This window comes from Amphibalanus amphitrite, unplaced genomic scaffold (assembly GCF_019059575.1).
Source record: "Amphibalanus amphitrite isolate SeventyFive unplaced genomic scaffold, NRLGWU_Aamphi_draft 000213F_arrow, whole genome shotgun sequence".
NCBI lineage: Eukaryota > Metazoa > Arthropoda > Thecostraca > Balanomorpha > Balanidae > Amphibalanus > Amphibalanus amphitrite.
The window spans coordinates 448,187-498,657 of record NW_024881708.1 but is presented as its reverse complement, the minus strand read 5'-3'; the positions used below and the strand labels follow the sequence as shown (position 1 = coordinate 498,657).

The window sequence follows — 50,471 nt, the reverse complement described above, 5'->3', positions numbered from 1 at the left end:
CGGCCAGCGGGCTCTCTTCAAATAGGGCTTTATATCTCAGCAGCATTGCAATAATGTCGGACGCCTTTGAACTCATCGTTAGTTTGATTGATAATTAACTGCTCTTATTGATACGATTAAGCAGTGAAGCGTTACAACGGCGCAATGTAAAGCTCAGTCAGAGGGCACATCCGACGGCCTTGTTGGAATAATGATGCTGATGACCTTGGCGGCTCGTGTAAAAAGTTTTCAACATCGCTGTGACCACTTGAACAGGCCCCAAACCAATCCTTCCTGGCCGAGATATGCTTGCATTTAATGAGCCTAAACATGGGTGAGGGATACAATATTTCTCATCCATGTTTATTGCCGATGGCACGTTGAACTTGCTATTTTTTCATTTTACCTTCGAGACGTCCAACTACCGACAGTGTGCTTAACCCACAACAATCCAAACGTCTACTCTCAACTTAGTAGTATTGTCAACCGATAGTTTATTTGAACTGAGCTGCATTTAAACTTCGCCCCAATCGTCACATCAACACCGCTTGGCTCCAGCTCTGCACTCATTGATAAATCATATCATGGGTGTGTACCCATGCATATGATTTGCGCACCATGTCATCACCACTCTGCTCACCATTCGGCACCAAATCACGCAGCGTTTATTACAATGACGACACGGTCACGGGTGCCGCCCCTCGCATCCCCTCCTCCGCCATCCGGCACGGCAGCTGGGCGGGGGACGGAGTACAGTATTGCTCAACCAAACATTCCTGGGACAGCAGCTCGCTGGTACTGGCGCGTGGCGCCGGCCGATCGTGAACAGCCGGCCGCACTGCCATGGAAAACACGGCAACCGGCCGTCGGTTAGGAAACGATGCACTGCCGACAGCCGATGACTAGATTTCCTAATAATCAGCTTCCATTGAGACGGGATTTTATCAGCAGCAGAGCAAAAGGCAGAGGAGTTCAAATGTAGATAGAAATGGTGAGATGATGTGTCATACCAGCCGTAGCTGAGTCCGTAGCTGCATTTTAAGCCTTACACGCGCACCGACGGGGGGGGGGCGGATATCCACACCCCCCCTGAGGTTTTTCGCGAATAGCGGGAAAACCGCGGCGCGTAGCGCCGCGAAATTTAGTACGACTATTCTCTCATCAATTTTACACATGGTGTGCAAGTTTGAACCTCCTAACTTTTAAGGTAAGGTCACCAGGTCACTTTGAATGACCCAACCTCAAGTTACTTTTTTGCAACTTTGTCACCGTGCCAGAGCTACAGGAGATGTCGGAGACCTTTGAAAGTCGCAGGATGTTATGAGGTCATTAGTAGCTACAATTTTTATATCTCGGAATTTTGATATCGATGACCTAAGGTCAGGTCAATTTCTCGACCTCCCCATTACACTATGCAACAGTCATTTTGTTCCTGAGTAACGACCGATTTTTTTGGACTCATTGGGTCCCATTATAACCGAAATGGGCATTTGTTTTGATCTGAAAATGCTTTTCCGGTTTTCAGAGACGATTTTCGATTTTTGGCCCCGAAATTCGGTTTTTGGCCCACTGTGTCCGGTGTAATTGAGTAATCGACTCGCGGTAACTTTCATCGCCCTTCCTATGCCACAAGCTTTCGAATGATATCCGGTTTTGCATATTTGCGTGTAAAAATAACGTCATAAATCTATGTTAAAGCAAGAAAATATTGAAATTTTGTAAAAATTTGACATTTTTTTCGATTTCATTTCAAAATAGAGAAAAAACTAAGGGCCCTATCCAAATTCTGAGCCCAGTTCCTTGAAGAGCATTCAATTTCCGTTCGGAAGGTACTATTTTAGTGCATTTTATCGGTTTACTGTGGCGTCCAGATTGAGTCACTTGAAAAACGGGCCCCCAACAGATCAAGATTCTGAGCGACAGGACTGCTCAAAAGTAAGTTCCTGCGTGTGACCCGAGGTCACAAGGGGTCAACAAAATGACCTCAGTTGACCCCTCGTTGATCCTATGGCGTTAACATACGTTATCAGGTTAATGCTATGTGATATGACTTAGGATATGTGTTTAGGTTAACTCAATCTGGACGCCACAGGAATCCGATAAAATGCACTAAAAAGGTACCTTCCGAACGGAAATTGAATGCTCTTCAAGGAACTGGGCTCAGAATTTGGATGGGTCCTTTAGTTTTTCTTCTATTTTGAAATGAAATCGAAAAAAATGTCAAATTTTTACAAAATTTCAACATTTTCTTACTTTAACATAGATTTATGACGTTATTTTTGCACGCAAATATGCAAAACCAGATATCATTCGAAAGCTTGTGGCATAGGAAAGGCGATGAAAGTTACCGCGAGTCGATTACTCAATTACATCGGACACGGTGGGCCAAAAACCGAATTTCGGGGCCAAAAATCGAAAATCGTCTCTGAAAACCGGAAAAGCATTTTCAGATCAAAACTAATGCCCATTTCGGTTATAATAGGACCCAATGAATAAGAAAAATTCGGTCGCTTTCCAGGAACAGAAATTTTTTCATTTTTTGTTGCATAGTGTTATAAGTCAATGGGGGAAAAATCAACTCCCTGTTTTTACCACTAAAACGGGTCGGAATGGCCCCATAAACCATACATGACCTCATATACGATCAACCTTCACTACCTTGAGGTCTGTTTTGCTGTTGGGCAGCTGTAAGGTCATGTGACGTCATCAAAGGTCACCAGCGGTTTTTTGACAATAACTCCGTACAGGAACAAGATACAGCCGCGCGGATGGTCTCATTGTGTTCAGCTCGTCAAGGCGCATCGAATGATATACATGATGACCTCAAGGTCACGTGACCTGAGGTCAACCTTTGACCTTGACCTTTCGAGGTCAACATATATATCATTCGATGCGGATTGACGAGAGGATCACGATGCTACCCTTAGTTTGTTCCTATATTGACTAGTTCGAAAGTTATTCGAGAAAAAACTCCCTATACCTAGCGCCGCCATTTTGACTTTTTTGACCCCTGTGACGTCATCTTTGACCTGACCTGAAAATGACCTTTGTAAAAATTGTAGACCTTGTCCGTGCGTATCCCTTGCCGTTTACCGCTTGTCGCTATCTTGCTTCGTTCTCGAGATCTCAGGGGGGGGGGCGGTCATCCGCCCCCCCCCCGTCGGTACGAAGTTGGCGCAGACCCCCGTCGGTGCGCGGGTTAAATTTGACATCACTGACCATGGGAGCCTTCTTGGCAACCCCAATTTCAAGAAAACTGAGAAACCAAGTATCGTAGCGAGACATTTCCCGCTCCACGCTCGGGGGGGGGGGCAGAATCAGCCCCATCCGGTCTATCAATAGCTTTTAAGAGCGTTAAGCCAGCGACGTCAAACTTCCACTACCTTATTATGAATCAATGCGACATACTCCCTGACAATTTGAGCGAAATCCGTCGTTTTTGTTGTTGTTGAGAATATGACGTGTAACCCGGCACCGCCTGGGCTATTTCCGTACCCACGACAGCCTGGGGGGGGGGGGGGGTCGGATCCGACCCCCCCCCCCCCTGTTATCTCGAGAACCAATGGTCGTATCGAGCCCCGCGAGGCGGCGTTCGAAAGGTCTCTACGAGACCTTCCCAAAACACTCTTAATATTTTAAGATTGAGGTCAACTTTCGGGTCAAGGTAAGGGTAAAGGTCAAATTCTGGGGTTTTGCATGATTAGGCTTACGGACAGGGGAATCGATAGCTGCTGCTCGAAACTCACCAAAAATGACCTCAAAGACCTAGTGAAGGTACCATGTGCGTATAGGGGTCATACTAAGTACGGGTCAAGGTCAGGTCAGGTCACGAAAGGTCACGGTTTTCACTTTCTGCTACATGGGCGTGGACACATGCTTTATGGCTTATTTTTCACGTCGAATCCGATGGTAATGGTTATATGTGACCCCAAGTCACTGTGCTGGTGATAAGTGTGCATTGAAAGCATAAAAAATCGTTTATACCATACATAACTAAACGAGGGCCAAGAAAAACTCAATTTTTCAACTTCTTATTTTTGACATAAAAATGCACTTTTCTAGACGAACTTTGTCCCAGGAATCTAGTGATGCCATTTGTTTTCACATGCAATGTTCAGAAGTGCCTCTAATTCACGAAAATGCTTATGACGTCACCATGCCCTATGCATGTTGGAGCTATTTTTTACAATTTGGGGGTCAAAAATCAAGATAGAAAGTTGAAATTTGGGACATCTAATGTTCTAATAGAGCTCCGTAACATATATTCCAGTTTTTTTTTTAAATTCTCAAAATTTTGGATTTTATTATCTATTTTCCAAAAAATATAGTTTTTTGAATTTTTAGGGGGTAAAAAACGCATTTTATGGAAAATCCGAGATCGCCATTTTAAAGAAATCGTTGAGCTGCGTCTATTTATGTTCTTAATTTGCAATTTGCTTTAAACCTTGATTTTTGGCGATTTTTTAAACATTTACCACTTTTTGACTAAAAACGCTATGTAGTTACATCACTAAAATCGATATACCTATCTCAAAACGTTTTGGACAAATTTTCTTAAAAATTACACAGAAGACGTCAAATTGATAGGGGAGAAGGTATGCCAAGTTTCAAGTTGATAGAGCAAGCGGTTCATGAGTTATTCAAGAAAAACGGAGGGAGGTCGGATCCGACCCCCCCCCCCCCCAGGCGGTCGCGGGTTAAGTGAGGTCATGCCACGCCATTTTTGCTTCAAAATTACAAAACTGCAAACGCCTCTAATATGTTCAGTTTTTGGAATCAAGACGTAAAAAGCATGGGCGTGGTTTTACTTTGTCTCTCAAGTGGCTATCTCAGTTTTTGAAAATTTTGGATTTTGACCCAAAATTTCTAAAACTGATTTGGGGAGGGGGAGAATAGTAGAAAATCCAAAGTTTGGGTTAACTTGACATGTCCTCAACCTGATGTCGACCTGAACTTCATTCTAATACAGTCCATCTTCATATCACTAATTGATTATGCCCTTTGAGTTCTATGAATAAATTGACCCATACAACAGGTGTCGCACATATCCTATTCTATTCTTCGTCCTTGGTGACCTGACTAGCCTTGACCTTGACCTTTGCATTCCATTGTATGCAATGCATCTTGTCTTGGTAGCCTAAGAACGTGTTTCGGACAATAAATATCAGTCCATTCTTCGTGAACTGCGCTCCACGGCCGATAATGCTTGCACCTTTACCCTTGACCTGACCTTGACCTGGCCTCTGACCTACTTCAATAATTTTTGTTTTGCTCCATAGATCCGCCTTGTTGGGATCTTTTGGGAGCCGTTTTCTTCGTCTTGCTGCGACCATCGGTTCGGATTTCGGAACTCGACAGGGGGGCAGAATATGCCCCCTTCCCCCAGGCAGGACGCGGGGATGCATTAGAAAGCGCTCGCAGATCACTTATTAGGATAGGTATAGGAGCCGTTATAACCCCGGGGTGGGTCAGTTGCCTTGTGACAGCTTGTCGGAAAAGTTTCAGCTATCAGGGTACATTCTGATTTCTGAAGTTAGACGGGCTAATCAGAGGCATAGCATAACTAAAAAGCTTTGAATCACTTATCCGATGCCAAATGCCGAAGAGTTGCAGCTCTATCCGTCGGATTTCGGAGCCAGCCAGGCTGATCAGGAGCAACATAACCTGGGCCCGGGCCACTCGAGGGCGCTCATCACTAGCATAAATAGCTTCGGCGGCCGGCAGCTCGGCTCACTAGTCACTACCGGCGGAGCACAGCGGTCGCCACGTGCCTGACGGAATCGGACGCTGCAGTCCAGAGGTCACCGAGGGTTGTCAGGTGAGGTCAGGTGGCCCGGGGCTACATCAACATCCGAGGAAGGTGAGCCGGATAGAGGCACTACAGCTGATCAATATAGTTGGTTTCAGGTGTGTTTTATGTGGATTGTCAGCTGTGAAGTAATCTTGAGTTTTTTTGTTTTTTTTTACTCCAGTAGATAGGCATCAGCCGGTAACATAAGACAGGCTTTGCATCATGTGTATTGCATTTTAGCTACTTAATTAAAACAAAATATCGACAGTTTCATAATATTTTCCACTACTTTCTACAGTGTTGCCTGAGTGAAAATCTCTCCGGGAGTTGCCATGGCACCGCCCGCGCCGACGGAGGAGACCCGGTCGTCCTCAAGGCCGCTGACTGAGGACGAGTTTATTCGACCTGACCTGCCCTCCAAGTGCACCTGGCAGCTGGGCGCCGACCCGGCCACCAACCCGCACCACAGAGAGTGCCCGTGAGTAATCACCTGAGTTTCCACTACAGCCGCTGTTCGGCTGAGATGCTGTGTAACTCATCTATATTACTATTTGGTATACGGTGTAAAGTCGCCTTCACAACAAGCAACGCATTCTAATTAGTGATGTCAATCACAGAAAATCGCGATACCGATACCGAACCAAATGCCGACCAAAACCATGAGAAAATGCCAAAAAGCAAACCAGCTTGGGAAGGTGAGAGAAATACCAACTTTTTACCAAATTCACTGGCTCTTTTGCATTAACCCTATTCCGGGCGGGGGGGGGGCCTTTAAGGCCCCCTTCAGGTTTTTCTTGTGCCATTGCCAAACGCCGCAAGACTGAAAGCTCATACTCGGTGACTTTTTCTAAACATTCATTGCGCACATTTTGACAAAAAAAGTTGCCGGGTCAGGTCAGGTCACCAGAGGCGGTTTGTTGACCCCACCTCAGAAAAGTTTGCAATCACGCCAGAGCTATAGAGTTTTTTGACTGTCAATTTCTTCTCTTCAGGTTTTAGTAAGGGTACCAGTATGTGCAATTTGTATATCTCAGAATTTTTATATCTGTGACCTGAGGTCAGGTCAGACTCGTGACCTTTACATTGCAAGCCTATGGGAAAATATTGAGACGCCTCCTGCTTCTGGTAAACGAGTCAAAACCACCCAATTCTTTCAGTATTATGGAAGATTATCTCATTGGTGATGATCCTGGTTGACTGCTTATTGACAGGGGCACCGGGAAAGGTCATCTGAGGTCATGTGACGTCATAAATCGTTTTCTGTCAATAAATCACGACATGATGGTGCTTAAGACTTGTAAATGGTACTTAACTGCTCGCCTGTTCAAGGCGCGTCGTTTGGTATGCAGCATGACCATACCCCACAACCTCATTGGTGAATGACCTGACCTTGACCTCAGGTCAAATTTCAAATTGACCTGTGAAGGTCACCGCATACTTATTTCGCATCGCCTCGACGAGAGCAACAAAAATGTATTTATTTTATGTCTCTATGTTTCTTAGTTTTAAAGTTATATAAGTAACTAATTCCAAAACATTTTATCGTTGATGACCTCTCGTGACCTCAACATTGATCTGACCTGAAAATGTTTTATGTAAAAGTTGTAGATCTTTTAACGACCTATCAAACGCCGTTTGCCGTTAGTCGCTCCGATGTGTAGTTTTTTAGATCTGCAGGGGGGGGAGCCGAAAAGGCCCCCTCCGCCCAGAATCGAACCTTTCACAGCCTGCCCGGAATAGGGTTAATTAGGATTCATACTACTGACAAAATACCGAAAACACTAGGACCGAAACACCAAATACCAAGTTGGTATCGGTTTGGTATCGGTATACCAAAAAATTGGTATCCGATTGACGTCTTTAATTCTAATCTTGTTCCTTTTATTCCATCTACAGCCGCTGTTCCCCTAAGATGCTATAAAATTTATTTAATATTGGGTACGAAGTAACGTCACCTACATACCTAATAAGCAAGCAATCGAATTTTTTTTGAGTGGCAAGTAACAACTCGTCAACTTTGAAGTGCACAAAACTCTGGCCGTGTCCGTAGTCATTACTTATTTAGCATGTAGATCCTCCTCAACGGCAATCGTACCACACCAGGCAAGCCTTTGTGGCGTCCATTCCACATACCGGTACCGACGCTTAGCAGCCAAAGGTGTTAACGTTCCGGCCGTTCATCGGATTGGCCAATGATTCGGAGAGCGCATTACGAAGCAAAGTGATCACGAAACGTTGCCGTTTTTGATCTATGGATATCAACTGATCGGTGGTAACGGGATGGCCCGATTGTGACATATCAGGACGGGGGAGTTTTATCGGCCCCCCTTCGGATCTATGGAAGGTTTTTAAAAATGTCTATGAAAATATCTGTAAAAGTTGACATTGGGATGATGCCGATAGCTCAGTGCTCAATGCTAAATGTTTTCCCTTTCACTGTAAATCGCAGGATTAAAATCATTGCGGCATATTCATCGCTTGTCGTTCAATGAATAGGCACTTCACTTCCCCTAACATAAATATTATATACCTACCAGTTTAATTGATAGGACCAATTCACCTTGTAGTCAACAGCCTGTCGCCAAAAGAATGCATCGGTATCAATGGGTCATTTCTAAAAACGGAAAACCTACTAAAGAGAGCCAGCAATGCCAAGTGATTGTCAAACGCTAAACAAGTGTTAACCCGCGCGGGGCTGGGGTCTCCAGCCGAACGCGCGGGGCTGGGGGGGGGGTAAATTTTACCCCCCCTGTTATCTCCCGAACTAATGGTCCGATTTGGAAAATTCAAACGCCAATCGAAAGATCTCATCACGAACAACTAAAAACATGTACTTAATTTTAAGTTTGAGGTCAAGGTCAAGGTCAGGTCAAGGGTACAAATTGCAAGTTCCTACAGTATCGGCCTTGCACCGTAGTTGCCGAAGAATGGAGTCATGGACTGAGACTGATCGCCCAAAACGTGTTCTTAGGCTACCAAGACAATATTCGTTGCATAAAATATCATTCAGAGGTCAAGGTCAAGGTCAGGTCAGGTCAGGTCAGGTCACCAAAAACAAAATATAGAAAAGGGCATGTGCGACACATGTTTTATGGGTCATTTTACTCATAGAATTCAATAGGCACACTCAATAAGTGATATGGACCACCTCTGGATGAATTTCAGGCCGAGGTCAGGTCAAGGTCAGGTCAAGTGAGGTCAAATTTTGAAGTTGGTTGTTAAGGCCTAAAAAGGTGTCTATCTGATGCAGTTTTTCACGGCGAATCGAATGGTGCTATTTTTGTTTCCGTACGAGGTCTAGAACTTCCAAAAAAGTCATTTTTCAAAAATTTTGTGTGTCGTGACGTCATACAATTTTGAATAACTCCCACATTTTTGAACCGATTCTTCTAAAACTTGGTATGTAGGTGCACATAGACCACTTCTCTGACATATATTCCGGTTTTTTCGATACACTCAAAATTTTGGATTTTATAGTTATTTTCCCAAAAAAGTCAGTTTTTTGAAAAAATTTGGGCCAAAATCCAAAATTTTCCAAAAACCGAGATAGCCATTTGATAGACAAAGTAGAATTACGTATATCCTTTTTTGTTACGTCTCGATTCCTTTTAAAATGAAGATGTTAGCGCCGTTTGAACTTTTGCCGTTTTTGAGGCGAAAATGGCGAACATGACGTCACTAAAACGTCAATTTCTCAAAAATTTTCCGACGAATTTCGCTCAAATTTTCAGGGAACGTGTCAAATTGATGTAAGATAAGGTACTGAAAGTTTGGCGGCGCTGCGCGCCGCCGTTTTTGAGATATTGCAAATATTCGCGAGGGGGGGTAAAATTTACCCCCCCCCCAGCCCCGCGCGGGTTAACCTATTCCCAACCGTCAAGCATACCTTGCATATGCAAGAACATCATGACTGGCAAAATCCTTCATATGAAAGTATACTATGTATCCCTAAAAGTGAACGGTTCACTGAAAATGGTGCGGAAACGCCGTCTCAAACTCTCGCGATCTGACGAAATGCCACAAACATTGACAAACATTTGGACCTTTGTATATCACCATGCACCACCATGTCACTGCTCATCGAGCGATGGCGCAATGGTGTCGACAGTCTGGCAGCGGTGTTTATGCAAGTGGTTAATTGAAACAGACTAGGATTTACACATGGAACGATGATGCAACTGGGTATCCTAACGCACATACATTTATACCAAATGTACATTTATCCGGAATACGGACCAGGCAGATTTTTTTTTTTCAGAGCTGGCCACGAATGAATCGGGTACCTACCGCTAGCCGGGTGAAATGGGTACCTACGGGTGGAATTAGGTACGAGGGAAATAATAGTTTCGAATATATTCGCTATCTCTTGAAGAGAGGATAAAGTATTTTAATAATAAATATGAATAAAACAAATAACAAATAACATACATAGCTAATGAAAAAATCCCCGTCCGGCCCAAACTAAGAACAATGCTCATCGTCATAAGGTAAGCTCTGATGCTGCTTTATCAGAAAGCGCAGTCCTGAGCTCGGTGTAAGATTATAGCATGTGTCCGCGACCGCTTCCACAGCCGGGAGCGACTCAACCTCTCACCCGACATTCTGCACGAGATCGGACGCACTCCGCTGGTCAGGCTCAACAAGATCCCCCAGTCACTGGGACTCAAGTGCGAAATGTGTGAGTACAGAGATCCGGATATCACGGACGTTATACCAATCAGAGGATGTTGCCAGGACATAGCTTCGTTTTAGCTTCCGTCTTCGTCTATTGAGACAAACGACCTTGGTTTCGAATCGACCGCGATTTCAATGTTCAACAAACATTTTCAAAGTAGATTGTGCAAAACCTTTTTCATAAACATAAAAAGCATGATTTATGCACATTGCACACCAGTGCACCGGTGTAAACCTAACATCACTTTGCCCATTTTGTGAGGTGACTTCAACATACAATGTCACAGCGAGCAATAAATGGGCAACAAATAATAATAGAGGATGCCTCTGATAATAGCAAAAATAATAAGTCAAGGTAAGGTCGACAGCAATAATAGCCAGCTTTTCATCTGAACAAATGCACCACTTGTGATTTTCAGACGTGAAGTGCGAGTATTTCAACGCCGGCGGCAGCGTCAAGGACCGCATCGCCTTGCGCATGGTGGAAGAGGCCGAGAAGGACGGCAGGCTCAAGCCGGGAGGCACGCTGATCGAGCCCACCTCCGGAAACACAGGCAAGAGCTAGAAAGAAGGTGCCGTTCAATGTCTAATCTTGCAATGTCCGTCAAATAAATGCGGGCCGATCAGAAGAATTTGCTAATTGCTCCCTTACAGGTCAAGCAATTGTTTATTCCAACTCTGTTGGAATCCTGTCACCATGACCAGTGGCACACCCTTCATACATATTCGCATACGAGAAACCCAAATAGGCGGAGGGAACGTGCTCGACGAGCTTGATGTAGAGGTCTTAAAGCATGAAAATATAAAAATGTGTTGCGATATTTTAGACTTGAAGTTGTGTAGGTACTGCGGTGAGCACCCGCTCCCTCAGCGTAAAGTATCTGTGCCCATGCGACTGTTCCAACAGGCATCGGCATAGCTCTGGTGGCGGCCGTCAAGGGCTACCGCACCATCATCGTGATGCCGGAGAAGATGTCCAACGAGAAGGTGGCCGTGCTGCGCGCCCTGGGAGCGGAAATTGTCCGCACGCCGACGTCCGCCCACTGGGACTCGCCAGAGAGCCACATCTCCGTGGCACAGCGACTCAAGGTTCGGTCACCTGGACGTTGTCCGAGGCAGAGTCGTTGACCTCATGCATGGCGGCTTTTTGATTGCATTATACGCTTACTTTCGCAAGTTGAGGAACAAAAACCTGGCGGGGTACGGCGAAGCAACAGCTTAAATGATAACAAACTACTTCATCAACGTCCTACTCGCTTTCCTGCTTGCATACACCCAATTCAACGCGGAGTTTCGCTGAAACAGTTACTCAAGTAAAAGGTAAACGTTTGACACTGATGACAACGATAAAGCCACTGTCAGTAAACTTACTGGTCCCATTCTGACATTTTACAGAAAGAGATTCCCGGCGCTGTAATTCTGGACCAGTACCGAAACAAGGATAACCCGCTGGCGCACTACGACACGACGGCGGCGGAGATCCTGGAGCAGTGCGGGGGACAGGTGGACATGGCCGTCGGAGGTGAGCGGACAATCCGATGGTGGGGAAGCTTGAGGTTGTGTAACTGTGTCACAGAACGGCTGGGGAATGGAGAGATTCACAACAATGTTTAAAACGTAGGAAGTCGCTTGCCGTTCGCCGGGCCACCCTGGTAGTGGTAAACGCAACACGGTAGCACAGGACGAGCACTAGTAGTCCGATAAGACACTTATAGGCAGTGGGCAGTCCGATTTTGAGTAAGAAATGTAAGGTAGCGTCGCCTTCCAGCGTTGCCTTCACAGGCACTGTGAAATCCGTGTCTCTGCCACAGGTACTGGCACCGGTGGGACTATCACCGGCCTGGGGCGCCGATTCAAGGAGGTCAACCCGAAGTGTGTGATCGTGGGCGTCGACCCGCACGGTTCCGTGCTCGGCCACGACAAGGAGGAGGATGTCGAGGGCGTGTTCTTCGAGGTCGAGGGGATCGGCTACGACTTCTACCCGACCGTACTTGGTGAGAAGCGACTGGAGAATGACTCTGGTCAGCCAGCTGTCATTCGTCTGCAAGACGTGAGTCATCGAGATCTGCAAGGATGATTATTGAACAATTTGGTGAATTCAGGCAATAACTATAAGGCATGAAAATTACGAAATTGCAACCAACTGCGACTGTTCCCGCAATAGGCACAGTCACCTTTCATGCCGATTGATACCTTCATCTTATGAATTGTTTTCATTGCCCGCAGACCGTAAAATCGTGGACAAATGGGTCAAGACCAGAGACAAGCCATCATTCCTGATGGCGCGCCGCCTCATCCGGGAGGAGGGGCTGCTGTGCGGCGGCAGCAGCGGGACCGCGGTCTGGGCGGCCTGCGAGGTAAGCGGTACCTGCTGTGGAAATTGGATTCACCGTTCTCTTACTGGATTCTTTGTTTACATGATCATAAACAGCCGTGCAAGTATCTTTGCGAAGCCAGTGGATCACATCTTTGGTAGCACAACGAAGATCTCTTTTAACGTCAGTCACTGAACCATGGGGATGTCGATGTGATGGAACAGAGGATCTCGACTCGAAGATCGAAAAAAGGCCTTACCAATCTTTTTTTCTTTTTTCAGGCGGCCCGTGATTTGCCGGAGGGCTCTCGCGTGGTGGTCGTCCTTCCGGACAGCGTCAGGAACTACATGACCAAGTTCCTCGACGACGAGTGGATGAAAGACCACCAATTCCTGGACGTCGGCGAAGCAAAACACGGCACCTGGTACGCATTTTTTCGTTACGATGTGACTACCGCGCTGCTCTACTGTCGTCCCACAAAGTGGCTTAGAATACCACTTACGCGGCAGCCCCGTCGGCGTCATGTGTGAACATTTCTTCTTCGACATGCAGGTGGGGCCAGCTACGCGTGTCAGCACTGAAGGTGACCACACCCATGACGGTGCTGCCGGAGGTCACTGTCCAGGACGCCGTCGATATCATGAAGACTGAGAGATTCGACCAGTTACCCGTCATCAACGACGCAGGGTGAGGAATCTGACGGTGACATCCAAACAGAGGCATCCTCTTGTATCTTGTTCGAATTGCAGGGTGCGGTATTTGTCTTGTCGGTGGGACCGAAGTACTGGGAGTAACGTGTCTCATTTAGGCGTTTAAAATAACAACAACGTCATAATACGAATAAATAATTTGGAAGATGCAGCGAGTGAGAAAATAGACTTCAAAGGTGATGAGAATCAAATGTTTCAGACTCTCATGCTTTAGGTTTAGAAGACTGGAGGTTTTAGTAACGTTCGCGCTATCGTGTGTTGCAGAAAAGTGCTGGGCATGGTGTCACTGGGCATGCTAGTGGCGAAGCTCGCGCACCACAGGGTCGAGCCGACCACCCCAGTCGGAGAGGTAACACCCAACCGCCGAGCCGTGCACTGTCAAACGTCAGGCCATAGTCGCTGTATTTACCGACGGGGACGTAGCAATGGGCACTAGCGTACCCCGGTCCCGTCTATATGAAGTGGACCATGGCCAACGAACGGCGTCCTACCACAATAGCTTATTGAAGCTAAATGCCTTAGATGTAGGAATTGTAGGCATGGCTGGGGATTATCTTTACCAAGAGCAACATTTGTCTAAAGTTTATTTACAGCAAAGCTCGTCAAATGCCTCGTAATTGCACAACAGTCGTGACTGCTCTCTAGTCTGTGTCTACAAAGCTACTTTTTAAGTGACATCGGCGCATTTTCTCACGATGACTACGCCTCCCTGTCGCGTTGCTTTTACAGGTGCTCTACGGGCAGTTTAACAAGGTCAATCTGGACCACTCTCTGGGCACGCTGTCACAATATCTGGAGAAGGACCACTTTGCACTCGTCGTCCAGGAGCAGAAAGTTTGTAAGTGGCATATGGTGGCTGCAGTAGAGAATAAATTTATTATTCAGTTTCATGTTACATCACTAGTTTTTGTTGAATGCTTCGGACTTGTTATACTTAAACATTTGAGATAAAACTATTCTGGTTCATCGTCTGCAAGCAATAAGAAATTCCTTTTAAAATATAGCTGAATCACATTTACAAGTTACAACTCAAGTATCCCTGACCGTACAGAGCTTCGCAAATCACTAACCTGATCGCTGTTTCAGTCAAGGATAAGGAGCACACGGACACCAAGGAAGTCATTGTTGGTCTGGTCACCCAGCTGGACCTCCTTTCCTACATCATGGAGTACGAGCAGAAGCACAAGACGGACACAGAAGGACCCGGCGCCAGCGCACAGTGAACGACGAAAGAGCACCTCTTTTGCCTTGGGGGGGGGGGGGGGGGGGGGCGTAATTGAAGAGGGTAACGCCAATAGAATCGTGTGCGCAGCATCCGACTTCTGGGGCCAGGGGTCTCAAAGTCGTGACAGCGGGGGACGGAGGCATGACTGAGTGGCGTGTGAACTACCGTTATCAGCCTGGTAGCCGTTATCAGCCTCGTTAGCCGTTAATCGTAAGAATTTGCAAGTGCGACGCGTATATAAGGCTTGTATTGCTGGGGTTACAGCCAGCCCTTCCAGAACTCAGCAATCATTCACGGCGCTGTTATGAAGCTTATTTCTTTGTGCAATATATGCTATACTTTGTGCATCTTGCCCAATTGCAAACATGCTAGTTATCATAAACAAAAGTGAAATGACGCGTATCACATATATTTGGTTAGAAAACAGAAAACAACTGTAAGACACACGCAGTTCAAATGAACGACAGCAAGCTTGCAAAAATATCACTTCGTTACGTGTTCACCAGCGCTCAATCCGAGCCATGGCCAGCACCAGCGGTCAGTTATGACAATGAGTCAAACGTGAGGCACCATCGTCGACAGGCGTAACGAGGACAACGCTACGTCTGTTACACGACTTCCACCACACGCTCCGTTTCTCCCAGCCCCGAGTCTTGAGTTCCTCCGAAGGTCAGACCCCCGGCGACTGCTGGGCCGCCGCCGGACTCCGCAGAGCCTGCAGCGCGTCGGCACAGGCTCTGACGAGTCCCACCAGTTGGAGGGAGCTCTCCACGGAGGAGGCCGACTCCAGCTGGCCGGCCGCCCAGGACAGTTTGGCCCGCACCGCCGCCGCCGCCGCCGACAGCGCCCCCTCGTCCTCTGCGTCGGCAGGGGGCGCGGAGCTGGCGCCGGCCGCGGCGGCCGCCGATGAGACGGTAGCTGGTGCGGACGGGGGCGCGGAGGGCGGTGCGGAAGGGGGTGCGGACACTGGCGGGGGTGCGGGTGCCGCGCGGTACTCCCCAGCGGCGGTCGGGGACGCGGCCGTGCGCCGTCGGACTGCTCCAGGAGAGGCGAACTGCGACTCGGCCACCTGGCGACGAGCCGCCTCCGCGCTGGACGCTGCCGGGAGCGGGTCAGGAGGTTACAAAGTGACGCGTAACGTAACAGAACAGCACGTCACCTGGACATACCAACCTCCAAACTAATGTCACTGTAACAGACTAGAATTGCTGGATGTTCTATATCACATTTATTGTTGCTGGAGGCGTTGGTCGGGCTAGGGGAGCACTTCTGGACCTACCGAATACAAGCAGCTCGGAACCACAACACCTCTGGCTGCCCTACTCACCCGGGTTATCCTTCTCTGTGTCGGTATCCACCTCCACACAGGCCACACAATAGAGCTCGTCCTGCTTGTCGCGAAGGTAGATCGTCTGTGAATTCAGCGCTGAAGTTGATGTAGAGCACAATCGGGCTGGACATTCTATAACCAGCATTTAGTAGGGCCCTTTTTCACGATATGCCGCTGTCCGATGCTACCAGCCACCAGGCATTGGCACTCGGTTTCCAGGGAAATGTAAGCAGATTACCAATTTTTGCTTATGTTTCCATAGAAACCGAGCGCCAATACCAGGTAGCGTCACGTAACGTCATGTGCTGAAAAAGGGCCTAGGCATTTGATAACTTCAACTTCAAATAATAAACTACCCTCGACTTCATGCAACATAGCTCAGCAAACATGGCAACCAGGGCTACCTGGGCCCTGTTTCACCGGTGATAGCAGCACGCTGCTATCACGTTTCGCGAGCTGACGTCATGTCATGACGCCATACTGTTGACGTGATGGGCAGTTCCGGCGCACAATTGCCGCGACCTTGGCCGCAGCATTAAGTGACGTATGAGCCTAAAAGTAAGAGTTTACGCAGTCATGATAGTATATTTATTTTTAATATATATTTTTTTAATATAATGTATTTAAAAGAAGTTGGGTTTAAAGGGACCCTCCCACCTTAACATTAGTTTTGAGTTGAGATAGCCAAATTGGTGGCCATGGCCTGAAAATACCGGTTTGGGCATTCACAACATCGAAAAATGCTTTAATTCGGAGATATGGAATTTCAAACTTGCAGTTTTCGGATTCTAAGGGGCTAATGCATTGGTATGCCCCCTTAGAATTTGTGACGTCAGCGGAGATCTAACGATTTTTAAATCTTTTACTAAAACGTTTGGCAGCACGCGGTGGTATATGCTGCTTTGCGCGCAACAAATGCCGCACTTTCAAATAAAGTCGCTAGGAACAGCGGAGATCCCAAAAAGTAAACAAAAGTTAAAGTCTAATATCTTGAAAACCGGTGAATATTTTTCGATGAAATTTGGTAGATATTCATTTTTGCTCTTTCTGAACCGAGCGACATCACTTTCATGCCAATTCATTAACTTTTTTGAAGGTGGGAGGGTCCCTTTAAGGAAAATTTGGACGTTAACTTCGAACATTTAGTTGATGACGTATAACAATATTGCGGCAATCGTGCGCCAGAATTGCCCCTTACGTCAGCAGTATGACGTCATCACATTACGTCAGCTCGCGCAATTTGATAGCAGCGTGCTGCTATCACCGGTGAAACAGGGCCCTGGCCAGCCTGAGGAGCTTTCGAGAGATATTTACCACTGTACAGCACACTGGTCTCTGTGACATTGACATTGGTCTCTGTGGCCTCATAACATCTATGACATTGGAAAACAATCGCAGTCTTGTTTGGATTCATACTGACAAGTAGTAGAATAAAGCTAATTCCTCAATTAAATTAAAATATTTACAGACCAAAACGCGTTTCGAATAAATCGTCTTCAGTTGGCCTGTATGTTGGTAAACGTGTCTTGGTCTGTGAATACTTAAATATAACTGAGGGATTAACTTTATACTACTAATCACAGAGTCGTTCTACTCACGGTGCATTTTGGGCATGTCTCGTTGAGCATCTTGTATCCTTTCAGCAAGTATGATCCCATGAGGTTAGATATCTTGTCAGCCCTCTCGCGTTTGGCCTGAATAACCTTCATTTCTGCCTCAGTGGGAGGTGTCCACTCCATATCATCATCCATGGTTATGGTGTACTCCTGACTCAGCCCCTGGCAACAGCACAATTTCTCATTAAAATCTTATCTAAAGCACAGGGGTGGGATTTGAAATGATTTCTGGAACATACAATGCATGACCTTATCAATGTATCCATCACAAAACAACAGATAGCTACAAAAAGTTAGCAAGTTCTAGACTAGGTTCATATCATAGGTTTGAGCAAGATCTGTGGTTGGCTGGCCCCTGACATCCTCAGTTTTGTCACCTACATTTTTGGTTGGCTTTGGTAAAGGGCACAACATCTTCACTCCCCTGTTCAACCCACTTGCAAGGTCTTCACAACCTTGGCTCGGATGGGAAGGAAAAACTGTTGCACGCAAAGACTATTGACTGACAAAAAATATGTTTTGCATTGAATTGGGGAAGGTTCAACAAGGACCAAGGATAGTGTTCACACTATGGATAATATAAAAACTAATGAATGTGGCAGCAGATGCATATGCATTACCATACTAATGTAAGGAGTTAGGTACCAATGGTAGGTAGGTAACATATAGTAACTTTTCTAAAAAAGGAAGGCATCTTTCTACAATATTTATCAAATAAATCAACAAAAGAAGCAGAATAGAGGACATGTGGTAGAAATATACATGCATCACTTTCTGAAAATCATTAGTAGTGCTCTTATAGTTTTCTAGTTACCTATATATAAAGCAGTCCTCCATGTCAACTAGTTAGTAGATAGGAAGTGCACCTCATAGCTTGATGGCAGTGAGTTTGTGGCTGGGGTCGGGGAGCTTATGTTGTTGGACCTGGGTTTCTAGATTCACTGTTCAGCCAGCTGGCAACTCGAAAGAGGGCTAGGCAAAGTACTTTGAAATCGAACATAAAGAGCATGGTCCTGAGAACAATGTAATTTAACAGGACCAAACATTACCTAACTATGTCCAACTTTACCATAGGCTCCCTTTTTAACCATTTTTTTCACTGGAACATGAAATTTCATACTGTATTTCAATATGTGTGGCTACTGGCTATACCTAAACCTTCAAGAAAATGCCTTAATCTGTTTGAAACTGTAAGACACATTACCTTAACTTTCATTAAGATTTCATCACCAGTGAACCAGGTGTGGGCAAGGTTGGGTGGTCAATCTGCTACATCATTTGCAGGCCTAAATAAACAAATTGCATAAATATGAAATTTAAATGTAAAAATGCAAAGAATATAAAGCAAAAACTCATGCTGGGATTGCCTTCAAGATATTATTAACCATGGATAAGCATGTGATGTTTTGTCAGGGTGTGAATTAAAATAATTAGCTATAAAAACTGTGTAACAGTTTCCTAAACTAAGTGACTAGGTTTTTTAGTGTTCATGAGACAGTTATTTAATTTATATTTTTTGCTTTTATAATGCAAAATTATATATTTGTCTTGCTTTATCATACTATTAAATACTAACCAAGGCCAGTGTAAATACATTCTCGAGACTGAGCCCGTTACTGGATTTTTGAATGACGTCGAAGGATGAGTGCGGAAATCAATTATCATTAGGTAACAGTAAGGAATGAGGCGTGGAAAATTTATCACTGGCCAAGTTTGGTATGTATTTTACTGTATGCTAATGGTAAATTATTTTTCTTTAAGCAAAGTCATTTTCAAGTCAAGGCAATTTTTTACGAGGCCATCCCAAAATGTTGACAGTGCAAACTGAGGGGTGTTCACGGGCACCGCACACTGCTGTCAGCTGTGTGTGCGGTGCGTCCAGCAGGCGTGAGGGTAAGGGATGGGTAGGCGGCTCTGACGTCACAGCTGCGTGCGGTGGACGGACCGCTGTGGCCAGTCCCGACCAACCGGCCACAACGGTCGCTGTGTGCGGTGACGGAAGGCTAACGTAGGGACGCAGTGGGCGGAGCTTGGAGGCTGTGTGCGGTCCGACCGCACACATGACAGGGCCCGTGAACAGCCCTCTGGTGTAACATTTCAATTTTTGATCGTGGTTACTTTATTTACAAAACACATCTGCGGCTAATATACCTATTTGAATAGTCCAGACATACAGATAAGTATGTAACTCACCTGAATACTCTTCAGAGACCCCGCTCACGACGAGCAACCAGCACATAGATGTAAAACGACCCGAAACCAAACACGCGCCAAACACAACACAAGTGACAGGCCACAGCACATTGGTGCTGCATGTGGATATTGTGTTCGATAGCGTCCTTAGCGCTATACGCTTGCTAACGTTTAGCTTGCGTTTAGTGAAGGATATCACGGTGTTCGCTTTTTTAAGCAGCTGATTGCCTAGCAACACCCACTGAAAACTGTTTTACTAAGCAACATTAGAACAGAAGCAATAGAGTGTGCTTTAAAGGATCGTCTTTTCTGTGCCGTATTTGTATTCAAAATATAAAGGGAATACGTTTCTAATTTTTATTTTATAGTTTTTATTAGCGCAGAACATTCAATCTGTACCTACTGTTTTAATAATAGACATGAAATAAGTGTATGAATCACAACGGGTATTGCTATTGATATATGCCAAAAATAAGCCGAAGCAGTAAAATGTCGGCTTTGTGCTTAGCTCACTGCTCGCCTACCGACAGCTTCTGCTCCCGAACAATAGATGTCGCCCTAATCATCCGCCTGTGTGATGCTATGCCGCAATGCTCCGTCAGCTGCTTCTGCTCCCGAACAATAGATGTCACCCTAATTGTCCGCCTGTGCGATGCTGCGCCGCAATGCTCCGTCAGTTTATCGAGCGTTTCGTTTGGACACGATGAACGGCACGTTATTATAGGTAATCTCATGGGCGACAAAAACGGAATAGAATGGATATCAAAGGGAAAATTTAACGTACCGATTAAGAAGCCATTCACCACTTTCTCAGTTGTGTTTTATTTACCTCGGTGTGGGTTTCAATTATCCCTTTCACCTTCGCCCGATGTGGGGGAGTGGCATTTTTGGTCACACCTGCTATACTATACCTATAGTTTTATTTTGCGTGTGTAAAGAAAACCGAGACGCGCAGCGCCGCAAAACTTGGAATTGCTTATGGAATTTGTGATAGTCTTACTTTTGGTAAACTCCAGTGTCCTTTAGGGATGACCTGATGAACGATGACCTATATAATTCTGAAATATCTAATAGCGAGCTGTTTATTGCTTTTTACCGCGTCTTTTTAGATCTCTCACTTCCCCAGATATGCTGGTATGGCCATGCCCCCCCCCCACACACACACCATGTAACATTGTCAGATACTGTAGGCCATATGTCAGAGGTTGTATGTGTGACGACCGACGACCGAGGCGACCCCTACTCTGAGTCGTCGACTGCGCCGAGAGAGAGAGAGAGAGAGAGAGAGAGAGAGAGAGAGAGAGAGAGAGAGAGAGAGAGAGAGAGAGAGAGAGAGAGAGAGAGAGAGAGAGAGAGAGAGAGAGAGTGGTTCACAGTCAGAGAGAGTGGTTCACAGTCAGAGAGAGTCGTTCACATTGAGTTCAAGAAATACAAAGGTGGCCGAACAGAACTCTTTATCAAGAAGAAAACACGGCGAACAGTTAATTTGTTACACACCATGGCGAAGTTAGCTGAGAGACCCAGCTGGGCGCGGGTTAAGCCTGGCTAGTGGTTAGCATGTGAAGACATACGAAGAGGCTATGCATGTTAAATTATTAGGATTTGATATTGTAAAAGGTAGAAATTCTCGATCTCCGCTAAAAGGACAAGATACGATGTGCCACCTGCTGCATCCAAAGGACGCGCAATTCCTCGCTCACTCCAAAAACACTGATTCGGGCTGTACGTTTGGTGATTGCCATCATTCGACGTAAGTGGCTCCTAAAGACGATGCTCTCGTCTGGTAGGGTGATCGCTTCCTCTACTGGTTGACCTGTCCACCTAGACGGGCTCAGCCCCGGCGGCGCACCAGGATGGCCGTCCAGACAAATTTGTCTGGGCGGCCTCTATAAGTTCTATCGTCCTTCCGACTCTGCAATGGTCTCATTAGACCGAAACGGCTTAAACCAACGAAACCAGCAGGCACAGACAAGCAAGCGAAAGGAAAGGCGATAGTTTCTGGCTCCTGCTTGAGACCAATTTGAGCAACTAAAAATAACTATCATTCTTATGACATTGTAAGGGAAAAGGCATCTGGCTGGTGTAGCCAGTAGAAACACTGTAACATACAGATATCTCTTGTATTTCGCCTTTCTTTCTTTCTTTTGTTGGTTAGGTGCTTCGGTCTTTAGACCATTTCGCACCGGTGTGTTAACGAAGTCGAATTAAATAAACTGAATGAAGAAACTAGTGAACCTACAGACGATGAAGAAGATCTGTTTTAAGGAGAAAAGAGAAGAGAAGTTGTAGTAATGCAGGATGATCATCACCAAGAATGATGGGTAGATTCATTTGTATATCATGTGCCCGGCAGTAGTCATTTATTGGTTTACGATGTGTATGATATTTACGACAATGTACTATAATGTGTTCGATTGTAAGAGGAGATCTACAAGAAGGACAAGTAGGCCATGGCTGTCGATTGAATATGTGAGAATGAGTTAAGTAAGTATGTCCGAGTCGTAGTCTTGCCAAAACCTTTTCTTCTCTCCTGGATTTTCGACTTGATGATGACCAATGTTGTATATACGGTTTAATACGATGAAGGTGTGTGCCAATACCATCGGTGTCCCAACTGTTTTGCCAGAAGTGGTAACAATGTTGTTTTATGGAGGCTCGAATATTGCTGGAGGTATAAGGGATCGCGGTGATGTCTTGAATCGCTAGGGCTTGCTTGGCGTATTGGTCTGCTTTTTCGTTGCCATATATGCCGCTGTGCCCAGGTATCCACAAAAACTGTATTTTAACTCCGTTGTCGATAAGTTGTTGGTGCAAAGTAAGTATGTTTAAACAAATATGTTGCGTGGTATCAGGTTGCAAAAGGCCTAAAACTGCTGATTTGGAATCGGAACATATGCATGCCATTTGAATGTGGTGATGGCGAATAAGTTTGAGAGCGAGGAAAATTGCGTGTAGCTCAGCAGAGTAGACAGAAATATCATTTTGTACCCTTACAAGTGTTTGTGGATATTCTGGAGCGAATATACCGATGCCGACCGTGTTGTTTTGTTTTGAGGCATCTGTGTAAACAAAATGGAAAAGAGCATTGGACGCCTGAAAACTAAGAAAAGCTTGCTTCACTTCGCCGTGAGAGAGAGAATCCTTACGAGCCGTAAACAAAAAGGACACCGAAAGTGGATGAGCCGTCCAAGGCGATACTGCACAATGCGGTAGTGGTGGGACACTGGGTAACTCATATCCTAAATCAGTTTGATATTTTCTTGTTCGTGAGGCCAATGTAAGCCCAGTCCGTCTCTCGCATCGACCGAGGTAACTGAAATGCAGCCGAGGAAGAACGGATATAGCTGTGTGAGCTGCGTGTGACGGATATTGTTTAATTTTTGAGTAGTATCGTAGAGATAAATCCATTCGCCTAATGTGCAGAGGAATAATGTTAGCCTCTACTTGAAGAGATGATATCGGTGATGTTTTCATGGCTCCTAGAGCTAACCTCAAAAAATTGTTTTGGACGGCTTCTAACTTAATCAAACTGGATTTACAGCCCCCTGCGTACATGACTGATCCATATTCAATAACAGGTAAAACAATGCTTTTATATAATCTTAGTAGTACCGAGCGATCTGCCCCTGCTGGGGTACTGGTGAGGCATCGGAACAGATTTAACCTTTTCTTGCATTTTGTTTGAATGTGTTTGACATGATGTGCCATGGACAATCTAGGGTCCAAGACGACTCCTAGAAACTTGAAGGTTTTCATGAGTGGAATAGGCGTCCCTTTCAACTTTGGGAGAGACGATGGCCGTATTGTATTGTGTTTGGAGAAAACCATGAATGCAGATTTTTCTGGAGAAAATTCCAAACCATACAACTCCGACCATCTTTCTATTTTATTAAGTGCTAATTGTAAACGATGAATGCCGATGTCATATTCAGGTGTGGTACACCAAATGGCGCTGTCGTCTGCGAAGAGAGAAAATGATATATCAGGAGGAATGTCTTCAAATAAGTCGTCAATCATAATGTTGAAAAGAATTGGGGATAAGCAACTACCTTGTGGAAGTCCATTGTGTGTTTCATATGTGTTTGAAAAAACAGAACGGAGCCTGACGCGAAAACGCCTGGTCCCCGAGAGAAAATTGTACAAATAAAAAGCTAAGTGTCCTTTTATGCCAAGCTGGCCTAATTTATAAACCAAAGCCGGCCTGTACACCATATCGAAAGCGTTTTTGATGTCTAGGAAAATTGCTGAAGTATGTTCTTTCTTTTTATATCCTTTTCGTATATCACTTTCCAAACGGATCAATTGGTCGATTGGAGAATGATGTTTTCGAAATCCGCATTGGAATTTCGAAAGCAATTCTTGCTGTTCGAGGTGAAACGATAATCGTTTGGAGACCATCCTTTCCAAAAGCTTGCCTATGCAGCTTGTCATGGCTATTGGACGATAACTATTCGCATTATGCCTAGCTTTGCCAGGTTTTAATAAAGTTACAACAATGCTTTCTTTCCAGTTCTCTGGGAAGACGTGATTGCGGAAAAGATCATTGAACGTCTGAAGAATGAAAAGTTTCGAGTTCTCCGAAAGATGGCGGAAGAAGGAATAATGAAGTTTGTCAGGCCCCACGGAAGTATTTCCGGCGGAACCGATGGCCTCATTTAATTCCTGTGCTGTGAAGGGAACATTGTAGTATTCGTTGTTATCTGAGATAAAAGTATCTGGGTCAGGCAAAAATCGTTGACGAGCCCTACCTATAAACTGTGGGTGGTAGCGTTCATTTGAGCTCGTGAAAGCAACTTGTTGAGCTAAACAGTTCACGACATCATTTGGTTCACTAATGGTGTTGGCTATTCCCGGAAGCCTAAGCACCGGGAAAGTTGCAGCTGTGCGTTTTCCGGATAAACGACGAACTAAATCCCAAATCTTGCATAAAGGCGTCGAAGAAGTAAATGAAGACAAAAATCGGGTCCAGGAGTCGCGCTTGGCTGCCCGGATAGTTCGCTGAGCGTTTGCGCGCTCCCTATTTCTGTTAATTAAGGCTTGTTCTGTGCGAAGTCTAAGGTAAGTACGGAAAGCTCTTTTCCTTTTTGCTATAGCCAATCGAACAGCGGGTGTCCACCACGGTACAGCATTTCCTTTTTTGCATGGCTTGGTTTCAGGAATGCACTCTTTTGCGGCTGATATTAATGTTTCAGTGATGTATGAAATACCGTCTTCAGGATTTGCAAAGCGCTCGTGGTGTTCAAATTCACACAACTCTGTGAATTTAACCCAATCAGCTTTGCCAAGATTCCAGCGGGGGATGAAAGAGCAGATACCCGGGACTGGAAAACCAAAACGAAGAAAAATCGGGTAATGATCGCTATCGTGTATATCACTATCAACAGTCCAGTGGAACCAAGGGGCAATGCAAGAAGAAGAAATAGATAAGTCGATGGCTGACTCTGTATTATGTGATAAATTAAAGTGCGTCGGTTGATTGCAGTTGAGTGTTACTAATCTATTCATATCAAGAAAATCTTCAAGAACTCTTCCTCTGGGTTTCAAGGATTGTGTGTCCAACCAAGCCGGACTGTGGGCATTGAAATCGCCGAGAAGAAGAAATGGGTTTTGAAATTGGTCCGTGAGATTGTTAAGCTGTCTAAGAAGGTTTGTATTATCAAAATCGGGAGGAATATAAATGCTGCAAACATCGATGTTCCTGCCGTTGACATACATGGTACACGCAACGGCCTGTAAATCTGTCTGTATATCAAGCTCACAATGTGTATAATCGTTGTTTACGTATAATGCGACACCACCATGGCGGCGCTGTCCGTACAGCTCATCATGTCTGTATAATGTGTAGTTTGATAAATTGAAATTGTACTGATCGGTCGGTAAAAACCAAGTTTCCTGTAGCGCAATAAGTATAGGAGTAAGTACGGAGAAAAAGTTTTTTAATTCGGCCCACTTGGAAAGTAGGCCTCGGCAGTTCCATTGGAGCATGGTGTAACTATTCATGATTGGTGACGAGATGTGTTACCACGGCTGGGCGAGGCCCAGCTCAGCGCGCGGTTACGCCCCATCGCCACCCGAGTCGGTGGACGTGACTGGCGATCCTTGGATTGTCCATCACCTGTGAGGGGAGCTGAGGGTTTGGGGCGGGAGCCACTCGAATTCTGGACCCTCATCCAGCCAGTGAAGCGGCTTGCACCGACAGGCTTCGGCTTCGGAGCGATCTCTGGAGAGACAGCCGGCAGGGATTCGAGAGAAGACGGCATCTGTTCATCTGCATCAGTGTTCTCAGATGTCTGGGTCGTGCTGGTGGAGGCGGTCGGTTTGGGAGCCGTAGACTCAGGAGTCACAGGCGAGAGGCACTTCAGAGGAGGGAGCTCTGGGATGGCATCGGTCTGTGTACCGCTGGAGACGGTCTGGGTCTGCGTGGCCTGAGCGTACGATTTGGCTGGCTGTTTGGAGATTTTTTCTTCGACTGCGCGGCGTGCTTGAGGGTATGAGACACCCGTGGTTGCTTTCACAGTGCAGATTTCTTTTTCCTTTTTCCACACTGGGCACTGGTTGGAGTTTGTAGTGTGGTCGGTGGCATCACAACTGAGGCATTTAACCGGAGCGGAGCAAGGAGAGCCATCATGCGGAGCAGCACCACACCGGTGGCACCGTGCGGTCTGCTTGCAGAATTTTGAGCCATGTCCGAAACGTTGGCAGTTGAAGCAGCGGAGAGGGTTGGGAACAAAGACGCGAACCTCGTAGCGAATGTGGCCGGCGAGCAGAGTGTCTGGAAGCTTTGTCGTGTTGAAGGTGATCACCAGCAGACTGGTGTCACGCCTCTGACCGTCTCGGAAGGTAGTGAGGCGGCGGACATGACCGACCCCCTCAGAACGAAGTCCGCTGAGGATTTCCTCTTCGGACATGTAACGCATCTCCGGAGCAAAGATCGTACCCTTCGTGGTGTTGCGTGCGTGGTGGAGAGAGACAGTTACATCTTTTTCGCAGAAGCGGGTGCATTTGAGCAAAGCCTTGGTCTGAGCGCGAGTTTCCGTCTTTACGATAAGTGTACCGTTCGCTGGAGTTTCGATATCCAGGAGACCGGTGCCACAGATCATCCCTAGATACTTAGTGGGCCAGAACACATTCACCTTTCGGAAAGAAACATTTTCATCAACAGGCTTGATCACCAAAAAAGATCCAGACGACTCGAGATACGGCTCAGGCTTGTCCATAGACGGGCCAGCGGTGGTCAGGTTCGGGCGCGGGTCGGTACCGGGAGCGGAGGCCAGGGTCGAGCGAGGGTCAGTGCCGGGGGCGGTGGTCAAGGACGAGCGAAGGTCAGAGCCAGGGTGAGCGGTCAGAGGCGGGGCAGGGTCAGCAGCCGGGAGTTGGGAGTCCATCACGTGATCAGGAGAGTCGGCCAAGGAGGAGTCAGAGTCGGAGTCCGGAGGATCAGGGCGGCGTCTTTTCCCCGACATGGGGAAAAGCGAAGGGAACGAAAACGAGAAGAAACCTAATTAATGGAACCAAGAGAAACGAAACTATCACCACCAAACGCTCAAAACCAGAAAGAGCGTATCAAAAGAGCGGAATCAAATGCCAATCTCAGCGTGCGCGTGGAAAATCGTCCATTTGTATTTCGCCACAAAATCGAGACATATATAGTTTTACATACGAACTTAGTTGTCTAGTATTGCACACATGTTGGCGAGAACATCGAATGTAATAAACGAATACATATGGTTTTTAATATACACATAGCCAATACAGTTGTCCAAACAATACAGCAGTTTAAGCGAACGGAACGTTAAAAGGGGGGCGCACAACTTAATCGAAGGCTTTAGCAATTTAGAGACTGGTAAAAGCGACACCTATTAACAAAACTGTAACTCGCGGTTCACAGCATCTAGCGGCGACCGGCAGAAGTACATGGGCCTAGCGGTGACCGGCAGCAGTACATGGCTACATCACTCCCCCGCCCTAGTTAAACACCATAAAAAGATGTTTGGCGGCGAAGACGCGACGAACGACGGAGAGGGGGCGGCGAAGCAGGCGGCGGGCCCGGCGGCACGCGGCGAGACGGGCTAGAGCCGCCGGGGGCTCCCGAGCGGCTGGGTGCAGTAGGCGGGCGGTCCACCGAGCTGTCTGGCGCCGTAGGAGGCGTGTCGATCACCAGGACGTCCGGCGCAGGAGGCGGCGTTGCGGCAGGCGCGTGGTCCGTGAAGGCCGGTTTACACCGAGCCAGGGTGACGGTGTCGCGTCGCCCGAGACGGTCGATGGTGACGGTGTGCTGGTCGCGGGATAGGACACGATAAGGACCGTCATAGACGTATTGGAAAGGAGAGCGATGCGAATCGCGTCGGATGAAGACGTGGGAGCAGGTTTGCATGTCTTGAGAGATGAAGATTTGGCGGGAGCCAGGACGAGGAGGAGTTGGACGGAGCTCCGACATGGTGGCACGGAGACGAGAGGCTAGGGAAGCCGGATCAGAAGAAGTGTCCGACGACATGGGGGAGAGGAAGTCACCAGGAAGTCGGAGACTGCAACCATAGACTAGGTCTGCAGCGGTGCATCCGAGATCCTCCTTGAGGGCCGTGCGCACTCCGAGTAGCACCAGAGGAAGTCGGTCCGACCAGGAGACGGCGTCGTCATCGGTCCGCAGAGCTGACTTCAGTTGGCGGTGGAAGCGCTCTACCATCCCGTTTGCTTCTGGGTGGTAGGCGCAGGTCCGGATCCGAGAGGTGCCGAGAAGCTTGGAGATTTCTGTCCAGAGGCGGGACTCGAACTGGGATCCTCTGTCGGTGGTGATGAGTTCGGGTACTCCGAAGCGGGCGATCCAGCCGCTGACGAGATGCCGAGCCACCGTGACGGCGTCCATGGTGGGCAGAGGAATTGCCTCGGGCCATCGGGTGAAGCGGTCGACGACAGTCAGGAGATAGGAGTTGCCATGGGACGGAGGAAGTGGTCCGACAAGGTCGATGTGGATGTGCAGGAAGCGAGAGTCAGGTGGCTGGAAGCTGCCCATGGGTGGCTTCGTGTGGCGCTGGATCTTGGCACGCTGGCAGTGCTGGCAGCTCCGGACGAAGGCACGGATGTCCGCGTTGATGTGGGGCCAGATGAACCTCGATGAGATGAGATGACGCGTAGCGTTGATGCCAGGATGAGACAAGTCGTGGAAGCTCTTGATGATGGAAGGGCGGAGTCTGGCTGGGACTACAGGTCTAGGTGTGGCCGTTGAGGTGTCGCACCAGAGACGTAGATGCGGATGATCAGGGACTGGGAAGTCACGGATGATCAGAGATGAGGATTGTTGCAGCTTCGGCAGGTCAGGATCGTTGGCTTGGTGTAAGGCGATGTCGGCCAAGCTCAGAAGGCCGGGTGAAGGTGTAGCTGCGGCAGAAGCTGGCGCAGACACTGAGCTGATCCGTGAGATGGCGTCAGCTACCGGGTTGAGGTGTCCAGGAACATGTCCGATCTTGCTGGTGTGCTGCAGAATCAGGTCCATGTGACGTTGTTCACGGAGAGAATGGTTGGCGTTGCTGTTGGCCTTGAGAGCAAAGACGAGCGGCTTGTGGTCCGTGAGGATCTCGAAGTCGCGTCCTTCCAGATAGGGCAGGAAATGTCGCACGGCGAGGTACATGGCGAGCAATTCTCGTCCAAAGGTGCTGTAGCGGCGTTGGGTGGGCGTGCACTTGCGCGAGAAGAAGGCGAGAGGCTGAAGAGAACCACCAACTCGCTGGTGGAGCACGGCGCCGGCTGCCGTGCTGCTGGCGTCAGTGCTGAGGCTCAGAGCTGCATCTTTGACGGGATGAGCGAGCTGGGTGACGTCAGCGAGGGCGGCTTTGGCTGCAGAGAAGGCGGCGTCTGCCTCTGAGGTCCACGTGACTGAAGCAGCTCGGTCGTCTGAGGCAGTCAGGCCGTGGAGAGGTGCCAGAAGAGCAGCAGCGTGTGGGATGAAGCGGTGGTAGAAGTTGATCATCCCGAGGAACTTCTTGAGGCTCTTCTTTGACTCTGGACGGTCGAAGTTCTTGATCGCACTGACTCGATCGTCGAGAGGAGTGATGCCTCCGCTGGAGATCTGGTGGCCGAGGTAGGAGATGCTTTCCATGCCGAAGGCGCACTTCGATGGGTTGAGGAGCACACCGTTGCGGGAAAGACGGCTGAAGACCTCTCGGAGGTGTGTGAGATGTTCCGAGATGCTGCTGCTGGCGATGAGGATGTCATCTACATAGACGAAGGCGAAGTCCAGGCCACGGAGGATGTGGTCCATGAACCGTTGGAAGGTCTGAGCGCAGTTCCGGAGACCGTACGGCATACGAAGGAACTCGAAGGCGCCGAAGGGCGTTGTGATCGCTGTCTTGGCGATGTCTTCTGGGGCCATAGCTGCCGAGAGCAATGGTCGGGAAGATCGGTGGCGGCGACGGCGACACGGCGATCGCCAGGTGCTGCGGTGCAGCTGCAGAGGTAGCCGGACGGTAGTCGATGAAGCCGATGAGGTAGCTGGACCGTAGTGCAGCAGTAGTAGTCGGCGTTATCCAGATCCACACAGCACAAAATTAGGATCCTCGTGGAGACACACCATCCGCCACTTCCTTCCTACACAAAGAGAGCTGGAGGAGATAGCTCAGGGTGCAGGCCAGTGTCGGTGTGCCAGGGAACACGAGGGGATAGCGATCCCTTAGTGCGTAGAACGCGGGGTCACCAATCTGGCTGGTGTAGCCAGTAGAAACACTGTAACATACAGATATCTCTTGTATTTCGCCTTTGACTTTGACTTTGTTTTGATTTGGGGCATTTCGGCCGAACAGACCATTTCATGCCCTTATTAAAGATGTTGTTCTACACTAGATATTGATGATGCCTAACTACAGTTCCACGAACAGGTTGATATTGCGAAGAAACGAGAAAAGAAGATCTTGCAAGGTGTGATCTGAATCTCCGAGAATCGTGGGTAATGTGAATGGAAGACCGTCATTGTTGCAGCTATTAATGAGTTGTTGCCTTTCTCTATTATATTTTAGGCAGTCGATAATGATGTGGTGGACTGTGATTGGCGTTCGACAGATGTCACATATTGGTCGATCGTCCTTTGTATATATAAAATTGTGCGTATAATGTGTGTGTCCTAGACGCATGCGGGCTAGGACTTTTTCTTCGTGTCTGTTGTGTCTGTTTGATGTGTGCCATTCTGTAATGTCTATTTTTATGCGTCGAAGCTGTGTTGCCCGTGTCGTATCTGTCCATTGTTTTTTCCAGAGGGCTAGTGTTTTTTGTCTTAACAAAGACTTTACGGATTGATATTCAGATGGAATGTTAGTAATGTGCGGTTTGGTAAGAGCAGCTTTCGCGTATTTGTCCGCCTGAATGTTTCCATATATTCCGCTGTGTCCGGGTATCCATATATATTTGATGATAATACCCTGGATTGTTAGTGAGTTATGCAGGTTGTAGATGTGGATACCTAATGGTGAAGATGGAGATTCCTGTTGTAGTGACTGTATTGCTGACCGAGAATCTGTACAAATGACTACTTTATTCCAATGTTTGTCTTTTACAAGCTTCAGGGCTTCATACAATGCATGGAGCTCAGCTACATAAATGCTGGTTTCGTTTTGGAGACGAAATTGTAGAACTATTTGATTGTCGCAGCGGGAAAAAACGGCGATGGACGTGCGTCTACCGTCTTTTGAGCCGTCTGTGTATATGAATTGATGGTCATGATATTGTTCTCTTATTTGAATGAACCTTTGATGTATTTCTTCTTCTGTTGTCTGTGTTTTCGAACGATGTAACAGAAACAATACATCCAAGGGGCATCCACGCCATGGTGCCACGCTCAACTTCGGTAACGGATGAATTTTGGGCTGAATGAAGTCAAGGTCTGTGGAGAATTTTTTAACCCTGGAAGCTATAGTTAATCCAGACCTTTTTTCCGCCGGACCTATATAGTTGTGATGGATTGATGGTAATATATGAAGAGATTTATATGTGTTGTGGTTCGGATGGAACGAAACTTTAGTTACATATCGTAGAGTCTGTTCTATGCGACGAAGGTGTAAAGGCGGAACGAAAGCTTCAACCTGCAAAGATGGAATTGGCGAAGTCTTCATGGCACCGGTAGCTATGCGAATAAAAGAGTTTTGAAGTGTGTCTAACTTTTTTAATGTATTGTCACTGGCCCCAGCATAAATTATGGCGCCATATTCGATGATTGGTAATACAATTGTTTTGTAAAGGCGAAGTAGAGTTTTCCGATCCGCTCCAAAATCCGTGCCTGCGATGCATCGGAATAGGTTCATGCGCTTCATACATTTTACTTTTATATATTGTATATGCTTCACCATGCTTAGTCGGGGATCGAGTACTACCCCGAGAAATTTAAACGAGTCTACGCGAGGGATGATGTTGCCTGATAATCGAAGATCTGATGCTTGACGCATTCGTACGTTTTTTGTGAATGTCATCACAGCCGACTTCGTTGGAGAAAAAATAAAACCGTTGTTTCTGGACCAGCTGTCTATATTATCGAGAGCCTTTTGTAGTCGCGGTATGGAATGCTGTGAATCTAAATCAGAACACCAAATTGCACAGTCATCAGCGAATAACGAACAGGAAATGCCTTGGGGAACCGTGTCAAATAAATCATTTATGATGATGTTGAAGAGAAGAGGTGATAAACAGCTACCTTGCGGTAAGCCATTTTCAAGAAAGTAGGTATTGGAATATAATGATCGAGATCGTACTTGGAAGCTGCGCATGCCAGAAAGAAAACCAACCAAATAGTAAGCGAGATGTCCACGAAAGCCCATCCGATGTAACTTGAAAATCAGTGCCGGTCTATGAACCATGTCGTATGCCCGTGATATGTCTAAGAAAACTGATGTTGTATGTTGTTTGTGTTTGAAAGCTTTTCTTACGTCGGTTTCTAGTCTAATGATGTGATCGTAGGTAGAATGATTTTTTCTGAAACCACTTTGGAATGATGATAATAACTTCTTTTCCTCTAGATACCACGTGATTCTTTTGCTAATCATTCTCTCGAAAATTTTACCAAAACAGCTAGTCAATGCTATCGGTCTGTAATGTTCAGGGTTTCTTCTGTCTTTCCCTGGTTTTGGTAATGGAATTATGTTCGCTGCTCGCCATGCCTCTGGAAAAATGTGTTGAGTCCACAAATCGTTCAAGACTTGCAGCATAAATGCTAAAGCACTCTCCGGTAAATGTCTGAAAAAATCATAATGCAATCTATCAGGACCTACGGAAGTGTTTCCTGTGGAGAAGATCGCATTACGTAATTCAACAATGGTAAACTGATCATTGTACTCTTCCGTGTTGTTTGATGCAAATGCTTGTGCTGGTAAAAGAAACGTTGTCCGACTTCTCTCAATAAATCCAGCCCTGTAATTGCGAGAGGAGCTACAGTGAGCAAAGGTTTCTGCTATCGTGTTAATAATCGCTTGTGGCTCTGATATAATTGTGTCATTAATGTGAAGTATCGGGAGACTTGAGAAACTTCGCTTCCCCGAAAGCGAGCGAACTAAAGACCATATCCTGCTTAAAGGAGTTTGAGAGTTGAATTGAGACAAGAAAGATCGCCATGATGTCTTTTTTGCCTCACGAATAATTTTTCTGCATTTTGCTCTCTCCCTATTTCGTTGTAATAAACTATCCTCATCACGGAGTCGTAAATATCTTCTGAAGGCTCTTTTCCGTTTTGCTATCGCCCTGGCCACTTCCGGAGACCACCATGGAACCCGTTTTCGACCTAGCGACGGTGCTGCGGATGGAATAGATTCATTTGCTGCAGACAAAATGGTATTTGTTAAAAAGGCGATGCCTTGTTCTGGAGAGTGGAATCGTTCATGATCTATATTGCAAAATTCCTCGAACTTCGCCCAGTCTGCTTTCTTCAGGTTCCATCTAGGAATAGAAGCGGAAGTAGCATCATCATCAGATCGGAAAGTTGTACGAAGCTTGATTAGATAGTGATCACTGTGGTAAACATCTGAGTCTACTATCCAATCAAAAAAAGTAGCGATTTGTGGTGAACATATCGAAAGATCGATTGCAGATTCACTATTGTGTGCTAAAGAAAAATGTGTGTTTTCTCCTGTGTTAAGGAGAACCAGGTGATTCATGTCGAGAAAGCGTTCAACTATTTCACCGCGTTCATCAGAGACTCTAATGTTACGGCCCCACATCGGACTGTGGGCATTAAAGTCTCCGAGTAAGAGAAATGGATGTCGGAACTGTGCTATTAGACGGTTGAGATTTCTTTCCAGTGTGTGGTTGTCTGTGTTCGGAGGAATGTAGATGGAACAAATGTCTAAATTCCGTCCGTGCAAACGAATAGTGCAAGCCACCGCTTGCAATGGAGTGTTGAGCGTTATCAAATCATGTACGTAGTCATTGTTGATGTATAAAGCGGAGCCGCCGTGGCGCCGCTCTCCTTCAGTCTCGTCGTATCGATATAACGAATAGTTGAACAGCGAAAAGTTGTATGGATCGGTTGGAAGTAACCATGTTTCTTGTAGCGCTATTACTATGGGTGCTAGTAGAAGAAAGATCATTTTGCTTTCGGCCCAGTTCGAAACTAGGCCTCGGCAGTTCCACTGGAGTAGGTTGTTTATTGTTGTTCTAAGAGAGAGTACCTGTTTGTTACACCACGACGGGGCGAAGCCCAACTTGACGCACGGTTGTGGCCCATTGACACTCTGATAGGAGGACGTGACGTGCGTGCGCTTGACGACTGACTATCCTTTGATGGAGGCTGGGGTCGGGGATCTTTCGACCGCTGGACCCTCGTCCAGCTTGCGGTGGAGCGGCCAGCTCCGGCAGAGGGCTTTGGCTGCCGAGCGATCTCCTGTGAGACCTCAGGCTGTGACTCGGGAGGAGAGGAAGGCATCGGGTCACCAAAGATGGTCTCCGTTGCGTCGTTGGTGTTCGTAGATGTGGTCGTAGATGCTGTCAGGGGTTTCAGACACTGAAGAGGGGGGAGTGCTGAGATCGGGTCAGTCTGAGTACTGCATGAGGTGGTCTCTGTACTGGCGGCCTTGGCATAAGACCGACCGGGAGCCGGAGTGGCTGTTTCGGCTTCCACACGGCGACGAGCGTCGGGGTAGGAGCAGCCGGACTGAGCTTTGATCTCGCAGATACGCTTTTCCTTCTTCCACGTGGGGCACTGAGAGGAAGAGACTGAATGCTCCGAGCTACCACAGCTGAGACAAGTAACTGGTTTGGTGCAAGCAGAGTCCGCATGAGGGGCTTCACCACACTTCTGACAGCGGGCAGCCTGACGGCAGGTGGCACTGCCGTGACCGAATCGCTGACATTTGAAACAGCGGAGCGGATTGGGAATGAAAACTCGGACGTCTTTCTTGAGCCAGCCGATGGCGATCTTCTCGGGCAGGGTGGTGGAGTCGAAAGTCAGAACGAGCAAACTAGTGTCCTGTCGCTGACCATCGCGGAAGGTAGTCAGCCGTCTGACGTGTGTTACTCCCTCTCCTCTCAGCTCTGACTGGATCTCATCCTCGGTCATGTGGCGGATCTCGGGGGCAAAAATCGTGCCTTTGCAAGAGTTGCGACTCTGGTGGAGAGAGACTGTCACCTGTTTGCCACAGAACATGGTTGTCTTCAGGAGTGCTTTTGTGTCCCTTCGATTGTGAGTTTTGATCACGAGAGTGCCGTTAGCTGGAGCTTCGATGTCGGGGCCATGCTGTCCACAGATAGCAGCGATCTGCTTCTGAGGCCAAAAAACGTTGATCTTCCGGAAAGAGAAGTCACTATCGCTAGCCTTCACTACCAGATAAGAGCCGTCGAGAGCCAAGTACGGTTCGAGTGGAGAGCGATCGACAGAAGCACAGGCAGGTGCGTTGGCCAAGTTCGTGCGCGGGTCAGAGCTCCGGGAGTGGTCGGTGGACGGGCGAGGGTCATGGCTCCGGGCGAGGTCGGTAGACGAGCGAGGGTCAGAGTGCCGGGCGGGGTCAGAGGTCAGGTCAGCGGTCAGGGCGTGGTCAGTGGACGAGCGAGGGTCGGTACCGGGTAGATCAGTCGAAGGGTGGGTAGAGGAGGGGGGGTTGACGGTCGGGCGGGAGTCGGTGTCCATGGCAGGGGGAGGGGTCGGATTTAGAGGAGAGTCAGAGTCGGATTCGGAAAAAGAATCGGATAGCGGGCGCTGACGGCGCCGCTTCCCCATCGTGGGGCAACTGGATGCGGTTGTGGGCAGTGAGGGAGAGTGAGCTGGAACAACTGGTAAAAGGTTGGTAGTGAGGGGTTGGGGATGCGCGTAGGAGAGCTCTCAAAACAAACCCGTGAAATGCCAACTGCCGAAGCAAGTTAACGATCACCTTAGCCTGTGATGAGTATTTCGCCACAAAATCGAGACATATATAGTTTTACATACGAACTTAGTTGTCTAGTATTGCACACATGTTGGCGAGAACATCGAATGTAATAAACGAATACATATGGTTTTTAATATACACATAGCCAATACAGTTGTCCAAACAATACAGCAGTTTAAGCGAACGGAACGTTAAAAGGGGGGCGCACAACTTAATCGAAGGCTTTAGCAATTTAGAGACTGGTAAAAGCGACACCTATTAACAAAACTGTAACTCGCGGTTCACAGCATCTAGCGGCGACCGGCAGAAGTACATGGGCCTAGCGGTGACCGGCAGCAGTACATGGCTACAGGCATCCTATAAAATTACTTTTACGATTGCAGACCACGTACGAAATTGTTCTTTACCGAGATCTCAACATACATTTTCAATACTTACAGATTAGTTTGTTTCATTTATTTTTGTCACCATCATGCCCACAACCAACGAAAACGAATTGCGTTTCCTTGCTAACTGCTGATTACCCAGAATGTAACACTAGCTAGCGCGCACCCAGCCGGGCCCCTACTTATTCCTGAAATCGACACGAATAAATACACATCCAGCAGAAAACTGAGATACTTAACACAACCAAACCTGAATGAAACGACCCGTAGTCCTTATCCTTACTTTCAAACGTGAATTTGACAGTTTGGATGCTAAATTATCCTGAATAAAACATTCAGATTCTAGCACAATATTTTGATTTAGATCAAGATTCAAGATGAAAGTCTCACTCGACCTAAATATATCAGATGATACCCTTTACAAAAGAATGGTGTCAAAACCATCAAAACTACTGCTGTTCTAAAGCTGTCGTTTGGCATGGTATCGGATATTTACTCAGACGTACGCAAAACCTCAGTGGCTATGTGTTAAGTATAAACATGTCTATAGGCTGCTAAAATGTTTGATGTGTTTGTTGCTAGACATTTTTACGGAGCGAGCGAAGCGAGCGTAGTCTTTCCTTAGATTAACGGAAATTTCTGAGTATGAGCGGCCGGCCGGCCGGCCGGCCGTGCGGACGCTTTTGCGAGGCTTATATCTCAGCAACCACTTGACCGATTTACATGCGGTAATTTTTGTAGGGTAGCTTCATTCCTTTTACCAAGTATTGGACTATTCCCGATGCATGTGGGTGACCCCTTATGCACGTGCCACGTGCAAAACGAAGAGGTGTCAGTTTTGTAATTGTTGCAATATCTCGGTAACTATTTGGCCGATTGCGCTCAAAGTTGGCATGTAGGTAGGCACCCACTAGGCACTGCATATCCATGTGCCAGAGTTGGGGTGCTGCTGCACGTGCGCACATGCAGGGGTCGTTTCCAGATCTCGAGAACGGCTCGACCGATTGCGCTTAAATTTGGTACACAGTTAGGAATCGGTTAGTAGGGTGCCGTGCACAAGTCAGTTGGGACCCATTTTGCACGTGCGCACGTGCAGGGTGCCGCTTCCAGATCTCGAGAACGGCTGGCCCGGTTGTGCCCAAATTTGGCACATCACTAGAGACCGGTTAGTAAGGTGCCGTGCACAAGTCAGTTGGAGGTACCCCCTCGAAATTTCGCACGTGCAAGGCCCACCCTCTCGCTCGCTCCGTTAGTCGCCCCAAAAGGCGTTATACTGGTTACGGAGCGAGCGAAGCGAGCGTAGTCTTTCCTTAGATTAACGGAAATTTCTGAGTATGAGCGGCCGGCCGGCCGTGGTCACGCTTTTGCGAGGCTTATATCTCAGCAACCACTTGACCGATTTACACGCGGTAATTTTTGTAGGGTAGCTTCATTCCTTCTACCAAGTATTGGACTATTCCTGATGCATGTGGGTGACCCCTTATGCACGTGCCACGTGCAAAAAGAAGAGGTGTCCGTTTAGTAATTGTTGCAATATCTCGGTAACTACTTGGCCGATTGCGCTGAAAGTTGGCATGTAGGTAGGCACCCACTTGGCACTGCATATCCATGTGCCAGAGTTGGGGTGCTGCTGCGCGTGCGCACGTGCAGGGGTCGTTTCCAGATCTCGAGAACGGCTCGACTGATTGCGCTCAAATTTGGTACACAGTTAGGGACCGGTTAGTAGGGTGCCGTGCACAAGTCAGTTGGGACCCATTTTGCACGTGCGCACGTGCAGGGTGCCGCTTCCAGATCTCGAGAACGGCTGGGCCGATTGTGCCCAAATTTGGCACGTCGCTAGAGACCGGTTAGTAGGGTGCCGTTCACAAGTCAGTTGGAGGTACCCCCTCGCAATTTCGCACGTGCAAGGCCCACCCTCTCGCTCGCTCCGTTAGTCGCCCCAAAAGGAGTTATACTGGTGTATCATTGATACGCAATGTATCATTACATATGAAAAAAGATATATGTAGGTACTTGTGTCTGCCTGCACTTACAAAATAGAGTATCTGCGAATACCACTCATGCCACACCTAACATACCTAAAATATGCACAAAAACATAAAACAAATACACCTTCCTCCCTTTTCACCCAAGATCACCTCTGTGATGACATTTCGTTCGTAATGTCAATCAAACAACTCAAACGTACAAATAAGAAAAGTTGATTAACTAATACTAACGCACGCATCAAATGATTCATATTAGCTGTTTTCACGACGGCCAACTGGTACACATTTGGTGCACATTTGTTGCAGATTAGGTGCAGATTTGGTCAAATTAGGTTCAGTGTGTCTCTTAGTAGCTATCAGCTAGGGCTGCACTAATTGCTTATACCCCTGCTTTGTCATATTATCAGAGAGTATCATCGATTAAAACACTGAAATAAATTCATAAAATAAATATATTTTCTGTAAAAGAGATTAGGTGCAGATTTGGTCAAATTAGGTGCACTCGCCCGATAGCCCGTCGTGAAAACGGCTAATGCTTCCCTGAACAAGTCTCATCATCTTCGCGACGCCTCATTTTAGGAGCCTGTGATCGCCTATGACATTACTTAATGAGCCTTCCTCTGTTTCCTACAGGGGAGGCCATATTAGCCATAACAGACGATTAAAAGTGCATTATTACAGTGTACCCGGGACCGAACTGATCGACAAAAATCATATTAAAACGTAAAGTCCAATTAAATTATGAATGTAAGATCAAGTACCATAACTCAATGAAACAAGAAACAACTATTTGTATATAAGTTATATAGCACTATAAGATATAAGCACGTTTCGACTGCATCCACTTCTTTGCGAGTCCTCCGAGCCGCTCCTACGGCTGACCCATTTTCACCCTGACCATTCCTGTACCCCACTACTGCCGAGAGGCCAGAGGCGTAACTCCGCTCCGTCCAGCCCAGCGGTCTACTCAACCAGAGGCACTTCGCTCGGAGTCGCGGACGACTTGACGAACATCTGAGAGAAGTTTGAGACGATCGAGGCCTTCCGTTTGTACCACTTATCCGTCTTCTGCCTGTGGTAGGTCGGATCAGTCTCCATGATCGCCAGCATCTTCGAAGACTGGTATTGCTCGTCCTCTTCGTCAGATTTGTGGTGTTGTCTCTCATTCTTCGTGATGTAGGAGAGCAGTTCTTCCTGCGTTACTATCCCGACTATGATATCTTTGGTCGCCGTTTGGCCGTTGCCCAAAACTGAAATTTTCGGTTGCATTTAATGCCAAATCACCCCAAACAGCTGTATCATAGCAATAAAATCAAATAGATTAAAATAAAGGTTAGCAAGTAAAGGTAAACGAGCAAATAAAATGAAGGTTTAAATGGACATGACACTCGAAACCTTATGCATATTTATCACTTGGTAAACATAAATGACGATCATGCGAAATGGCTCCGAATTAGGAACATGACAGTTGCAACTTATATGTAAGCATCATAAATGTAATGACTCCAACTTTTAGCATAAGTTTGCTGACACGAAAACTAGGTCCAAGTATGATCTGTTGTAATTAGCTTGCCATACAGTATACATGAAGGATGTCTAATGCAGCTGTAAATAATTAAAATGCTTCCTTGTAGTTTTGCTTCTTAAGTGCAACTAATGGCCATTTTATATCTAATGCTTACACATATTCTGGGTCTGAAGGACAACTGCGGATCGTTGTTTCTTCAGAAGCCGCGCCAGCCTGCCAAGGCTGTCATTCATATAAACCTTGCTAAACTCGCCATGCAGCACCTAGAAAGGTTGTGTGAACGTGTCAGATGTCGCCTAAGCAGCAAATACAAATGACGGACATCAGATGGCACATTGCAGACGTAAGTTATACATGCACGCATATTGTCCATGAATAAAGTTTAGCTGAAAGAAGAATACCAAATACATCCTAAGCATTGAAACGTTTTTTTTTCCTTTTGAAGAGGCACCTTGATACATTTGAAGGAAGATGTCACGGTACCTTAGGTTCCTGTTTCCTTATGCGTAGCTTTATTGTCACCTATGCACTCACCCCTGCCACTGGTGTGAAGGCCTGGACTTGGCCGTCCATCAGCTTCGACAGCATGACTTCTAGACTAACCACGCCGCAAATGTCTCTGAAACAAATGCCTCGAAAATTCACGTCCGATCTCATTTTCGTCACAACCGACGGATGTGCATCTCGGGTAACTGAAGAATGAGCTTAACTAGGTGATAAGAAGAACCTAATAAATTCATACTGAGTTTGTATGTAGTTCGTTCCCATTTCAATATACAGGGTGTCTCAAAAAAAGTGTCACGGTTTTGAACATCTCCCGTTTCGTAACCATAAGGCCTACATCATTCAAATTTTCCAGATTTAGTGGCAATAATTTGACATTTTATGTGGTAAAATTACGAGTACCTAGGCAGAATGGTTTTTACACTAGAACAAAAAAAATAAAAAAGCTCAATTTTCGTGCTCTAGGAGATGATACGTCACAGCCTGCCGTCGGTCCTGAAGAGTCTGGGCCCCGTTCGCCTGATGAATCCAGAAACAAGATCATCAATGCATTTTTGAAACCTTTTTACGTTAGAACACCGTGTACAACTGCCATCTGGAGCACAGCAGCAAGCTGAAACACAGCCACAAACATGGGCAGCGATCAACACTGATTGATTTTCAGACGACTCGAGTTTCCATGCCTCGACGGCATCTTTGATGGAAAAAGCTTCTACTCGGTTTTGTTCCGAAACACATAAAGAGAAGAAAGGATAGCTGATGGACAGTTTTAATGTTCCTACTCAAACATGCACAATTTCTGGGTGTGCGCAATGTGGCAGTGTGTCACAAGTCCTTTGCACGGTGTCAGCGACTGCAGCTTTTGACGGAAGAGTCATGCATGGCAACGGCGCTGTCCTGAGACTAATGGGTGATTGCAATTCCATTGTCTGTTTTTCATGGCGTTTTTTGGTCTCTTATAGTTGTAGATAATAACTGACGAGCACGTTGGTGGGTGCAACAAGCAAAAGCCGAAGTCCCACCGAAATCGTCAGCAGACAGTGACGTATACCATCTCCTATAGCACTCAAAATTGAGATTTTTTATTTTTTTGTTCCGGTGCAAAAACCATTTTTCCTAAGAGCTTGAAATTCTGCCACACAAAATGTCATACTATTGCCACTAAATTTGGAAAATTTGAACGATGTAGGTCATGTAGTTAGGAAATGGGAGATGTTCAAAACCGTGACACTTTTTTGAGACACCCTGTAGAAGCCCTCATTCACAGCGACTTCGCTGGATGCCCTCAGCTGTACGACCCTTACCCAGCATCATTGATGACGGGCAGCTGATCGAATCCCTCCCTCTTCATGATATCGACGGCGTCCTGGACAGTGACCTCCGGCAGCAGCGTCATGGGAGCCGTCACCTTCAGCACGGATACAAGGAGCTGGCACCACCTACGGTGGTCGAGCAGCGTCACATGAGAAAGAGGCACTTGCTGCCTGTAACGATTTCATTTTGCTTAGTGATGTAGAGGAGCATAAACCAATGAGAAACAAAGAAAAACTCACCTAGATATTTATCTCTTTCTATGACGTCTGTCCTTTTGATTTAACGATCATACATTTGTGTTGGAAATTATAAAAGTATTGGAAGCGCAGTCCCTCCGGACAGACCATGAATAACACTTGCGTTGGATGATTATGGGCACTGTCTGGTTTGTAAAATGCAAGGTGATTTACCAGGTGTCATGTTTGGGCACCAGGGAGTCGCAGAAGCCACGGGTGGCCATCCAGTCGTCATCCAGGAACCTGGTCATGTAGTTTCGGACGCTGTCCGGGAGAATGACGACCACAAGAGAACCCTCGGGAAGGTCACGGGCCGCCTGAAGCGAACAATATGGACAAACAGAACAGCAAAACATGGAATCTGTAGCATTTACCTACAACAGGACGCGTTGCGGGACACGGATGTTATCTGTAATAATCGAGAATATACCTCAGGAGTACACAAGGGGATCAGCGTCAGCGATCGTTATATAGGGCACATTCAGAAGACCCAGCGGACAGTGAGTTTAGAGTTACCTGGCACGCGGCGTGGACGGCGGCCCCACTGCTGCCGCCGATCAGCAGTCCCTCCTCCCGGATCAGGCGACGCGCCATCAGGAAGGCCGGCTTGTCACTCATCTTCACCCACTTGTCAATGACGCCGTAGTCTGCGCGTAAGGTGGCGGGACGGTGGAGAGAATGTTTCGTGATTTTGTTTTGACTGAATCTGTTACTAAGCATCGACATCTTGATTTGCATTGGGGACAAACTAAACATAATTAAGTCCGATATGACCCATGAAACATCCAGAATATTCTTGCAAGTGTACAGTAAGCACTCCTTAGACCTGAGAGCTCGGCCGATCCCTTTCGAGTATGGGCTGAGAGGATAAAATACAGCGTTAGTACGCGACATTTACCGAGCACTGTGGGCTGAAACTCTGAGCCGATCCCCTCCACGGCCCCGGACGGGCCGCAGTTCTCGGCTCCGTCCCCGTAGCCCATCACCGAACTGTGTGGGTCCACGCCCACGATCACACAGTTAGGGTTACTCTCCTTCAGTCGGCGTCCCAGGCCGGTGATGGTTCCGCCAGTGCCGGTACCTGCCGCAGCGACATTGGCATTAGAGAATACATCTTCACTGCTGAAGATATAAGGCAAGACCCATTTTCACATGCCACTGATTTCCATCAACAAAGACTAACCATGACAAACGCTGCACTTTCGGTACACCATGAAGTAAGTTGTCCCAGTTTAGGACAATAACAACACAAGCTTTCTCCACTCTCAGATTGTCCCATCACCTCCGACGGCCATGTCCACTTGTCCCCCGCACTGTTCCAGGATCTCCGCCGCCGTCGTGTCATAGTGCGCCAGCGGGTTCCCAGCGTTCCGGTACTGGTCGAGAATGACAGCGCCAGGTATCTCCTTCTGTAAAAGCACAGCACTTGGTAAAAGAGAGGTACTCGCCTCCAACTAAACCTACATGACTAACTGTTCTCAAAGCCTGCTCGATATTTTAGATACAGTCTGCGTAGCTCTCACGGTTAGGGTTTCGAGAAGCGATCTCGTTCGCTCTCGTTCGCTGACCTGAAGCTGCTGCGCCACGGAGATGTGGCTCTCTGGCGAGTCCCAGTGGGCGGACGTCGGCGTGCGGACAATCTCCGCTCCCAGGGCGCGCAGCACGGCCACCTTCTCGTTGGACATCTTCTCCGGCATCACGATGATGGTGCGGTAGCCCTTGACGGCCGCCACCAGAGCCAGGCCGATGCCTGAAAGGCAGTTATCGTGATTGCTCTTCAGATGAATTGAACAGTTATGTTGCGAATATTTTTACTGATCCGCAAGTTTGACATTCTTAAATGCTTCTGGATTTTTTTTTTTTTTTGAGGCTCTCTGACATTTTTTAGTTGTCTTGCAGCTTGCACTGAGGGGGTAGTTGAATAATTTAACATTACCGGTGTTTCCGGAGGTGGGCTCGATCAGCGTCGCTCCCGGCTTCAGTCTGCCGTCTCTCTCAGCCTCCTCCACCATCCGCATGGCCACGCGGTCCTTGATGCTGCCACCCGGGTTGAAGTACTCACACTTCACGTCTGAAAATGCACCACAAAATTTAGCAGAAGGAATCTACCGTGACATTTTACTAAGAAGCAATATTTGAAGCAGAACGATAAGCCATGCAAAATTATTCCCCAGTATGCTTCATTCTGTTTTGATTTTCGAGTGTCTTTATAGTGTTGCATAATTATGACCATCACCTTTACCTATGTATCAATCGGTATCACTACGATAAAGCAAGTAAGCTCGAGGCACAGTTTATTGGTTTTACAAGACACGTCCTGGAATTAAATGTCAAGAAAGTAAAAAAAAAAAAAAAATCATACGACATTCGGATTAAGCAATGCTTACACATTTCACATTTCAATCCGAGCGATTGCGGAATCTTGTTGAGCTTCACAAGTGGCGTGCTTCCAATCATTTTGAGGATGTTGTTCATAGATTTGCGGTCATCGCGGCCGCTGGGGTACCTATGGATGTATTTATAATAGTTATCAGCGTTGGTACATTATTTGAGAATAAACATAAGTTCAGAAACATGAAAATGCTGGTAGTAATTGGAGATAAAATTCATTTAGCCAGGCCACCCCGAGGTAGTTCAGGAAAATGATGCCTTCATGCTTCACGTATTAGGAAATTGTGTATAAGTAAACCTATTTAAGACAAACAACGCGCTACATTTCATATGACATCTGCAGCCTCTGTGCACGTTTGCACGTTCCCTCACTCACGGGCAGCGGCGCCGGTGCGGGCTGGTGATGGCATCGGCCCCCGGCCTCCAGGTGCAGCGAGACGGCTGATCGGGCCTGGCCAGCTCCCCGTCCCCGGCCCCCCTCCTCACCAGCTCCCCGCCTCCTCCGCCCAGAGACAGCGAGGAGATGGCTCGCTTCGCCTCGGTCAGATTAGGCGGCATGGCGCGGTGGGGTGTCGAGACGCCTATAGTGCAACTGCCGGAGGGAAAACTTGATACCTTTCTGTTTAAATTGTTAACCCGCGCCCCAGTGGCGGTCTCAGCCAACTTCGCCCTAGTGGGGGGGGGGGGGGGGGCATATGTTACCACCCACCTCTAACTCAAAAACTAAGAGGGCTACTGCTAGAAAGACGCGGTAAAAACAGTCGATAGCTCTCAATGCGTACGTTTGAAAGTATTTTGTCATTTTTCACCTTAGAGCAATATTGGGGTCACCAGAGGTCATCAAAGGTGAAAATTTGCCAATTGTCATTATATTTTTCAGAAAACATGCCGCTATCTCAGACACTATGGTAGCTAGAAAAACGCATTGAAAAGCAATCGATAGCTTTTGAGCTCTTCTTTTGATAAGGACATTATCAAAATTGACCTCAGGTCAACGGTTTAGCCTCCAGAGGGCAAAAACTCCAAAAATAGCTGTTTTTACGAAAAGTGTTTTTCGACAATTTCTTTCGACTCCAAAAAGCCACGACATTTCTATTGCCAGAGTCGTGTTCCCCTTTGCCGAGACGCGTCGATTGAACTATAATTTGACCTTGAAAGGTCAACTTGAAAATTTGACCTCAGGTCAAGGTCATGACCTGACCGGATAAGGTCATGTTGCATATCAGTCGATGCGTCTCAACAAGACAAACACAATGAGACCATCCCCAGCGTTCTATCTCTTTCCAATCGCGAGTTATTGGCAAAAAACTGTTTGTAGCCTCAAATGACCTCGGATGACCTTTCTAGAGGCTATCAGCAAAAATGACACCTTGGTCATCACGAGTGGTCTAAATTATTGTGATTCTGAAATATTTGGACTGTTCCTATGCGTACACACGGATCTAGAAGCATTTTCATTTTTCTCCATTGACTTGTAATGGAAAGGTCACGCCACTGACCTGACCTTAGGTCAGGGATATAAAAAATCCGAGATATACAAATTGTAGGCGCCCATAACAGCGTGCAATCCACCAAGTTTAAAACCTTTCTGACAAACACTGCAGGCTGGACAGGATTGCAAACTTTTTTTAGGCTTGATCAGTTAACTTGACCTGGTGACCTGACCTGACATGACCTGGGGTCAAAAATTTCACACATTGTCCAAAATTGATGTACCAAAAGCTACGCCAAGCGGCGCGGCGCTACGCGCCGCGGTTTTTTATTCACACGCAAAAAACGCGACAGGGTGGTAACATATGCCCCCCCCCACTGGGGCGAAGGTTAATTGGAGCGTTTATACGCTTATTCTGAGTAAGTCATGACCACATATCTTTGCTCCATCCTAATTGAATAGGCAGGTATTTATAAAGATACAAAAATGATCAATAACATGGCAGAAATGCAAAACTTTTATTGCAAAATAGGCCAAAAATGACAATAAGCTTTCGCTTTAAAGCATGATCTGATTCATGACGCCTAGATGAATAGTTGTCTTCAGCTTAAAATGGCTCAAAATATTAATGTTTTACTTAAAAAATCAGGTGGTTTGCACAGTTTTCCGGTAAGAGTTAAACACCCGTTTGTTTCGCCAGGACTGTGATCACCGTATCAGTTTTACCAGTCTCAGAAGTTCAGCACTCACACATACCGGAGGTAGCGGAGCCGGTCCGTCGGGTGCCGTTTGAGGTAGAGGTGTGACTCGTTCGGCGCCGGGGACGTCACCGGCCCGTCGGCACCGGCAGCAGCAGGGGCGCCGCCAGGACAGAGTTCGGGGAGGTGACCGATATTCTCAGCGGTGAAACGGACACCTTCCAGCGACCTAAAGCTGTTTTCGTGACATTCTTAGGGATGCCAATAGATCAGTTTAAAGAACTAAGCCTTTTATGTTTTTGGGTCAATTACGCGATTACTTGTTGCGTCTATGCCAAAACGTTACATAGTTTGTCGTTTGTGGTACTTATCCTAACAAAATAATTATAAACCGACACAAATTTCTCCGGCCTTGAAATCGCCGTAATCGAATTACGCGACAGACGCCTCGTCCACTTCGGCTACACCGAGGACAGATGCTTCTTGATATGTTGGCATTTTTTCTTTTTGATATGAAAGTTAAAAATCATTGATGGATTCTAGCATATAGTGTAATGTAGTTTAACCCGGAGTTCTCTAAATATTATGTGTTGGAGAGAGTTACACATGAGAGAGAATTCCTCAGAGCCCAACTACCCTGATAATTTGATTTTCCAATTGCCATATAATCCAAGGGTATAAAATCCAGACGATATTGGTCTTTGATATTAATTGACCGATTTACGCTAAAAGTAAGGTACTGATGTTATTTTATTCAGCTTACCTGAAAACGTATATTAATGGCATTTTGTGTATGGTATACCGTTCATTTTTAATAAAATATCTTACAGCTGGATGTTGAAGATGGATAAACCTTCAAAATTCGCTCGCGATTTCTAACTAGCCTGTACATACTCTCTGCAACTCGTTGTCCAGACGTAAATATGCATACTCTCTGGAGACCATCATGAGGTCGCTCGTGGACTACCGGGAGGAAACAGCCAGCGCGCTTTTACAAGTGTGTTCCCAGCAGCGGGCATCAAGTGCTTGCTATCACTTCATCAGCCGAACAAATGGTGTCGGTTGAACCACGCCACACTTGGTCAGAGATTGAACACATCGTCCACGAATATCGCGTCTGTGACATTTAGACAAGTGCCGCCCGCGCCCAGCGAAGGACAAATTTCGAAACCAGTCCGCAAAAACACACCCAGATGTGTCCCTGGTCACTCATGTTGGGGTTTTGGCATCTAACATCCTGGCCTTCACCAGTACCAAATGGTCTTTCAGCGCTAAACGTTCCACGTCACCCCGATTGATGTTATGCACGTTTGACGAGTCAAGAAACTAGAAAGCTAGGTACAAACTTTTCTTCTTGAATAACTAATATTAATTCGCTATCATGGCACATTCTTGTTAACCCCTAACAAAAAAGGAAGAGACACGAACCATATTACGAACTAGTTAGATAGGCAAGGATGTGCATTCTAAATGTCTGAACTTCAACTGCTAGCTGCCGCAGTTCGGACCGCCGTCGCTAGATGTCTCTGTCGTGCCGACTGGACTCTGCCAACTCTCCCTGGATCCCCTGATCAGTGGCAGCCCATGTTCCTCCCACTGCCAGCCGGCGGTCGGCCCGCCTGCCGCCATGGGCGCCGGTGGAGCTTGGGCGACTGTCTCCGTCCTGGCGACACTTCTGCTGCTCAGAGGTGGGTGACCCTTCATAGCCCTTTTACGACGGGTTATTTCGAAGTATGTAATTCGAGCAGAGACTGGGTAGGTAATACATATCTTCTCGCATTCAACCTATGCGTAGCATTAATTTCCCTTCCCATATTTTGTTGGAGTATACATAAAAGCGCGCTAGCCGGAACATAGCCGACGGGCGACGAGTTTGCGATACAATCGTTATTAAAGTTATATGGGCCGTCTGAAATGGATTGACCTATGCTGTATCTTCGTCGTGATATCAAATATGTACTTACATAAGTGCTTGTCACGTCAAAGTTCTCATCAAAAGACGAAAACAGCTAGCGTATCTGATAAACATCTTATTTCATCCTACCAATAGCGCTTTCTTATGTGTTAAGAATCCATATCCACGATGCAATTGAGAATATATTTCAGCTTTGTGTACCTAAATATAAACTATGCGTTTACGAGTATGACAGTGTTATGTCTGTTACCTTCCTGTTATGTCTGTTTTGTTGTTACCTGGTATAAAAGCACCCAGCATTTAGCGTTACAGACAGCCAATGATGCATCGCTAAACATCTGGCTAGAAATAATGTTGCCTGATGATCATCCATACATCTCCCTGAGCTGGGCATGGAATAACTTGGATCATCATCATCCAGCGTTGCGATCGATCCTAGCTCCCATCTGGCAGTGCCAAAACTACGACTGCCGCCCACCCGGCCCCTCCCGTCCGCTCTGCCCCCGGCCCTCCTCCCTGCTCTCCCCTCCGGGTCCGTCTTCCGCCGTCCACAAGAGAGAGAGAGAGAGAGAGAGAGAGAGAGAGAGAGAGAGAGAGAGTCGGTACACCCTCTTCGAGAACGGAAATCGCACACAGCCAACAACAAAAGGACAGGGCCACCGAACAGCGTGATGGAAATTATGGCGACGGCCACGATTATTTTTTTCTCTCTTGCTCTCCTTCCCTCCCTCTATATCTACTTCTTCTCTATCTGTCTCATTCTCTCCTTGTTCTTGCCTTATTCTTTCTGCAAATTTATATTTTGCCCCTTCTCCTGAACTGGCTCATTCACTCACTGACTTCCTTCCTCACCTTCCGTCCTCTGTCCTCGCTCTATACTGTTCACAACCATTGTTACACGCTTCCCAGGTAACTGAAACAACACACTCACTTCCTTTACCAACCTTTCACTAAGACCTGCCAGTGTCCCAAAATTTGTTGGTTTGGGTGTGAAACGACATCCCATTGAAAATCATTTTGCACTCTTACCACCAATTTTTTCAGAGCAATTTTCTCCTCCCAATTTTACCGAGGAAAGCATTTGCGAGGATGGTCGTTTTACATCATACTATTTGCCACACTTCTATAGAAGGTTTTGCTATCTATCTGTTTTCACTCTTTTTGGGCCTTATCTGACCAGCTATTTTCCACTCTCATCCCCCTTATTGCTGATAAATTTCTCCCTCAGACACCCAAGCCAAAATGCAATTCTGGGACACTGAGACCTGCTGGCATCGTTTTGTTTCCACAGTTTCCGAAGGTGTGTTCATTGAAGACCTGCGCGTACCAGCCGTCGTGGAACATAACGCCAACGCCACGGCCGTCCTCGACTGCGTGTACGACCTGGCCGCTCGGGAGAGTGACTTGGTCACAGTGAAGTGGTTCTTCAAGGACGAGAACCACCTGGTCTACCAGTGGGGGAAGGGCCTGGCGCCGGCCGGCTCGGGGATTTTGCGCGGCCGACTGGACCTGGAGCACATCGCCTCGCGTCACGCGCTGAAGAAACACCGGGCACTCATTATCCAGAACCCCACCATCGAGCTGAGCGGCAACTACATCTGCAAGGTGTCCACCAAGGAGAACGTTGTCACCGGCACCAAGAAAATGATCGTCTATGGTAAGTTCGCAGACCGTAAATAAAATATGTGCTGACTGTGAATAGGTAGAGTGAAAAGCGATAGAAATGCAGAGCCCTGTGTCAATGATTTCAATTGGTAAGTATTTTAGTGGCAAATATTCCATCTATGTAGTTATATGTGTTGCTAATTTTTACGTCTATCTAACGACTAAAGTAGACACATATTTGCCAATTGATATGTACTCCTATCTTTGCTGTGCTACAGCTTCTGAGCGCATTCCTGAAGTGAAATTTCGTGCC

General features: G+C 46.9%; 5 protein-coding genes across 8 annotated transcripts in view; 2 read left to right on the top strand and 3 right to left on the bottom strand.

Moving 5' to 3' along the window:
* The first annotated feature begins 5,673 nt into the window (after positions 1-5,673).
* Positions 5,674-15,041, top strand: LOC122385290 (cystathionine beta-synthase-like protein). The gene is made up of 13 exons (XM_043373435.1): positions 5,674-5,797; positions 6,069-6,248; positions 10,342-10,448; positions 10,864-10,998; positions 11,352-11,533; positions 11,840-11,966; positions 12,256-12,438; positions 12,671-12,801; positions 13,041-13,183; positions 13,312-13,446; positions 13,734-13,818; positions 14,199-14,307; positions 14,556-15,041. The coding sequence occupies exons 2-13, from the start codon at positions 6,103-6,105 to the stop codon at positions 14,690-14,692; spliced, it is 1,620 nt and encodes a 539-aa protein (XP_043229370.1). The 5' UTR covers positions 5,674-5,797; positions 6,069-6,102; the 3' UTR covers positions 14,693-15,041.
* Positions 15,042-15,087: 46 nt separating this feature from the next.
* Positions 15,088-19,921, bottom strand: LOC122385291 (protein ZNRD2-like). Of its 4 annotated transcripts, none has more exons than XM_043373438.1 (4): positions 19,834-19,921; positions 17,623-17,802; positions 16,022-16,106; positions 15,088-15,792 (listed from the first exon to the last, which is right to left on the bottom strand). In XM_043373438.1, the coding sequence occupies exons 2-4, from the start codon at positions 17,773-17,775 to the stop codon at positions 15,365-15,367; spliced, it is 666 nt and encodes a 221-aa protein (XP_043229373.1). In that variant the 5' UTR covers positions 17,776-17,802; positions 19,834-19,921; the 3' UTR covers positions 15,088-15,364. The 4 variants fall into 4 exon arrangements, with proteins under 4 accessions (XP_043229373.1, XP_043229375.1, XP_043229372.1 ...); XM_043373440.1 differs by lacking the exon at positions 19,834-19,921 and adding an exon at positions 19,217-19,377 and having other exon boundaries at positions 16,022-16,120; XM_043373437.1 differs by lacking the exon at positions 19,834-19,921 and adding an exon at positions 19,217-19,375.
* A 19,097-nt stretch (positions 19,922-39,018) lies between these two features.
* Positions 39,019-40,689, bottom strand: LOC122385275. The gene is made up of 3 exons (XM_043373419.1): positions 40,598-40,689; positions 40,218-40,326; positions 39,019-39,785 (listed from the first exon to the last, which is right to left on the bottom strand). The coding sequence occupies exons 1-3, from the start codon at positions 40,649-40,651 to the stop codon at positions 39,499-39,501; spliced, it is 450 nt and encodes a 149-aa protein (XP_043229354.1). The 5' UTR covers positions 40,652-40,689; the 3' UTR covers positions 39,019-39,498.
* Positions 40,690-41,867: 1,178 nt separating this feature from the next.
* LOC122385267 (cystathionine beta-synthase-like protein) lies at positions 41,868-45,080 on the bottom strand. Its single transcript, XM_043373407.1, has 9 exons — positions 44,885-45,080; positions 44,505-44,623; positions 44,054-44,188; positions 43,686-43,867; positions 43,400-43,526; positions 43,016-43,198; positions 42,634-42,764; positions 42,292-42,434; positions 41,868-42,006 (listed from the first exon to the last, which is right to left on the bottom strand). Exons 1-9 carry the CDS (start codon positions 45,064-45,066, stop codon positions 41,868-41,870), a joined length of 1,341 nt encoding a protein of 446 aa, XP_043229342.1. The 5' UTR covers positions 45,067-45,080.
* A 3,137-nt stretch (positions 45,081-48,217) lies between these two features.
* LOC122385285 overlaps positions 48,218-50,471 on the top strand; it is a 5,673-nt gene continuing 3,419 nt past the window's right edge. The window contains exons 1-2 of the mRNA XM_043373430.1: positions 48,218-48,326; positions 49,845-50,210. Of these exons, the coding sequence (XP_043229365.1) occupies positions 48,266-48,326; positions 49,845-50,210 (427 nt within the window). The 5' untranslated portion in view covers positions 48,218-48,265. The remainder of the gene's footprint in view (positions 48,327-49,844; positions 50,211-50,471) is intronic.

Coding starts and splice junctions, on each gene's coding strand:
- LOC122385275 (XM_043373419.1), bottom strand. CDS start 40,651: ATGCTGTCGAAGCTGATGGACGGCCAAGTCCAGGCCTTCACACCAGTG. Junction 40,327..40,597: donor CCTTCACACCAGTGGCAGGG/GTGAGTGCATAG, acceptor CAACCTTTCTAG/GTGCTGCATGGCGAGTTTAG. Junction 39,786..40,217: donor CCTTCAGACCCAGAATATGT/GTAAGCATTAGA, acceptor CGAAAATTTCAG/TTTTGGGCAACGGCCAAACG.
- LOC122385290 (XM_043373435.1), top strand. CDS start 6,103: ATGGCACCGCCCGCGCCGACGGAGGAGACCCGGTCGTCCTCAAGGCCG. Junction 10,449..10,863: donor GGGACTCAAGTGCGAAATGT/GTGAGTACAGAG, acceptor TGTGATTTTCAG/ACGTGAAGTGCGAGTATTTC. Junction 14,308..14,555: donor CGTCCAGGAGCAGAAAGTTT/GTAAGTGGCATA, acceptor TCGCTGTTTCAG/TCAAGGATAAGGAGCACACG.
- LOC122385291 (XM_043373438.1), bottom strand. CDS start 17,775: ATGGATGATGATATGGAGTGGACACCTCCCACTGAGGCAGAAATGAAG. Junction 16,107..17,622: donor AGACATGCCCAAAATGCACC/GTGAGTAGAACG, acceptor CTGAATTCACAG/ACGATCTACCTTCGCGACAA. Junction 15,793..16,021: donor CACAGAGAAGGATAACCCGG/GTGAGTAGGGCA, acceptor CGCTCCCGGCAG/CGTCCAGCGCGGAGGCGGCT.
- LOC122385267 (XM_043373407.1), bottom strand. CDS start 45,066: ATGCCGCCTAATCTGACCGAGGCGAAGCGAGCCATCTCCTCGCTGTCT. Junction 43,527..43,685: donor CCGTGGCGCAGCAGCTTCAG/GTCAGCGAACGA, acceptor GTGCTTTTACAG/AAGGAGATACCTGGCGCTGT. Junction 42,435..42,633: donor CCGTCCACGCCGCGTGCCAG/GTAACTCTAAAC, acceptor TGTTCGCTTCAG/GCGGCCCGTGACCTTCCCGA.